The sequence below is a fragment of the Lotus japonicus genome, chromosome 3 (genome assembly GCF_012489685.1).
Source record: "Lotus japonicus ecotype B-129 chromosome 3, LjGifu_v1.2".
Lineage (NCBI taxonomy): Eukaryota > Viridiplantae > Streptophyta > Magnoliopsida > Fabales > Fabaceae > Lotus > Lotus japonicus.
This window is the reverse complement of record NC_080043.1, coordinates 2,266,258-2,338,346: the sequence shown is the minus strand read 5'-3', so window position 1 is coordinate 2,338,346 and position 72,089 is coordinate 2,266,258. Positions and strand designations below refer to the sequence as shown.

Here is a 72,089-nt window from a genome sequence, read left to right as displayed (position 1 = left end):
TATCTGAATCCCTCCTCCACAGGCTTTCCTCTTGCTCGAGGAACATGAGATACAGGCTGGATGACCCACTGAAGGACTCAACGGTGCTGCTCATGCCATTCGATGTGGGCCTCTGCGGGTTACTGATATGATGGTGGTCTTGAATTACACCGATGTGGTTGCCGACGACGTAGAAGAAGGGATCTGCGGTGGCAGCGTCATATGCACGCGCCGCTTCCTCTGCAGAACCAGATCTCCGCCGCGAACCTCCCCCACGGCCTCTTCCTCACACCCCGGAAGCGTGGCTCCTTTAGCACCGCCGATCTGTTCACACCCGCCACCATCGCCGCCGCCGCAACTACTCCTCTACCCTTTTCATCTCGTTGTCGATCTATACAGATAAATGAGAGAAGGGAAATGAAAGACCCATGTTGAGAAAGTAAGAAAAGATAAGTTTTTTTTAAGTTAGAGAGACATTTCAGATTTTAAATGGTAATGAGTGTTTCTGGAGATATAAGGTGAGAGGTGATGAAGAACATAGAGGAACAGTAACATTGTGAATTGAACTGATGTGTAAATATCAATAAATTATAGTTGGATTAAATAGCAATTATCAGTTTATATATACCGGTAACTAACCTTACTGTCTTGGGTAAATTTTTATATATTTTCAGTGACACACCATGTGTCACTAATCACATTGGTACACCGAAGACATCGTCTTAAGAATGTGTGAAAATAACAATTGTTTAATTGGTCATGACTCATTTGGGAACACTATTATCAAGTTATACATTTCTACAGTTAGAGCTTTGTTTTTCATTCATAGGCTACAGTTTTTTAACTGGGTTCATAGAATAAAGATGAACATTTGAGATCTCAATTATGTGATATATAATTCCAGAAAATAGTATAAGATATTGACGGAAAACAAACAATATAACTTTACGTACTGAAATTGCTGAATTTGAAAAGAATTTCAATTGACGTGTACAATTCAACAAATTTAATCAAACATGCAACATTTGCATAGTAAATTCACTTTTGAAGTAAATTTAATGAAAGGGACCAATGGAAGTTATAAATAATAATGTTTCATGTTAATTATATTATTCAGGATATATATCACCTAACTTTTTTTTTTTGCCTATCAAAAAAAAAACCTAAAAAACTTTTAAACCGGCATTTGTCATATATTTATTTGTCAAATTCATACATAATCATAGTAGATTTTCCCATGACATACATTGCCAAAATTGCCAAAAGTTTTTAATCTCAAGCGATTTTGTTAATAGCCGCCACTAATTCATATGATGGAAGGGTGTCTGATAATTTTGTATGTCTGTTGATCTTTAGGAAAGGAATAAGCATGTTTGCTCAACTAGGGAGAAAGTATAAGGATTGATGTACGCCTAATGACTGTAGGCGATATTACACGAGATTAAGAGAGCATATTTGTCAAATTCATACATAATCATAGTAGATTCTCCTATGACATACATTGCCAAAAGTTTTTAATCTCAAGCGATTTTGTTAATAGCCGCCACTAATTCATATGATGGAAGGGTGTCTGATAATTTTGTATGTCTGTTGATCTTTAGGAAAGGAATAAGCATGTTTGCTCAACTAGGGAGAAAGTATAAGGATTGATGTACGCCTAATGACTGTAGGCGATATTACACGAGATTAAGAGAGCATATTTGTCAAATTCATACATAATCATAGTAGATTCTCCTATGACATACATTGCCAAAAGTTTTTAATCTCAAGCGATTTTGTTAATAGCCGCCACTAATTCATATGATGGAAGGGTGTCCGATAATTTTGTGTGTATGTTGATCTTAGGGGAAGGAATAAGCATGTTTGCTCAACTAGGGAGAAAGTATAAGGATTGGTGTATGCCTAATGTCTGTAGGTGATATTACACGAGATTAAGAGATATCATGAGATATCAGCCGAGATTTGAAAAAATAGTTATTACCCCCCGCTAGTCTCGTTTTCGGTACATGATATCGTAATCTCGTAAGACATTAAGAAATATCTCAAGAGATTGACAACAATGGTGTAGATCACTAGAAAGGAGATAAATGATAAGTGATAAATATAATATATGACGTGATGAAACCAAGAGAGATATATAAAATAAAATGGGTGGATAAAAAAAAATTGTAATATATTGCAACTTATAATTCGTGGAAGACTAGCTATGAACCATTTCTCATGTTTCAATTTCTAAAAAGTAATATTTCAATATTGTGAGATCGATATTTAATTTGATTGTAATGGAATCTAGAATCTTTTGTGTTCATGTGCCTCAATCTGGTATTTCGCGGACCACGTTATCAGATGTCACATTCCTTGCGACATGAGAAGCATAAAGAATCAGGAGACGTTGATTTGGGGGAGTGGACGGTGATGGAGGGGTCGTTGTCGTAAATGTCCAATCAAACGGTGGTACTAGCAATGAATGATGGTGTGTCCGTTGGATGAGAGGGAATTAAATGGGAGTCAGGGCATGCCTGCCAGTCTTATCATGCGGCTCACTCTGATGTGATGTTGTCTCATCTTATGCCATCACCACTTATTCTCTTTCTTTTCATTAAATTAAATTAAATAAAAATGGTGTAACCCCTTTGATCATCATTTTACACAAAAGATTATCTATATATATCTATATATATATATATAAAGGAGACTTGAGTTTAGTAGCACTCCTCTACATTGAATGCATTAAATGGTAAAACCTTTCATTTGCATTAGTAACTTAAATAGTAAAATTAAAAAATAAATAAAATTTCCTATATCATCATATTAAAATTGTCAAAGTTATGAGCTATTCTACTACCTACTAAAATGTAAAACTCAATTTAAATTATGTTATAAATACATCCAAAAAAAAAATCTTTGTATTATATACATTAAACTAAAAATTGATCAATAAAATTTTCAATTCAATAGTTATCCACCTACCACCTAATTTTCATGTTTTTTGTATAAAGTAAAACATAACATGACAAAAGGCTCAGGACATAATTCTCTAAGAAAGAGTGAAACAAGACACTCTAATAAAAAAATTACGCTGATGTTTATCGACCAAAAGTTACACTAATAAAAGTACGTACCCATAATTACATGTGAATAATTTTTGTTATATAATAATAAAAAATATTATAAATAATTTATGCAAATAAATATTTTAATAAAAGAATGATTTAAAATATATTTGTGAATGTTTTATTTTTCTTAAGCAATGTCTCGGGTTCGAATCGTGTACATATATGAAAAGGAGACTTGAACCATAACATTAAATACAATAGTAGAAATAAAGACCCCCCTATTCACCTCCTTGAAACAAATTTAAACTCATAACTTTTCATTCTTCATAGTACTTACTCACTATCCTTCACGATAAAAAACTAAATATGCCTACATAAACAAATTAACATCAAGAACCAAAATTAAATAATAATAAAATATGAATTATTAATAAATAATTTATACAAAATATTTTTAAAATTAAAATTTTCGCAATAAGGTATTTGTGTATTATTTGAAAAAAAAAAAATTTCTATCTATTATATATTAGTAAAAATGACTTGAGAAGGCATAACAGATGAAACTAATTACAAAAAAAAAAAACTACATAAATTTAAATTTAGTAAATAATTTTTTACGCTATTTAAATTTTTTAAAGAGCTACTAAATTTATAATTTATTTTAATTTTAAAATTAAAAATTAATTTTTTGTTCATAAAAAGCCCACAAATTATGTTATTATTATAACTTATTTGATGATATTAAAAAATTATTATTTAAAATAAAATACTTCAAACTTGCATAATTTTTTCATATAAACAAATAAATGAATTATTAAATTATTAAAAATAATTTAATGATAATATTAAAATAAATTAATAATTTGAGTATGTATTTTTTACACAAAGAAAATTCTAAGTTGTCTCAAGATAATTATTTCTAATTTTTTAATACTTAGGTAATGATAATGAACACGACAAAATGAATCCATGACCAACACGACCAAACATGATTGGTTAGTAATTCAGATTTTTCAAAACAAAATTGTTATTGTTAACAAACTTGATTTATTATCGGTCTTTAAAAAGATTGTCGTGAAGATCATGTAGTGGTTTAGTCATGTAAAATTGCATTGCCCCTTTTAATTAAAAATTATTTTAACATTCATTTACAGTATAATAATTTTTATATAATACTAAAAAATATTAGAAATAAACTCGTGCAACGCACAGGTGTTATATCTAGTATATATATAAAGGAGACTTGAACTTTTTTGCATTGATTACCTTACATTTGTATTAAATACATTAGATAATAAAATACAAAACTAAAAAAATAACTACATCTACTTTATTATTCATTATATTAATTAATAATTGTTAAACTTTTCAATTTCCTAATTTAAAATAAAAACTTTTCAATTTCCCATATTTTAAAATAATTTTTAGTATTTATTAAGTTTTAACTATTAATAATAACTTGAGAACAAATTTTGAATAATAATAATAATAATAATAATTTAAATTGATTACTTTTACATTAATAAAAATATATAGTAAAATAAATTTTACATTTATAACTAATTGTAAAAAAATTTAAATTCTTATATATTAAGATTAAAATTAATATTTTAATTTTGATTATTAATCATAAGTTGGTGAATTTTAAAAATTAACCAATAAAACTTATTACTACATTTTAAATATAAATAAAAATTAAGTACAAAAGTTAGATATCATCTTAATAAATTATATATATATATATATATATATATATATATATAAAAGAATATTGGACTTGAGATCTACATTACTGGCACGATTGATTAAATTTTATTTTATTTTCATTTCAATTAATTATTGACATAAGGTTGAAAAAATGAAAAGATACAAAAATAGCACAAATTAATATCTTTTAAATAAAATAAACATGTTAAATATTGAAATTAGTTAATGGTTGAATTATTTTTGTAAGTATATATTTTGGAAATTACTTTTAAAATATGAAATGATTATGCATGTTGTTTAAATTAACTATAATAAAGTTTTGTATTATTTATAAAAATAATTTTAAATTTCCTTGTGATTTTTCTTAACAATGATAGTAATAAATTATTGATGAATATTTTATGTTATTAATTTTATTGTTAACTATTAATTTTTAATTTTCATTTTCTTATACAAAAGAATAATTTATTATGTGGTACTTAAAAATAGTTAGAATATTAACTATCAATCATAAATTCAGAGAAAAAAATTAATAAATATATTATATGTAGACAATATTAATAATTTAAATTAAATAATAGTAAAGATAAAATTTATTAATGAACAATCTAGAAAAATAGTTTCAAAATTAAATAAATGTCTCTATAAGATATTTACTATTAAATATATTGTATGTGTGTATTATTTGAAAAATAATTTCAAATATGTTTTTTTGATCTATTATATAGTAGTAAAAATATTTTCTAAAGTTTTCTTATGTTACTAATAATATTTTCCTTTTCAAATTTTTTTATTAAATTTCAGTAATATCCTTGATTGACATAAAGGAACTCCAATACAAGTAATTTAATGCATCAAAGAAACTCTAATACTATATATTTAGATGTCTAAACACAATAATTTTTTCTATTATATCTATACTGAAGAAATATTTGAATATTTATTATTTATATAATTAAAAATGTCGTAAATTAAATAAACCTGTGCACCGCACATGTATAACATATATTTTATGCTAATAGGATATATATTGTGGCTTCATATTACAAAATTACTTAGTACTTAAAAATAGTTAGAATATTAACTATCAATCATAAATTCAGAGAAAAATTAAGAAATATATTTAGATGTAGACAATATTTATAATTTAAATTAAATAATAGGAAAGATAAAATTTATTAATGAATAATCTAGAAAAATAGTTTCAAAATTAAATAAATGTCTCCATAAGATATTTACTATTAAATATACTGCATGTGTGTATTATTTGAAAATTAATTTCAAATATGTTTTTTGATCTATTATACAGTAGTAAAAAAAAATTTCAAGTTTTCTTATGTTATTAATAATATTTTCCTTTTCAATTTTTTTTATTAAGTCTCAGTAATATCCTTTATTCACATAAAGATAACTCTAATACAAGTAATTTAATGCATCAAAGAAACTCTAATACTATATATTTAGATGTATGAAAACTAGAAGGGAGATATGTTCCCATAACTATTCATCTCAACTATTTTTTTTTCCATGGTATTTCGTTTATTGGAGGTTTATGATGACCCGAGGTTTATTCTATCTTTGTCGAGTCATTTTTCTTTCGTTCTTTTCCGTTTTGAGTCCTTTATTGAGTTGTTGGTCAAGTTAAGTCCCTTTTTAGTTCATAATTGCATCTGCATTAGTTTAGTTTTTTTTAATCTATTTATTTAGTCTTTTTATTAGTTTCTTTTAGTTTTAGTTTGAGATTAATTCTTTTGGTCAGACTTAAACTGAAACTTTGTGAAATTATGAGTGTTGATGAGCTTTTGGGGGTTTTTGTTTGCTGGATTGAATGTGGGATTGAGGAAATATCCATTAATGAGAAGTTTTCAGAAGTTGCATGGTTGTTATCATAGAGTTTTTGAGATGCTTTTCAGGTTTGATAGACTCTTGATGGCTAATGATGATGGTTGAAGGCAAAATAATGAGCAATGATGATTGTGGAAAAGGAGGTTACAAAGCTGCTGAAAAACTGCTGAAGACCACGCATGTGCGCCCCTCAGGCCACGCACATACGTGGTGGTTCTGTATGAGGAAGGGGCTGGAACGTGAAGACCACGCATGTGCGTGGTGGAGACCCCGCACATGCGTGGTAAACAGACTTAAAAGCTGAAAATTGACAGATTGGCCACGCATGTGCGTGGTGGAGACCCCGCACATGCGTGGTGACAAAATCTGATGCTGCGAATTGTGCGATTTTGAGCGTTTTGGCTACGCATGTGCGTGGTGGAGACCCCGCACATGCGTGGATTACCGCTGGAAACTCTATAAATAGGAATTTTGTTATTTCTTTTAGGGATCTTTGTATTTTCTGAGCAAAACTTAGAGTTCTAGTTTCTTGGAGCTTGTGGGAGGCTTCTTGGCACTCTTGATTCAGGTTTTTGCTCTCTTAATTTGCATTATGAATTCCATAGCCATGCTTGGCTAGTTTCCTTTGTACTTTGGGTGAAGTGAACCTTAGCTTTGATTATGTTTTGAACTTCTGAGTTTCTTATATGAATAAAGTTTCCTTTCTATGTATCTCTTCTCTGTTTCAATATTCTCTTGAATGCATGCAAGTGCTTGGCTTTCTCCTTGCACAACGGTAGTTGGTAAGGATTAAGGGACCATGAGATTAGATTGATTTGTTTACTACCACTTAGGTATAAGGGTGGAAACTCTTTGTGTTGGCCTGAACTTATAAACTTCACTCTTCAATTGAATTGACTAGGCACTAAGGAATTAGGTTTGGCAAATGAAATTGAATGTTTTACTTGATTAAGGAATTAACAAGTAGAGGTAGAGGCTACATCACCATGGATATGGATTCTAAACTTCATATAAGAACTTGATTTGAGAAACATAATTGGACTAAGTGGAGCTTTGCCCAGGGTACTTCTTTTCTGAATTATAATTTTAGCTTTTATTCACAAGTGTTTTTCACACAACCAAACTTCAAACATATATTGCTTTTCCTTTTACAATTCTGAACATTAAAAGTCTTTGAACAATTTGATAAACAACTATCTCTGTGGTTCGATATCTTTATATTACTTCGGGCAATCCGTGCACTTGCGGAATTGCTATCAGTTTATAAGGTTAGCTATTGTATGTTGTACTCTTTTTCCTTCACTAGGTTTTTATCCCAAATGGGTTTTTCCTAGTAAGGTTTTAACGAGGCTCATACTCTATGTCTGACCTTTCAAGGGTTAGATTTAATATGTTTGTGTTGTTTGGTGTATTCCCCTATTTCATGAGAGGGTTGTTCTCATGGTGGTTTCTTCTATCAATAATAATCTTTTGCTGTCAAAAAAAAAATATTTAGATGTCTAAACACAATAATTCTTTCTGTTATATTTATATTGAAGAAATATTTTAATATTTATTATTTATATAATTACACAGTAGTAATTTTCATATAATATTAAAAAAATATCGTAAATAAACCCGTGCAACGCACATGTATAATATCTAGTATCTTGTATTTCTAGCATTCTAGTGTCACACCATGTATTTCCTAACAAGTCATTTTTTTAGCTATGTTTGTTTTTAAATATGTGCTTCATATATTTAATTTAAAAACATTGTTAAAAAAAACACATTGTTAATTTGTTTTGGTACAACACATTGTTAATTTGAGAACAAAACCATTCTTATTATGTTTGAATTTGAGGGAAAACAAAAAAAAAATCTTTTTAATTTAGCATGTTTAATTGTTTATATTTTGTTAAGAACAATAAATTTTATTGAGATATAAGAGATTTAATTCGAGTAAAAGATATATCAAAAGGTTATGCCGGCATGTTTGATTTGGGAAGAAAGAAAAAGGAAAAAAAATGGAAATGAAAAAAAGAAAAAAAGAAAAAGAGATTATTTTGTAAGATATGAAACCCCACCATTTTGAATGATGAATTGATGAGTATAAAAATATTGCAACAATGAAATAAATTTGCTTAAGCATATATGTTAAGAAAGCATTCCTGAACTGATTAAAGTATAAATTGATGACAGTGGCCCTCTCATCTCAAGTGTGATCAATTGACATCAACAACTTAACTTTTCAAGACAAAAGAAAAAAAAAGTGTTAAAGTAAGGGCAATTCATTCGTTTATATCACATGATACATGTTGTAATTAAATCCCTCCTGAACCGAGTTATCGAATCAATTCCAACTACAACCATTCGTGCTGGATAATGTAACTATTCCCTGTTTGGCAACATCTAGTTTATAAGCAAATAAAAAATTGTATAAGCTAATTGAGAGCTAAAGAATGAAAGTTAAAAGAGGAAAAAAAAATATTTGACAACACAAGCTGTTGAATAATTTGAAATTGTAAAATAATATATATATACAGTTATTTTTATATTTAGTATTATTTTATTTACACATCAATATCCATATAATACTAATTTAAAAAAATTATTACTTTAAATAATTTTTTATTTATTTTCATTTTTATATTTTTATTAGATTAAATAGATAATACTAATAAATTTATATTTTATTTAATAAATATTAAAAATTATATTTATCCAATTAACAAAATATTTAGGACGAGTCACGAAATATGAACGAATGAAGTACTAAAATAAACTCATTTACTAAACACTTACCTTAAAAAAAATTCAGTAATTAAAATAAATTTTAAGCTAATCAAATAAGTTCTAAACTTGCTTAAAGCCTTGTTAAACAGATCTAGAGCCTAAAAAAAGAGATAATAAAATGAAATTAGCTTAAAATTCTTATCATGAACTTAAATTCGAAAAAATAAACTTATGAATTGTGTTGTATCTCAATTTAACTATGTGTGGCAATTCGTGTACAACAATCATTTAAGAGAACTTGTGACATTTATTGTAAAAACTGCCACAAACAACAAGTGTCTGGGGTGTGACAACGATTTACGACTAGGGTTGGCAACGGGCCCCGTGGGTGCGGGTTTGACCATTCTCACACCCAAACCTGAACTTAACACTTAAACCCAAACTCAAACTTAATATGGGTGCAAAAGTTAAACTCAAACCCAAACCCCTGGGTTTCGGGTTACCCGAACCCAAATCCAAAACCCGATACGAGCACCGAACTTGCAAAAAATCCAAAAATCTGATCCGGAAACAACTTGTTCATAAGAGAACAACATGGACATAAGCTGATAAACAACATAATTCATGGATTTTTTACGTTAAAGAAAATCCTACTTAGTAACTTTAATAATATATAAGGGCTGATAATTGCATGTATACGGTTTCGGGTTTGGGTTTGGGTTTGAGTGCGGGTTTAATCACTCCCACACCCGAACCCAAACAGGTTTTAAAATTCGGGTGAAACTCAAACCCAAACCCAAAGAAATCGGAATTCGTCCGAAATTTCAGATTGGGTTTGGGTCGGGCCCGCGGGTGTGAGTTTTCTTGTCATCTCTATTTATGACTTATTAGTGTCTAATCATATACTCCCTCCGTCCCTAATTATAAGCTAACATTGAGACTTTTTTTGTGTCACTAAATATAAGCTAACCTTGCAAAAGTTAATATTTCTTTCCATATTCACCCTTGCATTTATTGGTAGTGGAGCACCACCATTAGTAGTACAATGATGAAAAAGTGTTATCATAAATAGGGGTAAACATAGAAAGTTGTACATTTTTTTTGAAAACAAATGCATCAATTAAGACTTTCTTAATAAGTGTGATTTTTACAACTTTAGCTTATAATTAGGGACGGAGGGAGTATTTACTATGCATCCTATATATTGCTTTAAATAAACTCGGCAGTTAACATAAACGACAGGTGTTGGGAGTCTTGGTTGTTCATGAGTTTTCAGCGTTTAATTATTTACTATGTAACGCATTGCTCTATTACTCACCTGTATTTTCAGAAGAATTTTAAGTTAGTTATATTTGGAAAACGATAATATCCCATTGTTTCTTTATAAAGGAAAAGGAAAAAGAAAAATTCTGACAAGTGTTTAATGGAACAAAAGGAAGGGTGGCAAAAGCAATGAATGACCTCAGCTCAAATATCATTCAAAAAATCAAAACCATGTTTTGGACCTCTCATGTCTTGTATTGTACTTGTCACAAGATGGCTTTCAATCTCCCTTTCATTGCCTTTGAAGTGGCATGCTAATGGGTGGTTGATTCGTTGGCACGAGCAAGAGAAAGAACAGAGGCTAAATTGGGTTTTGCGTGTGTGCAATAAGAGGCTGCTTGTCGATCATTCCGTGTATATGGACTGTGTGTGAGAGAGCACCTCTAATTTTCTCCCACGTTTTCTAACATCAATGTACCCTCACAAATATCAAAAATCAAAAAACTTCAGTCTCAGTTTTGTGCTTCGTTGAAACAGAAAAAATTGTTATACTCAAATAACACTTATATAAATAGATAGTACAATACATGGATGTACGACGAAAATCACCCAAACCAATAACTTATTAAATATGAAACTTTGTCGTGCTTCACTCAGTATCTAAACTATATAACTTGATGCATATCTTCTTGAACTTCATTTTTGTGGTAGACCCCATGTCATCCTTTCCTTTTAACTAGTATTATATTACCATCATTGATAAGATCACTCCACTATTTTCCTGCTCCAATTCATCACATTTCTTTCCCCCTTTTTCTTGGGCTTTTTTATTCTCTTTAATGGTTTTATTCTTGGTTTCATTGATTGCTCCCATCAACCTGTCTTTTTGATAGTTCTTTGTGTAGTGACCTTTTTTGTTTGCTTTTATGTGAATAATTGGCTCATGCGCCGCTATTGTACCGAGTATGAATATATGCGCGCTTGTGTATCATAAGTAATATTGGGATCCACTTTTAGACAATAGGGTCTTTTATCCTTTGGAGAAAAAGAGGGTTGGTTTGGAGTTTGGAGTATACAATACAATACACCAATGCTCCCATGCTTGACTTGAGTGTGGTAATTACTATGGTAGAGCTTTTGAGGGAGGGAAAGGGAAGGGAAGAGAAGGGGGTAACCACTCCCCTTGTTTGGAAGATTAAAGTTTCACAAAACCTCCAATTTGGAGGAACTCCAAAAAATAACTACAGAATAATTTTTGAAAGGTCTTTGCAGTTCTCATAAATTCTGCAAACCCTTCCTCCTTTAATAAAAAAACTTTGTGATGAGTTTTTGCATTTCCATTTTTCCCTTCTAAAAACTCAACTTGTAAGTTGCAAATAAAGCCTAAAGGAACCAATTGATGTACCAAATAATGTTGGGAAGTTGGCTTTTATTAGAATAATGTACGCAATAATGATTGAACTCTAACCACTTAGTCATAAAAGCTTTAATACCACATTAAAATCCAATTTTCCTAAAACTTAAGCTATTGAGTAAATAACTTTGAATAGTTTTATGTTATATTAGTAAATTGTAATAGTGTTTTATAATGTGCATGAATCAATCCTTTTATGCCTTTAGAAGGGAGTACTTATGCCCGGAATGATTGCGAGGAGGCATGATGCACCACTATAATATATGTGGAGCATAAAAGCCTAAAAGTTATTCTCATTTGGGGGCAGTGCGGATAGGTGAGCAGTTCTAAATAAGGTGAAGAAAGCACCAAAAAAATATGTTGGGATGGTAAATGGTCAACAATGCAAAAGGGTGGTTTGAAGCTTATTATAGATTTCGTCTTTTGTTTATCTATTTCTATGCAACTTGAGCATGAGTTTTTAAATTTAATTATTCTCAAGGAGAAAAAACTCAAGGCAAAAGTTGATTATCATTTGCTTTTGTGCATCATTGCTATCCTGATCCTCAATGGGGAAGCAATTATGTTTGAGTTTCTATTGAGGATCATTAATCTTCTCTATCTGCTAGTAATGAGTGAGTAGTAATATGAGTTAGTTGTGTGAAAGGGTGAAGAATATTAAATGATTCTTGTGAGTATCTTTTTTGGTTACAAGAGGAAAGAAAAATACTTGTGAGTATTTTTTTGATACATCGGAAAATAAAAATACTTGTGAGTATAAATAAGAGTAGTTCAATTAAATTTTATATCAATTTAAATAACATCTTTCTTTTTATGCATAACTTTAAAGCATAAAGTCATAAACATTGTATGATGGATATTATAAGCCCCACTATTGAAGACTGAATGGTAAATGCATATATGTTTACAAACAAAATGAGTTTTTTTTGTTTATGTTTGGGTACAGATCAATAGTTTGGTAGATGTTATGGGCCATGGCCCATTAGTCTCATTTTATACTTTACCCAATTGCCAGTTTTTGTGAGCCTTGTTTCTCTGAGCCCCAAGCATCAAGAGTAGTCACACTAGTAATGTGAACTCGAATAGTTGACCCAATTTTTTTTTTTTAGAAATAGCTATTGCATATTTATGTACTATTTGAGTTGCATGCGCAAATGTGAAACAAGTCAAACCATTTTCTGGACATTGGATCTGTGCCGGTACATCAGGACATTTTTTTCTATATGTTGGAATTCGGTTTTGACAGTGGGTGAATTTTATATCATTTCAAGATGGCTTAACAATTACTGACAACTCTTCAAGAATCCCACAAGTTCATAACCCAAATGCTAGCTAGATGCTACAAAAATAAGCCTTGTTTTGCAAAGAGGCAAGGTGGGAACAACATGTTCGTCTAGTGGTAAGCGAGCTAGATTTTCATACGAATGAAATCACATGATCGAACTCTGAAAAAATTATTTATAAGGAAAGACAATTACAATTTTTCGAACAAGTTAATTAGCTCTTGAAAGAAAAAAAAACCTGATTAAAAAATAGTCTGCATAGAGTCTTAATTAATCTAACATATCAACAGCTATAGTCCTGAGACCTTGCTATGCATTAATTTCATCACAAAACCTTATTAAAAAAATTGTTTTTGTCAGGGGTCCTAATTAAGAGGGGTAACCTTGTACGCAACATCTCCAGACAAGATCCAACTGCTGTGGGGACCTTTAAACGAAAAGAAGAGAATCATGCATGGATGAGGGTTGGCAATAAAGTGTTAGAATGGTACACCTTAATGAAGTATCTTCTGTACGATTGATCCAGTCTGGATGAGTAAGATTTGGTTATATACACCTACTACCTTGAATTGCTTCTAGCCTTCTACTTAACTTATTGTATATGCTAACTAAAATGGAAGTAAATAATGAGTTAGGTATCATGATAATGAGTTAAGTACTGATCCGCGCTATGTTCCAAGGATTACAGGTTCATAAGGTATTATATCTTATTAGACAGGCCAAACTGTCTTTTCCAAGGTCATTTATATATACCTTAAGGTAGAGATAAAAAAGTTCCAACCTATATTCTTTTTCTTTTGAGTTTGAGAAAAAGGTATTTACCATCAATAATAATATTGACTAGACCCCTCGTCACGAATACTGACATTAAGTTGTAAGCGGTCACAAAATGTGTTTTACTCTCCTGGACGACATTCGAACCGTGACCTAATAGTTACTCCCTCCGTTCCCTTTTAAGTGTCGTTTTAGCATAAAGCTCTTCAACCAAGATAGTAGATTATTAGAGTTGTTTTTCCCATTCTACCCTCTCACATCCCAATCATAAAGTCATAAAGCTCTCCAACCAAGATAGTGGATTGTTAGTTTTTTTTTCCACTCTCTCATATCATTAAACCATCTACCACTCTCAACCAATCATAAAGTCATAAATGTCTTCATAGTTATTAAGAAAGAAGAATTGTATGAGAAATGTGAAGTGAAGTTATTGAAAAAGTAAGGGTATAATTGACAAAATGGAACCTAAAACGACAGTTAAATAGAAACAAAAAAATTTATTCTAGAACGACACTTAAAAAGGAATGGAGGGAGTAATAGTTAAGAGAGGATGTACATGACTCATAGTTGCAACCTAAAGTTTAGTACAAGAGAAAACACTTGTGTTCAGGCCACGTGCGGCACTACCCCAAACATCAGATTTTATTGTGCCTCAACTACCGAGTTCCTATTCAGTGTGGCTGTTACTATTATACTCCCATCCCTACCCAAATCTTCTCCTTACTTTACTCAAAAATACCAGGATCCACCAAATGGCACTTCCTAAGGTGAACGTCTTACTGTATTAAAGTAAACTGAGATGCAGCAAGTCATGTCACAGTGTCGGTTGCCGCTAGAAAAATTCTTGCAGGTCAACGACTTTACTACTTATGACCTTTTGTTTTGTTATGGTTTTATGGAAGCGAGTCTCCCCATGTTTTTAAGACACAATTAATTGATTATTTTCCCTTTCTGTCCAACAAATAATTCTTTTTTTATTTTTCCTTAATTAGAAAGTCAGTGTAATTAACTACTACTCCCTCCGTCCCTAATTATAAGCTAAAGTTGTAAAAATCACACTTATTAAGAAAGCCTTAATTGATGCATTGGTTTTCAAAAAAAATGTACAACTTTCTATGTTTACCCCTATTTATGATAACACTTTTTCATCATTGTACTACTAATGGTGGTGTTCCACTACCAATAAATGCAAGGGTGAATATGGAAAGAAATATTAACTTTTGCAAGGTTAGCTTATATTTAGTGACACAAAAAAAGTCTCAATGTTAGCTTATAATTAGGGACGGAGGGAGTATAAACTAATGACTTGCCCCTTGCTTTGGAACTCATGCAATGCAACTTATTACTCCCTCCGGTCCTATTTATAAGCATGAAAGAGAAGAAAAATCTTGGTCCTTTTTATAAGAACCAAATAAAAGTTTGAGCTATATTAATTATTTTTTTCCAATGATGCCCTTATTAATTCTAACTTGTAAAATGTGTCTCATTAATTATTCTCTCTCTTTCCCACTTTCCAATACTAATAATAAAGGGTAATTTTGGAAGTTTATTTTAATTTAAGACAAATTTAATGTATTTTATCTAGTTTAACTACATTTCTTAAACTATGTGAATTTTTTTTTTATTGCTTATAAATAGGACCGGAGGGAGTACTACTAATAAAAGTCTATGCTTTCCCTTCTTATTTTATCCGTCAGAAATGCATTCACTCCGAGCATTTTTAGATACGCGGTGAAAAAATAAAGTGAACAAAAATCATAACTGATGGACATAAGCAACTTCTCTTTATTTTTGAGGTTTTCCGCTGTGATTTTCTACGGTGTATCAAGAAATGCACTTAATTCAAGCCACCTACTCTTGAATGAAATTTCATGTTTAAGTACTATTAGTTAAAGCTGGATTAAAATTTTATTGAAAGTGTTAAGTATTAGTTTTTATTGTTAGGCAAATTCTGAATTGAGGAAATGTCCCCCTGCAGGTTCTGTTTTCTCTGTTTTCAGTAGCAGAGTGGGTTGCACTTTGCAGCCTCTTCATTATTTTCTTCTTCCATCCTTCTCTTGGCAGTATACTCTTCATTGCTTCCCCATTTGACTCCAGTCACCCACATAGTCCCTTCAAGTATCTTTCTTCTGATATGTAAACTTCTCTACAGTTTTTTGCTCAATATATTGTTATCTTTGATCAGATTGTTCAAGTATAGAACAAAATCAGTTCTTTAAGTTGGAACTGTACCTCCATCAGATTTTGATATCTTAGTTTCAAGTTTATGCTTAATTTGGATGGTTTTCCTCAATTGAATTAGTTGCCTTCCAACTTAAATCATTTTCCATCCCTTCAGTTCACAGTATCAGTGGTTCCATGCTTCCATTATTTTCTTTGATCCTCAGCTCAATTTATTGTCATATATTGCATCCACTGACATAGTAAAATTCTGTCCTTTTGCAACCAAAGCAATGTATCTTACACAGAAACCATGTCTGAAGTTGCTACTGCACTTCCCTATCTTTCTGCTTCACTTTTACAGCATCTATTCTTATCCCACACCCATGAACTGCACCGACTCAACCCGCGTCTGCACTTCTTTCTTGGCCTTTAAGCCTCAACCAAACCAGACCTTAGCAGTGATAGAGAGCATGTTTGATGTTTTGCCTGGTGACATCACTGTTGAAGGCAATGGCTGGGGTTACACATTCATCAGAAAAAACTGTTCTTGTGCTGCTGGGATTAAAAAATATGTTTCTAACACCACATTCACAGTGAAATCCCATGGAGGGTTTGTGACTGACATGGTGATGGATGCCTATGATGGGCTTGTTTTCTTGCCCAACACGACGACACGCTGGGCAAGAGAAGGTTCTGTGGTGCCTCTGAGCTTGTTCTGTGGCTGCTCCAGTGGACTGTGGAATTATTTGGTGAGTTATGTGATCAGAGATGGGGACAGTGTTGAATCTTTGGCAAGTAGGTTTGGGGTTAGTATGGATAGCATTGAGACAGTGAATGGCATCAGCAATCCTGATAGTGTCATTGTTGGCTCTCTTTACTATATACCTTTGAATTCAGGTTAGCCTTTGCAATCTTCTTCAACCCTTTTCTTCAACCTATGCTTGTATGGTCAATCAGGTTGTTTTAGGCCTTCGGCAATCAGCGTAAAGCTGACTGATATCAGTAATATGGATCAGTGGTCCATATAGCTGACTTCACCTAATGGGATAAACTGATAAAGATTTTGTTGTTCTTGTCATCGTTGTTGTTGATGCATTAGTTCTATTCAAAATTTGGGCTGTTTATAGCAATTTATGTTCTGTAGTTGAGATTTGGAAATCAGTGCCGAAAATGCAATATTGAATTATTTAACTGCATTGCAGTTCCTGGTGAGCCTTATCACCTGAAGAATGATACTTCTCCGGTTCCTGTTCCTTCACCATCTGTTGATAATTTTTCAGGTATGGTTCAGCATGTAATATAGAAAAGGATTTTTTTTCCTTTAGTTTGGAGCTACTAGTTTTTCAGTTGTATCTCTACCTTTATACATACACAAATTTGTATAGGTTGAAGTTTTGTTTGCAAGTATATTATTTTATCTTGTGCTTTTGGTTTAATCTTATTCTTACTGATGTCTTTGAACTCTGAAATCCCAAAGGAAAAATGACTTGACAAAAAACAATATACTGTGGTGTAGAAATTTAATATTTTAAACAGCATATTGCCAAATTCTGCATTTGTTAACTGGTATTTAGTTTGGGACAATGATATCATATGATATTGATACACCATTTCTGTTACACAATTCTTATCCCACTTCCTTTTTGTTTTCTCTTAAACAAGATTGAGCTCAAGAAATAGTGTAAAATAATTATGAGAAAAAAAATCATTCTTCTGTTACTAAGAGTCAAACATTTAGATGCCAAACTAAAAGTTATTTTTGCAGTAATTGAACATGTAACCCATTTTTTACAGCTGATGATATCAACCGTAAAGCTCACGTACCCTATGGATTGATCATGGGAGGTATAGGGGTTGGTCTTGCACTAATAATTATAAGCATGATACTGTGTGTGTTCCTGAGATCATCAAATTGTTTAGTTGAAGCCAGAAATCAAGCAAAGGTTGCTGAGGGTAATATCTCTCATAAGCTCCATAGGAGTCCAATTTTGTTTTGTGGGCCTGGAAGATTCATATGCTGCAAACCTGTAGACCAAACTGATGGTGAATCCAGCAGTGACCAAATTACTGCTCCTAAACCTTCAAGTAATCAATCTAATTATCTATTTGCATGTACTTTATTGAGCAAAAATATGCATACTTATAATGGCAATCAAAATTATAAACTCAAGTCAAATATACTTGTGCTAAGACTATAAGATGTGTTTTAAGCTAAAATCTGCTTGTAATTGATAAACTGGGAATGGGGGAGAGACTGTGATTTGTACTTTAAACTAAAATCTGTGTATAAATAATATACGATTTTTGCTGTTGCAGCTCTAATGCCAGAAGTTTTTAACATGGATAAGCCAGTAGTTTTTACATATGAAGAGATTTTTTCCTCAACTGATGGTTTCTCAGATTCAAATCTTCTTGGCTACAAAACATATGGTTCTGTTTACTATGGTCTCCTTCGTGACCAGGTTTGTGGCTGTATACTTCTAAGTTCTAAGTCAGACAAGTGCTTCGCAAGAAGAAAAAAAAATGTACATGTCAATCATTATTCTGATATTGTTTTTGGTATGTATTTTAAATCCTTTAGGAAGTTGCCATTAAGAGAATAACAGCTACTAAAACCAAAGAATTTATGTCAGAGATGAAAGTTCTGTGCAAGGTCCATCATGCTAATCTGGTAATTTCTTTGCTGTTAAAAATAAATTTCATATGCTTTGATTTTGGAGTTAATTCCTTGCAGCTTTTCAAGAGTTTGAGTCCTATTTTGTAATTAATTTTGTCAAGGTAGAATTCATCGGCTATGCGCCTAGTCATGATGAGGTTTTCCTTGTTTTTGAATATGCTCAGAAAGGTTCACTCAGTAGCCATTTGCATGATCCTCAGAATAAGGGTAAGGTCATGCCTCTGCTTTGGTGTGTTCAATACATATGTATAAATATGTATGTCTGTTAGCATGTTTGTATCAGCTCCTCTTTCCTCAAAGGAATTATGACACGCAGAAGCTATTCAGAGAAGCTTTATCCTTATTTATGAATATGTGTGTCTTGCATGAACAATCTATGCATATGTATAGAGTTCAAGAGAATCAAGACCTTTCTGCTTCTGTGTTGCTTATAGGTCATTCATCACTTTCTTGGATCACAAGGGTTCAAATTGCACTTGATGCTGCTAGGGGCCTTGAATACATACATGAGCACACAAAAACTCGTTACGTCCATCAAGATATCAATACAAGCAACATTCTTCTTGATGCTTCCTTCAGAGCCAAGGTAATAACAAATTTAGACAATATTAAATTATTTCTGAATGTTTTCACAGATTGGTTGATTGCCATAATTCTCTCTATAGATATCAGATTTTGGGTTAGCAAAACTTGTTAGTGAAACAATTGAGGGAGGAACCACAACAACCAAAGGTGTTAGTACATATGGATATCTTGCTCCTGAGTATGTCCCTTTTGCATTTACAAAACCATTACTTATATACAGAAAGAGAAAAATATGAATGGTTGTTTTACTTTGTAATATTTTGCAGATACTTGAGCAATCGCATTGCGACGTCCAAAAGTGATGTCTATGCATTTGGTGTTGTTCTTTATGAGATTATTTCAGGGAAGAAAGCCATTATTCAAACACAAGGTACACAAGGTCCTGAAAGACGATCATTGGCATCTATAGTAAGTTTTCCTTACTTGAAAGACATGACATGATTGTTCAAAGGCGATGTGTCCTTAGATTGGTTAATTAAGCGTGTGTTTCGACTTCCATTGAATTTAACGTCGACCAAAAGATACACTTTGTGGTTTGGTGTTGCAAGTTGCAACATTTTTTGTGTCATTACCTTAAGATTTGTTAAATTGCAGATGTTGGAAGTTCTTAGGACCGTACCTGATTCATTGAGCACGCCAAGCATTAGAAACCACGTTGATCCTATCATGAAGGATCTGTATTCCCATGATTGTGTATTGCAGGTAAGATGATTTCTCTATCTTCAACTGTAAGTTTGTAGTTGAGGATAATTCCACCTTTCACTCAGGAAAATTGAAGGTTTGTCCAGATTAGAGCCTAATTCCACCTTTCACTCTATCTCGTGGTCTGATATTTGTTAGTGTGAAGAAAATAACCAATTCCATAGATTCTGAAGTAGGGAAAACATGTTGCACGATGTTCAAGTTGGATTGAGATCAGCTGTCTCCAATTGGTGTCTCATTTCATATCTCAACCAATGAAATTATAACATGTCAATTAACGCTGTCTCATTTCATATCCCAACCAATGAAATTATAACATGTCAATTAACACGGTCTTTTGTTGTTATGTTATATGCTTAGATGGCCATGCTGGCAAAGCAATGTGTGGAGGAGGATCCCATTTTACGTCCTGATATGAAGCAAGTTGTGCTTTCCCTGTCCCAGATCCATCTTTCTTCTTTTGAGTGGGAAGCCACTCTAGCTGGGAAAAGCCAGGTTTTCAGTGGGCTTATTCAGGGAAGATAGGTTATGCAGCAAGATCTCTCTCATCCACTATACTCAACAAGATTCTTTCTCCATTGTACTATTCTAGTGGAACGGAATATATAATGTGAACATACTTTTAACCAATTCATAAGAAGAGTTCATTCATTTTTTATCTTGAAGAGCAACGTGATAAACAAACACACCCTAAAACTTGATATTGGAGTCACTTACAATTCAGAAGAGTTCATTCACTTTTCATACTCATCTTCTTTCTAAATGCTTACATATTATTTCATGGTTCAGCTATTCCTGCTAAAGAAAGCAGTTATTGTTTCCATTAACTTAGTATCTGTATATACATCTTCAAATTAATGTGACATTACAAATACAACTTAGAATCATAGGCAGTATAGAAACCTGTGAAGCATTCTAGCTGCCTGAAATGTAGTACAAGTAACCCTTCCCTTATCTTACCGAGAAGCTGGGAATCTACTATGCCTAGTTTGGATGGGGAGTGAGTACACAATCCAAGACATGTTCATATCTGAAGTTACATTTTGTAGCTTCTCTCCATAAGTGATTGTGTGGCCAGAATCGAACACGCTATTACTTGACAAGAGAAGCGAGCACCCTGCGAGGTGGATCAAAGGGTCTTCGAGAATGAAGGACGGCCCAATTATCAAGCAACAAAACGTCCCCTTTTCGCCAAGGAATGGCAACAGATTCCTCCTCCAGTATGTTGAGACAGTCATAGATTATCTCAGCTGGTAATGGCTCACCATCCCCAAAGGTAACAGCCTTAACAGGATCATTTCTTTCATCCTCCCAGCCCGTGTAAGCAGCCACCATGCTGTTAAACCATATCTTGCGTTTTCTCATCTCATCATACTTCACAGCTGGGATTGGACCCATAATTGATTTCACCCCATCTTCCAACCACTCCAGCTTCATGCCCAGTTTAGCAGCCCTGCAATACAAAAATTCAAATTAAACTAGATACACACTCACTCACTGAACAACAGTATGCAATTTTTTCACATAGAATAAGAGAATTGAATAAAATATTCAGCATCTAAGAACAAAGAATAGAGCAAACCACCCTTATCTTCAACTTAATTCTTAACAATCCCAATTTTCAAACACTACAACAAGGTACATTTCATTTTTCTCTCTTCTCTTTTCCTTTCATATCGCATCATATATCAGATATATCCTTTTTCATTATTTTCTTTCACTCTCCTAATTAGAATGTGCAGCACAAAACAACATTTTTTTTATATTCAGATGAGCAGATTGTGAGCTATAATTCACTCACACTCATAATTTCCCACTTCATTTCCAACTTTGATTTCTATCTATCTCTTTCTTATCTTTCAATCATATCACTTATCAAATCTCTTACTTTCTATCTCTTTCCTTCCAATTTCTCTTTTCTCCACCTCATTTCTACTTAAAAGTATGATGAAACTCTTCCTATATTGCATAGTAAATGAACTTCTTAAGGTTTTGTGACACCCAAACAACAACAATGTTAAATTTTCATATGATTTATTTATCAAATTAATCATTGAGCATATAAAATTATCATCATATCAGACTTTTTAATGATATCACCTCAACACTTCAACTAATGTATAAGAAAACTTGGTCAAATTTTAAAATCTTCAAATTACTACTAAGGTGAAAAATGTGATGAGACCCAAGTGGTGCAAAGTTAAGAAGCAGAAACCTTTCTTCAGCGACGGCCTTGTCATCAGTCAAGAACGTTGATTTCCAGCCTCTACCAATGGGAGAAGAAGGGTCATCACCTTCACCCAAAACCCTAACATACAGCAAACCATGCTTCTCCAATCTCTCTACAAATTCAGGATACTTCTCATTCATCCTCTCATAGACAACATGGCTGAGCACAATCGGAGTTTCACCGCCGACACGCGGCTCCACCTCACAGAAGAAGAACAATTTCGAAGGGAATTCAGGGACCTGAGCCATCTCATGGTGGAAGGGGATTTTCTGGTCGGGTGGGGATTCGTTGGCGGTGAAGACGCGGCCGACGACGTTGGTGCGCGGGGCGGCGCCGCCGACGTAGGGAAGCTCTTCATACCCGAAGGCCTCGACGAGGTCGTTGAAGTGGGAGGCCGTGTGGAGTGGGAAGTTTCTGAGAAGGACGGCGCCGGATTGGTGGAGGAGTGATTCGAGGTAGGGTTTGTGGGTTTTGATTGACTGTGTTGCGGAGAGAGGAACCGCAGTTGCGGTGGCCGGAGAAGGTGATACTGCGGCGGGGAATGGAGCTCCGGTGAAAATTTTCTGCTGTGGAATTTGGATTTCTATGATTTGTTCTCCTCCTATGGCCATGGTTTTGCAGTGAGTGAATCAATCGAGTGAGATTAGATTAGAGTGTTACGATCATGGATGAAATTCAGATGAGTGTGACCAGGTTCGGTAAGTAAACCAAATGGGCTATGGGCTACCCAAAGAAATACTTGTGGGCTGAGAAAAATCCATTTTGATTGTTTTTTTTTAATCGGTAATGAAATGTGTTTCAATTCCATAGTTGATAATTGGTCGAACTGTGTGACCAAAACTTTTGTGTGTTTCTCTATACTATGTTATGTATTCGTGCTGCTGTTCTAACAACTAGTTTCTTAACTACGAGTATCCCTTGCTTTGTATTGACTTTTCACTATAGGCCTTGTGTATTCAAGTGTTCTTATCTATCCATTTGGGCTTTAGCCTTGAATCAATCGAATCACTTTGACAAAAAAAGAAAGAATTGAACATTCAACCTCATGGTTAAAGGATGAGGTGGGAGATCGTCACGCCACACATTATGGGTTATTTTGCCCTCTTTATTGAGCACTTGACTCATAAATTGGTTAACCTTTTTTTAGAAGACTTAAATACATTTTTGGTCCCTTACTTTCTTCCTTTGGATGATTTTAGTCATCTTACTTTCAATTGCATGATTTTAGTCTATATTTTAGCCCCCTTACATTTTTGGTCCCCTTACTTTCTTCCTTTGGATGACAATTGCATGATTTTAGTCCCCTTACTTTCTTCCTTTGGATCATTTTAGTCCTCTTTATTGTTCAAGTCTTCGAGATGTTCCAAATAAATCCCTTTGTTAAAATATCATCTACTCCCTCCGTTCCAATATAACTAATACTATTTCTAGCTGAATTTTGTTCCTAATTATCTGCCACTTTACAAAGTTCAAGAGAACATTAATTATATTTTACCAATTGTACCCTTCATTTATTGGTGGTAGGAAACTTGAAGTTAGAATTAACAAGAGAGATAAAGGGTATAATAGGAAGTTACATAATAATTTTAATAAAACAAGAACATTAATTGTTATTTTTTAATACTTGTGCAATAACCTTAAAGTGTCAGTTATATAGGAACGGGGGAGTAGTTTTTATTGATAATTGCTTATGATGTGGCTTTTCTACATCATCTTAAATGACACCTCAACATCGTCTTCTCTGTGCTGGATTTTCGCCCCGCTATGTCTTCTCAACTCCACCTCTAGCGCCCTAGTTGGCCTTTCCCTTGCTGCATCCTGGTCGATATGACCAATTCTAAACCATCCCTAGTTGCCGAAATCTCTTTAGACTCCTCCAAAGGTTGTCACTCTATCTATTCCCATATTTTGTTTGATTAAAATGACAACAAAAATGTCTTCCATTACAAACTAATAGGACATATTGTTCCTAATCATAGTAGATAAATGAGTAAATAATAAAATATAAAAGTGCAAGATTCGATTCTTTTTTTTTTCTTCATATAAAAGGGAGAGGGTCATTGTCATCATGCTCTTTTCATTAATATAACTATGAATCACTTGATCCAAATTAGCATTTCACCAAAGTAAGACACCAAGGAAACTACCAGCTAAGGCTCAAATTGGGCTACTAAGTGAAATTTTCAATCAATCTCAGGAGGCCACGAAGAAATCCTACTTATCTCTCAAAATCAAACATTATTGCACTGACCAATCAATATGTATTGCAAGAAAGATTCAAGCAGGCCCAAGCATGTCAGAATTACACACTGAACACTCAACGGGTAAATGTACCCAGATATGGAACTCAAATCAATAATCCATGTTATCCCAACTCAGGTTCCCAAAGACCCAAGTACCTTGTTACTAAAAACGTACCAAATGTTTTGGGGCTGCATTCTCCTATTTGCTTTATCCAACTCAATTGCATCAAGTGTCATTGTCAAAAGCTTACCGGGTCAATATCCATAACCTTTTCTGATATATAGGAGCTACTCACATAATCTTTTTATAATAATTAATTTTTCTTTAGTATTAGTTATACAAGAATTTTCAAACACACTACATTAAAAGTGGATTGACATTAGAATCTCTAAGATATATTAAAAATAAATTATTGTACATAAATTCAGATACATTGGAGTAGGAGAACACGATGAGATTCAGCTATTTTATTACTTTGTTCATTCTGAGATGCGGCTAGCAATTGATCCACTGGTACTTTGGCTCCCTTCAAGGTCTGGTTGCTCAAGCTTTGTACGGCCTCATGTATGAAATTGGTATGCTTCTTTGCTGTTAGAAATCATGTTTGGATAGACAATGAAAAATCACAATAAAGCTCAAATAACAGTGGAATGATTGGATAAAACCAATTTTCCTTAACTTTTTTACGACTGTCCACGATGAATTTGGTCTCACCGTAGAAACTATGGTCGTGCAGTAACATCCAAAGTGACAAAATTAGAATGATTGACCACTCTTGCTCGCATATTGTATATAGGTCCAATAGTTTTGACTACGTTGTGTCTCTTGAGGCACCTAAGCCAGTTTTAGTGTTGAACGATTACTCCTGAAATGATAAGGTATCAATTTCCAAAACCCACAAAAAGCAGCGCCTGGACCACAATGTGTAGCCTATCCTCCAGAACAAGTTTGAGCTCATTCTTCACTGACAATAAATCACATAAAACCTACATCATCAATTGAAGTTTCTTCACAATCACGATGACTTTACTGGTTTGTTTGTTGTGTAGTTTCTTACTGTTTTCTGATCAAGGTCTTGTAAAGTAGTAATTATTTTGTTAATTTCAACGTTTAGTTTGGGTCTTGTTCTCCAAAAGTTTTCACTTTGCAATCTCTTCAAGAAATGCAACTTCATGCTTATATCTTTACTAGTACTTTTTACCCGTGCGATGCACGGGGATATTCACTTTTGGGTTTTTTTTTGTGTTTTTTGTTAAATATGTTTTTATTTAAATATATTCTATTGATTAAAAGATTATAAAAAATTATACTATGAATTCTTATGTTTTGTTTTTATTAAATTTTTGTTTTTTTTTGTATTGTTACTTTGTTTTTGTCTTTTGACTTGTTGTTTTCAAATGGAAGATTAATATTATTTTTATCTGTATTGATTAGTGTATCTCAGCTAGTTGAAATAACATTGTTTGTAAATTTAAAGCAACACATATCTCTTGTACAAACCCCATTACGTGTACAAAATTTCTTCTAGCCTGATCCAATCCTCACATCTTTCTTGTTTTTTGCTCAGCACCTTGCACGTAACATCACCACCCACATGCCCTCGAAGCTTCAATGGAGAAACTCCAAATTGGCGAACAAATGCACCAATTTTAGTTGGCAAGGCCTAAAAAATGAAAAAGATCATCAAAACTTGAGTATAAAAAATTAGTGAAACTAAGGAAGAAATAGAAAAATATTTTGTGATGCTTACCACAAAACTCCCAACAGATTGGCTTTTTGAAAGTGTCAACACACATGAAGGATTCTTATTTTTAAACCAAAACACAACAGCAGAACCACTTGGATTTTTGTAGATCATTGGCATTGCTGGTTGTTTAGGCACATGGAATATTTCACTCATAATATCAACATTTTCTTGTTTACATTCACAGGCCAACATGATATTTCACCTGAGCAAATGTTGCATCCAAAATTGAAAAGTGAAAGTTATAGTTGTTCACATGTTTCAAGAGGAACCAATAATTTCCTGTAAAATTGTAGAATTGTCGAAGCTCACACCATCCAAGAATTAGGTAAGCCTTGTTGTCTACCACAGTAAAGCCCACCTCTTTGGTCACACCAAATGGGCCAGTAAGGAGAAACTCTCCATCATCTGGGAGTTGTAAGTATTGCATCACATGTTCATCAATCTTACCATAGTTCTGCGTCAAGTATATAAGAGCCAAAATAAAAACATATAAGAGAGAGTAAAATAATAGAGAAACAAAATTAATCATTACCCATGATTCAGTGTGCATAATCGCAAATGCAAAGGGAGGGACAGAGTGAGACATGAGAGAATATGAACCTATGGAGTTAGACATGACTAAATATTAGTTCTTGCTCTGATGTTTATGCACATACTATTGTATCTATATATAGAGCTCAAGAGTGTGGATTCTAACTTTAAAGAAGGAAACCAAATGGCAAGTATAAATTAAATTTTAAATAGACTAATAAATACGAATTTATCATATAATGTATTGGAATTTTTTGTCAATCTATTTTGCCTAGGAAGCTGGATCATTCTTATTTTCCTTGTAGTTTTTCCTTAGGTGTGTAGTGGGTGGTTAATTGACATCAATTTCATTTTTAATAGGCTTAATGGTGTTTAATATTCAATTGCAACCTTCACTACAATTCCCTTGGGATTCCATCACTTTGTAACTCTCCTAACAATATTTCGTTAAAAAATTAATTTAGTAATTTATGCACCTTTATTGCTCAATTGTAAGCTTCACTAAAATCCCATTGGGATTCCATGACTTTGCTAACTTCCCTATGTTCTAATTTAATGAAATCATTGGGATACCATGATCTGTTGTCTTGTATATCTTCTCATCCTACATAAGTTCCTCACATTTATAACACCAAGGTTACTTTTCTGTTGGCTCTTAATCACCCGACATTAAGTCCCATGTAGCATTGCAGGTCTTATAACTATGCAGTGAAATTTTCCTTTCAGTCCGAAATAATTTTGTATCACATATCACACCTGAAGCATTCCTTCATTTCAACCACCCTGCTTGAATCTTATGATACACTCAAGGTTTACATTGAGACATGTGGTATTTTATGCTCTCCAAGTTTCACCTCTGTATTTAAATTAGTTATGTCCGAGCATCTGTAAATGCAGAAGGCTATTTATAAGTTGCAAGTTAGGAGATGCCAAGAAAGCATAAAGAAAAAAATGATAGATTTAGTAGACACTGTTGGCAAATGAGTGCCTTATGCAATCACTATTCCGCAATGCAATCAATATTCCGCAAAGAAACTCCAGGATATGTGATGATTATATAAGGAAAAAAAAGATATCTATTGAAGCACTAAACCAACAAAAATAGGTAATTAGGAACAAATAATTAAATAATGATAGGTATTACATATAAATAAGAGGAAATAAATTATTACATATAAAATAAGCCCTCCTAATAAAAAATAGTATGTGATAATGTAACATATGGCATTCACCAATGTCAAGTCATCTCTATAGCATAACATGTGGCCATGAAACTTGATAGATGAAACGTAGTCATCTCATAAACATGGATCACTTTTTTATGATAAATAAACATGGATCACTTTAAAATTAATGCTAGCTTGATTTCACACTCTCCTGTCACAAAGAGGACTGTTTGAGACCCTTCATCATCTCAGCTTGTAATTTGAATCTGAGAAATTTGGCAAGAATAGGACTGTGGCGGGAAGATGAAGATGAGCTTGAGGATGGAGCTTCACTGAACACATCCAGTTGCACATTCTCTAGGCTCTTGACTTGGTACTGTATTTGATGTTACCATGAGCGAGCTTCATGATCCTCTTGTGTGTGCTCCACCATTGACTTCTTCTTGGCACAACTTGCACTTTGCTTCTTCTTGGTAACATATTGAATCCATTTGGTTCCCAGTGCCTGGGAGGCCACTAAGCGTGAAAGCAATGAACACAAAAGCATGACCTTGTTTCCTGAAATTTTTTCAGCAAGCCAACAAATAAACAGGGAGTGAGTAACCGGATAGACAAAAGAATCTAGAAAGAGTCATGAAAAGAAACTTTTCAGAAACTATATACTCATTGGCCTGCATTGCAATTGTTACATCAGAATTTGAAACCATCAGAATAATATAAATTTGAAAATAGACTCAGTCAAACAATTTAACTGGTAGAATCCTACCACCTGTTTCTCTTATCCAGTTTCCTCTTTTAAGCGATTTGATATTTTAGAGTCCAAGTCTTATGTAAAGTCAAGTGCTATTCAATGTCTAAAACTATCCATTTAAAGCTTCCTAATCTATTACTCAAGGGCAAATGCACACAAATATAAAATTCAGCACTGTAGTATCAAGAACCAACTAATAAAAGCATAACAGACCTCAGGTTATGCTCATTGAAACAAAAATACATGAAACTACTTTTTTATAGACACACCCAACAAATCATGTGTGAAAGCCAATAAACATGTGCACAAAATCATGTAGTAAAGATAGAAATTGCAAGAAAGAGAAAATTGCAAGCAATAAAAATGAGGAAACAAAAGAAGCACCTACAATTCTTTTAATTTGCCAAGTAGAAAGGGGATTCAGATTAGTTCAAAGATAGAAAGAAATACTCAAGTCAAAAGGTTTCAAATGAAGGCTCTGTAGAAGGAGATAAATTAGAGAAAGAAAAGAAGTACCTTCAATCATTTTCCTCTTGTGCAGATAAAGTTATGCTCATTGAAACTCGCTATAACAGAGGCATTTGATGAATTATATGTCAAACCTTCTCATTGCCATCTTGGTGAAACTCATCTTTGAGAGTCACAATACTGAGGGAATTCACACTCGCATAAACCTGCCCTGATCTGGTACACAGATGGAGTTATTTCAACATTAGAAATGTTACACAGCAACGAAAATTCTTGGAACAAACAATTCTTTATTAATTATTATAAGTGAATGGAGACCTCTCTTAAGATTTCAATAGTCACATCTAACATATACCTTGACTAAGAAAGAATGAAAGATTCATTCCAATTTGATTACTTTGACATGGCAGCTTTGTTGCTTCCCCTATTTTATTGCCTCCTTTATGATAATCTCCTATGTTTCCTGAGAAAAGTGGGAAATAAAAATATAGAAGTCATCTTCCTTATCTTCCCCTTCCGTTTTTAATTTGAATCCGTAGTTACCAACTTACCATACTATTTGATGGCATTCTCATCGGTTCTGCCGAAGAACAATATGTTTATGATATGCTTCCATTTCGTGCATCATAAATTGAAGAACATTTGTGCTTTATTTCGTGCAACATGACTGCTTACGTAAAAAAAGGTTGAATAAACCTCACTGAAAGGTGATGTTGCTTGAGGTAGGGTGTGTTATCATCTCTATGCCATCCAATGCTTCTCATATGGTACAGAAAATCCATAATCATACAAAAGAGTATCAAAGAGATGGTAAAAAATGCAAGTCACATAAGCCAGACATTGGATTAGAGTGAGGCAACCAACCAGATTAAACTGGTCAATTCATCAAACAGCTCATACTCACATTCACTAAAAGAGCTCTATAGACTTGGGAATCTATAATCTATCTATAATATATATAAAAGCAAAGTTTTGCAGCCTTGGGGGCAAAAAAGTCCTTCAGCAATTTATTTCAATATCTATGAAAGCTGGGTATGAATATTTTTGTAAAAAAGTCATTTTATTTCACTCAGGTTTGATCTCAGCAGTTCATTCATATCAATTTCATTCATTCTTTCATTCAATGGATTTATTAAATTAGTGAAACGCTTTTCAGTTTCAAAACTGTATACCCTTTCACCTTACCTTCTTCCTTTTCTCCTTCTCTCAGCCGTTTCTAGGTTTCAAGTCGTTTAAAACCTTTTCTCAGACACACTGCTTTTCCGTGCTGCCTCTGATTTCAGCACCTCCTCGACACCCTCCCTCGCCCTTCCCCGTGCCCTTAACCTAGCAGCGCCGCTGCTCACATGAGAGAGAGAGAGAGAGAGAGAGAGAGAGAGAATTGAACACGAACACGATGGTGTCTCTGCGGTTCGAGGCGGTGAACACGATGGAGATTGGGGAGCTCTGATCTTCAATCAGGTAAGAACAACCTTCTCCTTACCTTTTTCCCACCTTCTCCTTTCAACCCCTTTTCATCTTCACAGGTCCCTCATTTTGATCACTGATTGTGATTATTTTTTGTTTAATCTGAAACAGTTTCACCACCATATCTCTCCATCTGCGAGCGACTACAAGGTAAGTTCTTTAACCCTCTTCCACTCTCCATTCACAGATTCTTCAACTTAAATCCTTACTGATTTTTATTAGATATGAATCAGTTCCAGCGCAAAGTTGTTCATCAGAAGGTAAGAAATTTAAGTTCTTTTTGGTTTTCTTTGACCAATTATGTTATTTGGATTTTAAAAAATGTGAATCTGAGATTATTAAATGGGTTTTGGTTTTCTGTATATGTTCGTGGAATTCGGGCTTACTCCTTTTATTTTTGTCTTTCACAATTTTGCTTGAAATCAATAATGATACTGTTTCTGCAGCAGTTCCTTTATGTCATGTTTGTTTTTGTTTTCACCCAGGGAATTTGCTTTAGCAATACTGAGAGGCTTGGCTTGGAGGGTTTACCTGTTGTCATCTCTTTTTGGTCTTCTCCCACAGGTTCAATCTTCAATCTCAATGTATTTTCTGACAGATAATGAAGATGGGTTCGAATGCTATTCTTACTTTCCATGCAAAGTCTTCACTTTTATTTGGGGAAAATTCACAAGTGCTTTTTCTGTTACTATAAATTTAATGGAGGTTTCAACAAAAAAATCTTAATAGATTTCGTTCATCTTTGCCTGGAAAAAAAGGAGAGAAATTGATAACAGGAAATTCTAATCGCTAAAGTATATGATTGGTTGTGTTTCGTATAAATGATTATCTTTACAAAGTCCACCCGCACTAACAAGTGAGACTGATACTTCTGCACTCATGTTTCTTCATTGCTGAAAAATTCTTTTCTTCATTTGGTTGAATTAAGCAGCAAAATGTTGATGTGGCTGCTGAAAAGCTCAGGGCTCGGGAAAAGGGAATTTAAGTCTTGGTGGATGTTTGCCATGTTTTTATTGCTCAACAAAAGGAAGATTTTGATTAAAAGGGCTGTTTTGTGAGGTTTTCTCTCAGATAAACTATGAAATTTATATAACAACATGATTTGTTATTAGTTCTTCAGATAAACTAGGCTGAAAAATGTGATTTATGCCTGTTTCTTTTATTCAATCTTTTGATTCTAGGTTTCTTCTGTTCAACTTACTTCACTTATTATGGTTTTATTTTAATTTGTATTTCTCTTTTGATTTTGGACTAGAAGGTGGAAGATTGAAAGAGAAGGAAAGGGGACAGAGTGTTTGTTGAGAGGCGTTCATCAAAATCCTCATCTTCAACACCGGTATAAAATCTTCTTTTATTTTGCTTCTTTTTAACATTTCCTCATCCTTTTCTGTTTGTGCACGTCAAACTCTACACTTAAGTCATTCCTTGAGGCATTATTTCATCAATTACTCCTGGCAAACTTGAAACTCTACACATTCTGCAATATAATGACTATGAAGTCTCCAAGTCAAAATTTACAACTGATCAACATTGTATTTACATTATAAAGCATGACCATAAGTTCTGGAGATTGTATATCACTCAAATTTCTCTTCTCCATGTCCAAACTTGCAAAAAACACTCCTAAAACTTGACATCATTTGATAATTTTACTGAACATGAAAAAATCTGTTTTGCTGTTGTAAATTGATGTCTCAGGGAGCAACCATTATTCAGGAACCAGAGGACTCATTAGTAATAAGTTCTAAATTGGGAACAACACCATTTTGATTGTTTGCCTCTTTCACCTATGCTTACTGATAGTTTCACCGTAGTAAGTTTAAATTTGTCACTTATATTGAATTTTTATGTTATTTTCTTTCATAATAAAAGTGTTTCATGCCTCATATAGCTCCCTAATTACTAAATGTGGCATGTTATTGAGATTTGGTTGTACACTGGTGGGTTGCATGAAGCAGTTCAAAAGTTGAGCAGTTCCTCATGATCAATGAGTTATCGATAAAAAAATTAAAACTAATTGTGTCTTGATAGACATATGGATATTGTTCGGAAAAAATACCTTTTTTATGCAGATTTTTTTAAACACATGAATCAGGACACATGGTAATTTGCTGCTCTACCATTTTAGTTCGAGTATTATCTCTGTTTCTATCTCAAATATACCTTTTATATTCTAGCAACTTATAAATTTCTCTGAATATATACCTTTTATATTCTAGCAACTTATAAATTTCTCTGAATAGTGCGCTATTGAAACTGCTTACTTACAAAAAGAAAGTTGACATTTACTTTTAGTTGAATGAACTTGGAAGGCATGAAACACACATTTTAGCTTTACATTTGTCCAAGAAAGTTGCTGATGTCTAAAGTTAGCACACATATGCATGCATCATTCATGCGAAGAAAACCCAGTGCAGCAATATTCACTTCTATAACTGCTTTTTTCTCCACTACTTAGCAAGACTTATAGTGTGTGTCAATATTCAATTTTATTTCAATTTTTGATTGTTATTTATTTCTTATTGTTCATGCTACATTGTGTAATTTTTTTCTTTTCACCTCTTTTACTATCATTCACATGTGTCATATTCTCTTATTCGTTTTCTTCTATGGGAATGAATTTATGCTTCATTTCTTATTTTCTTATTATTAGTTCACTTGCTTTAATGGTTCTATTTTAATTTTAATTTCCTTCTATGGCAGGAAAATGACATGCTAGATTACCTTTTCTCTAGATAGTTAGGTTGGGAACTTGGGATTCTATATCTGGAGAAGACCATTCTATTTCACTGGAGGGGAAAGTTTTTTTCAAGCCTTGGCGCTACCTTTGATCTTTATATAACTCAGGGATAAGCATTAAGTCCCTTGCAAAAGTAGTTGGATAATAGAAATACTTATGTGCTTTCATCCAACAGTAGAAGGGTAACGGTAAACATATTTTTGTCAAAAGTATTGTGACATTTCGTTGACCTAACTATCTTTTTAGATGTACAGTTGCAAAATGCATTTGAAGCTGTAATGTAGATGTGATGATGAATACTACCACTAATAGAAGAATTGGAGTGAAGTCATTGTTGAGTTCCTATAGGAGTACTGATGTATTATAGGAAAGGAAGATATGATACTAGCGCATTTGATTGTGCTTTATAGTGAATATGAAGTAAAAAGATGGAAGACTTTTACACTAGCATTTATGTATCTGACTTTTACACTATTTGGCTTTTACTTTTACTCATTTCATCATTAGATGCGTTTGAGTTTTTCTTGGCTTTTACTTTCACCATTTATTCTCTATTAGTGCATGGTATGTTTTCGTGGTATGAGTTTTTCTTCATAAACTTTTCAGATGCGTTTTAGTTTTTCATGCCATGTTCAGAACAATATCCGTCTTTCCCAAGCTCATATTGTTTGCAGAAGACTGTTATATTTTAGAAACTTTCTATTTAAGTTCATCATGGTAGAGATGAATTTATCCCATGCTTACATCCTCATCGATTTTAATTTGATTAAGTAATCTAGAATGCGATTAAGGATGGACAATTTAGCTTTGATTATCTTCTTTACTATGAAATTAGTTTATTAGTTATTACTACAATGGAATTAATGCATTTATATTCAACTAAATCTTTTCTTCATTGTTAGGAATCGATAAGGTTGCGACGATGATGATGGCCACAAATATATAGTTTGCAAGATTATAAAGGTAGCACATATATGTATAGTTTGCAAGATCATCTATGTAAGACCAAAAACTTGGGATGACCACAAATATATAGTTTGCAAGATCATTTGTGTAAGACCAAAAACTTGGGATGTTGATGATGAAGTTTGAGATTGGGTACACAGTTGAAAGGAACCATGTTTGATGGAAGCATACTAGAAATTGAGCGTTAAGTAGTTTATGTGTAAGTTCTGAAGACCTTGCAACATAGAGCAATTTAAGGTGCAATGATGAAAACACCAAGTGTACAACAAATTTTGGGATTTAGCCAGTCAAGGGCGACAATTTGTTCTAGGTAAGCTCTTCTTTTCTATGTGAGATTCATATACATACTCCATAGTAAAGTTATCTGGATATCTAAGTAAAAACCTTTTCTTGGCTTAAAAAAATGCAAAACAAATCCGCCATAACTTCAAGATGCATAAACTCCCAAATCAGGCAAGACAGCACCGGTGTGAAGCAGATTCAACAATTTCTATATTTAAAATGAATTTTATTCTTTTAATTCATGATTCTTCTTTTCGTAAATCTATAAAAATAACCAAGAATATGAAAAAATACACATTATAAACAATAATGAATATCTCCGTGTATTTCACGGGTCACAATACTAGGATTTGAATTAAAACTTCCTGAGTCAAAATATGTTTATGTTTTCCATTTTTTTATGTTTTTGTGCTCAATCAACAATTATTCTATATGAAAACTACTGTTACCTCAAAAAAAATGAAAATTACTTTCTTTTTGGGTAAGACGTCTTTCTTTGAAGGAAATCATGTTCGAGTAGAGAACATTCATATCATGTGAGGTTATCTCTCATATGGGAAAGTTACTTCCATTCCACATGAAACAAAAAATAAAAATCTATATGAAAATTACCTAAATGCACATCAAATTTACCTCCCATAATTTTCCTAGCTTAATACTCTCATGTATTTTCATTTTTTCTCTCCTTTTTTTAACTCCCTTTTATTTCTTAGATTTCTTTTTACATGTTTATAAAATAGTTTTTTTTTGCAAGATAAAAACAAACACATTTATCATGATAAAAATACTTACAAACTAATATTTTCTTACATCTAAAATTAAATTTTATCCTTTATTAATCCATAAATTATCTTTGGCCATTGTTAAAAATACTACACACACCCTTATTAACACCAACCACCCTAATGTGTAGCGGTAGTGAGAATGTAACACACTTTAAAGTGTGTACACATTGGGGGATGATAATGATAGGTGTGTGTGATATTAATATTAATGTCCATTATCTTTTAATACATATAACAACAATAACACATATTTTAAAATTTTACGCAATAAAAAAATGAATATCCCCGTGCATCGCACGGGTAAAAAATACTAGTAAGAAAATAAGAGGTCAGTTGACCAAAGAGTCATGCACCTGAGGAAACTGCAAAGAGATCAAGAAAATAATTGAAGTTTAAAGAGATAGAGAGATAAGAAAACTCGAAGAGTAAATAACAGAATCATCGAGAGCACGGAAAAAATTAAAATTTAAACAGGTAAAGAGATAGAGTGTCGTCTTCAATTTCAAAATCACAGAACATGCTATTCAACTTCAGCAAATGATAGAGCTAAAAAACTGCTCACTAACTATTTTGATGAACCAAGTCATCCCTCCCAAATAAAAAGGCAACAAAAGTTAACTTCAAAAGGGAGAGGGAAGAATTAAGATTGAAAATGGTAGTGCACCTAGCCATTTTTATGACTCTGTTCGAAATTCTAATATTAATATGTTTTCAGGTCATTTATTAAAATAAAAACTGATAAGGAAATAAATCAAACCCCATATAGAATGGAAACCATGAAGCAAATAGCAAATCAAAGAATCACCTTCTGGAAACCTATAAATTTGTAATTTTTGAAACTCTGAAAGACAACACTTCATTTTTCCAAATCAAATAATTAGATTACAAAAACCCCTCAAACACTGCCCTGGGAAGGGTGAGAATCTTTTCTTTGTGTGATGGAATTTAGAGGACAAACAGAAAAATCGTTATTAATATATGTAACCTACACTTGACATCTTAGCAAAAAGAATTCAAGTTAGAAGTGAACCCATCTATGAAAGCAAATAAATCAAAGCCCGGTAGTAAAAACTGAAAGATGAAAATATCTCACTTCTCATAAGCTACTACCCAAGCACTCTGTTAAGTTGTACTTTTTGTTAACTGAAAAGCCAAAAGCAAGAATTTATAGATTACCACTAATAAAATTTACTTCACAAAATTATGTAAACATAGCAATGACATCAAAATATTATAGCAAAGAAAAAAAATAGAAATTATAGTACAATCTTTATAGAAATTACACGTTGAATGTTACCTTGCAATAATATCAACCACCAAGGATCCAAATTCCCCTCCAACCTACTGCTTCGTGTTGGCCATTCAGCCAAAAGTAGAGAACCTGCTATAAGTGTCACCATTGAAAATATGCTTGATAGTGTGTAAGGAATATGCAGCTTTACATATTGAAGCTAACTACAAAAGGTTATTGTTTAAAGTGGGCTAATAGCATATTTGAATAGAAGCAAAGTAAGCACATTGGGGCAATGATAAAGTATCCTTAATAGCAGGGGAAAAATCATAATGAAGAAAAGCAAAGAAACCAAGAATGATAAGAGTATAGCAGGGTAGCCAAATCTAAATCTCATTAGCAAACATGGATGCTAATATTAAGCCAAAGAAAGAAAGGATTGACAATTCCATAGGCCAAGGGATCAGCAAGCCTGAATCCAGACCAGCATCAAGGTTGTGTAGAAGCCACCATAATCTAACAAAAATGTCAAACCCAAATCATTCCCACATAATGACAGACAGAGAACAAAACATGCAATGGTATTGGGTGAAAGCATAAATTAGCAAAACGAAAACAACAAACATGGAAATAGAACCTTGGAAGAAAGAATGTCCTGACCAAATCCTGATGATCGAAAGAGCGGCGGACCTATGGAGGTGATGCAAAGCGACACCCTAAATCCCAGATCATTTCACCACCGTCTGCAGAAGCAAACAACCCCCTTAAAAAAACAACAATCAGAGACTCACAAAGCTCAGAAGACGAAAGAAAAGAACCAAAGTTTAAGAAAATGAGAACCTGGGCTGGGAGATGAAGAATCAGGAAAGAGAAGGGAAGGAAGAAGAGCAGATCGCAGCACCACCGCCTGCACGAAGCCCAGAAGATGAAAAATACAAAACATAACAACTGAAATTTAAGAAAAGGAGAACCTGCGTTTGGAGATGGAAGAATCAGCAAAGAGAAGGAAAAGGGAATGAAGCGCCACACAACACGAACCCCAAGCCACAGCAACACCACAACCTACGAACCTCCTCCGAGTCTTCCACGTCGCCTCCTTCACCTCCGCCAAGAGGCTTGGCCTCACTGGTGCTCTCTTCTACCGCTGACGGTGGCCGCTCAACGTCTGTCGCCTCCAATCTCATCCTCCTCTCTCTCTCTCTCTCTCTCTCTCTCTCTCTCTCTCTCTCTCTCTCTCTCTCTCTCTTTTTGACGTGGTAGATTTTGGGAACCGTCGAATGGGAAGATGGGAAGGAAAAGGGAAGTGAAACGGAGCACAGCTAGAAACTTGAACGTTCAGACTTCAGAGAGAAACCTTTCTAAATTATGAAAACGGATGAAAATTGAGAAACGCAAACGATTTATGGAGGATTTCAACGATATAGATTTGATCCCCGTAACTAATAATTTATTGTGAATAAATGGCTGAGATTCAATCCAAGTGAAATAAAAGACATTTTTACGAAAATATCCATGGTCAAGCTTCATAATCTTTAAAATTATATATTCATTGACATATTTACCCCAAGGTGCAAAAACTCTTCCTTTATAGAGTTTATAGATATATACTTAAATATTGTTGTTATTATTATTCCAGTCTTGAGGATGGTGAGAGTGTTGTTGGAGAATTGAATCGGGCTTATGTGGTAATATATACTAGACCTTATATTTTTCATTTATAGTTGTTTGGCATCTCACCCTGATCTTTCTATAACTAAATTTTGGCCTCAATTAGTTGTAGTCAATATATTTGTTTAATTTTTAATGTTGAAAATAGTTCGTGTCGGGTGTTCATTCAATTCCAGTTTGATCTATGTTTTTTGGAAAAAAAATCACAATTAGTGGCGGTTTGGAATCCCCGCTAATAAACCGTTTAAAAAGCTATTCTTCAATATGTGGCAAGTGTGTTTATTTAAACACTACGTTTTGTATCTATTTTCTCCCCTATTTGCATGTTTTTGAATCTAAAATTATGTTTGATAAATGTTTCATCTAACTTTAAGTTAGTTACCTTTTAAAAAAAAAACTACATATTGATATATTATTATCTCTTATGGGCTTTTGTTTTGTCAAAAAAGCAGTTTGGGCTTAACTGAGAAGGAATAGGATTTCAAAATCTGGCGCGATGCGTATGATAAAGAATACCCTACCGAACAGGAGGAAGAAAACAGGTTCAATGTGTTGAAGCAAAATCTTGTTGTAACCCTCCCCCCAAAGGGTGTGAGTTATCCGGGTTTTGCTGATATAACTGAACAACAATTTAAAACATTTGTTAAGCGGCCTAATTATTATAATCGTGTAACCCTCCTAGATATCAAATTGTGTGCTGTGTTGCAATCCACATGGCTCTAAGTTCATGGGGGTGGCTTATGGAGGGTATCATGTAGATTTTTTCAGAACTGGGTCTTTCAATTTGAGAGGCACCATATTTTCAATTAATTATATTCAAGTTCTTTACTGTAAATTAAAATAAATAGCACATAGGTTGTATGTTGTAGCCAAAACATAGGTTACTTACTGCACACCTAGGCTAGTAGGATGAGACAGGTTATTGAAATTGATTGCACTTCAGATATTTTATTTCAACATTCTCCACCCGTTCATTTTCAACTCAAACACCACTCATTTCGCATTCGCATTCAACTTGGGCTAGTAGGATGTTCTTTTGGAAAATGCTGTGGGCACGACCTTGGGCCTCGTGCGTGGTGCACGAAGCAATTTCTGGCGGTTTTAAACCGCCAGAAACCGTAGCTTTTCTTTTTATTTTGACAGTTGTAATTTTGTGGCGGTTTTAAACCGCCAGAAACCGTAGCTTTGTTTTTTTTTTTGAACAGTTGTAATTTTGTGGCGGTTTAAAACCGCCACTAAATTACACTCGTGCACTAGTCGTACATAATCTCTCGTACCATATAGCATTACTCTGTTCTTTTTTAATATTTGCTTCAGCCGGGCTCAAGCCCAAACCAAAAACTGACCGAATCAAGTCTAAAAAAGCGACTTATTTGGTCAAAGCCTGCATATATTTAAATTACCTCACCACATCTACCATCGTCACCTCTACCATGCATCACCTCCACCACAACTGTTCACCACCGCCACCGCCACCACCACTTTTGGAATTTATATAATTGCGGATGAAGACGGGTGAAGATAGATGAGAGGGTGCCTAATTTTCAAGTGTTGATCCTATTGGTAAATTGCCATTTCCATCCCCTTGAAACTCAACATTTTAATGAGTTTAAAACGCGAAAGATTCCAAAAACAAACACGAACTCGGTGATCTCAGGAAAGGATATGCTCGGATTTACTTCGATAGTTGAGTTCCCTCTCTATAAAGGCTAACCCCCACATTCATAACAAGAAGCAATATTTTAGAAGTTTGCACTTAAATTTGAGAACCTTTTGCTCTTTGTCTTGAAATTTTTTGGAACTACATGCTTTACACTTTGCTCCACCTTCCAGTGATCCAACAAATCTAAGACAACTCTCCTGATCTAAAGATACCTTTAATCATGGTTTACTTAAGCATGTAATATAAATCTTCCGCTACAATAACTTCCCTTGGTAAAATCACAAATTTTCATCTGATCAGTTATTTCATTTCCATGTACATGTTATAATATCTTATTACATTCAAAAATATCTCATATGAAAGTCTCTTGAGGCATCTGGATCCACAAAAAGGTAATCTCACTTCAGGGTCCTTCTCTTCACTATCTTTTTTTTATCTTTTCTCTCTTCACTATTAAAGCCTAACTTCTCAAATCCAATGCATTGATATTTTGAATTTAAAAACTAAATAATAAAGGGTTCTTTCTTAAAGACTACCATCCCTAGGTGGGTTGAAAAACACACAGCTTCGTGGGACTAGGATGGGAATTCGGTGGCTCCTTCCATGCAGTTTGATTATCACAAAATTAATTTATTAATGTGACTAGTATTGGCAAGTTGTCAATGACATTGGCAAGTAAGAATAAAATTTAATTTTGGAAAATAGCATAATTATAATGTCTTTTTTTATTTAATTCAAAACTTTAGTTTCATTTCATTAGAATAATATTCATTTTTTTATAACAAAGTTAATAATGAAGTTTCTTACAAAACATGCAAAAATAAATGTTTACTCAAACACAATTAAACTAAAATTACAAAATCATAATCATGTTCATGTTAGTGTTTGTTTTCCAATTAACATCTAACATCACATTCACTACGAACAATGCCACAAATTGTCACTAACCATACACGTTATATAAGGGGAGGGGGCATTTGCCCCCACGTAATTTCTAGTAATGTGTTTTTTTTTTCTAGTGTTACTAAGGTATTGCACAATTCATAATCGTGAGACAAGTAAGTTCATCACCTCACTATGAACGTATGAAACAATATTAAACAACATTAAACAACCAAAGAGTTTTTACCATTCCTTAGTCCTTAGTGAATCTCCTAATACTAGGCTATTCCTATTAAGAAAAATGCTATTAACTCAAACACTTCCTTTCAAACACTAACAAATATTCATTGAAACTCATGTAAGTCAATGAACTAATGATGACAACTAAAAAAACCAATTTTGTGATGGTTTTTGATGACCCGAATTTAGTAGTGTTTTTTACGGTCATTTCCTTGCTAGTTTTGAGTCTTTTTCTTGTATCTCATGTAGTGTTTCATGCATTCTCATGCATTTTTACTTTTATTCGTGTTTTTGCTTCATTTAAGCAATTACATAGTTTTATTTGAGTCTTTCTTGCATTTTTATAGAGTTTAGGACTTGCATTAGTTTTTCCATTAATTTGTGAGGACTAGAGTGATTAAAAACCCTTTGAATTTCTCGATATTATTACTTGTTCTTGTCTTTAAGTGCTTCAGCAGGTAACTCATGAAGAGGGAAGGCCAATTGCTTGAAGAATTGATGGAATCATTCAAAGGGGGGGTTACAAAAGCTAAAAAGTCACCAGAAACGTGTGTCTGGCGCTCAAGCGCCCATGCCTGGCGCCTGAGCGCCAGCACTCCAGAAGCCAACTTTGTGTCTGGCGCTTGAGCGCCCAGACTCACCCATTTTGCCTATAAATAGAATTTTAGTCATTTTATTTTGGAATTTTTGAAATCTTTTCATACTTTGCAAAAATTCAGAGGTAGAGGATCATCTAGGAGAGTGAGAGAGAGACTTCCAAGCTTGTAATTCATGTTCTTAACCAAGCATGGCTCTGGCTAATCTCTATTCTTATGCTTTGGTTTTCATGTAAAACTTTTCATATTTGGGTCATAATCTTAAGTTCTTTCCCACATGTTCTTCTTCTTTTCTTGAATCCCATTTTCTGAATTTCAATCCAAGCCTGTATGCATGCTTGCTTTATGCTATTCTATAATCAGAACAGAAGTTTGTTATAGATTAGGGAACCGATTTGGGATTACCCCTTTTATCTTGGCTACTAGGAATAGAGGAAGGGTTGGGGTTTGTTGGCCTGAATTTGCATGATCTAAAACCTCATATAAATGACTAAGTACACAAGGAATTGGGCTTAGCTTTTAGTATGAGAGAATTGCTTATGTGAGGAATCAATAAGTGAGTAACTAGGCTATAGCATCAAGGAGAGATTCATGAGAACATGTGCTTAGAATGATGTGCTTGAATTGACTAGTTGGGCAAGAACCCAAAGCATGTTCTTTTCTGAGTTTTTGTTTATTTTATCTTTACTACATCGACATATCTCTATTTCAATAAAACAAACCTTCACACTCAAGACTTAAACAGAATTTAGTCATTCACAATCCCTGTGGTTCGATATTTAAAACCGGGTGGATTCGTACACTTGCGGATTTACCAACAAGTTTTTGGCGCCGTTGCCGGGGATTGTTTGTGATTTTTTGTTTGAGTTACGAGTTTGAAATATAGTCTACCTGAATGGGAGACAACCCATGTTTTTTTTTTTTTTCTGTTTTACGTTTGTGTTTCTTTTGTTAGTTTTTCAGGAAATAAAAATCATTGGAGAACACTTGGAGGCACTCAATCACTTGAAAGGAGGTTCTTTTCTTACTCTGAGTTTTAGTCCATGCATTTTTAGCATATTTTTCTTTTGTAGATTTTGTTTATCTTTTTTATCATGCATTTTTTTTAGAGTCTTTTATACCTTGGTCTTTATGCCCTTTACTCAAATGACATGTTCCCAAGTCTTGCTCACTCACATGATGCTGGTTTTGAAAATGTTTTTAAGTGGATACTTTGTGCTTTCTTTTGGGGAGTGATTGTATGTTTGGGTAAGAGAGGGAGAGACTTCGGTCTTCTAAGTGTTGTCTTAAGGATAGAGTCGATGTGAGTCCACAAGGGTCCATCTTTGACCCTTCACTATATAATTTCCCTGGAGGATCCTGACTCACTTGCATTTCTTGGTTCTGTATTTCATTTCTCGCACCCTTGAGAGTAGCTTTATGAGACTTGCATTTTTGAGACTGGTAGGTTTTCTTGGACTGCAGAGCTTGTACTTTATATATTTGTCTCTAGTTGACCCTTTTGAGCCTTATGGAGATTTTATTGTTACCTTATTTATTTGGGCTGAATGATTGGTTGGATTCAATGGGGAGTTGTGGTTCTTAACTCTTAATGGAGCTAGTTTATAAAAAATGCAATTGTCTCTTACCCCAAAGAAAAAAATTGAAAAAATTCAAAGGAGAAAATGAACTCCATGGCCCGGATGGAGTTCCAAAAAGAAGTACAAAAAATGAACTCCAGTGAAAAGGTGGAGTTCCAAAAAAAAGGAAAAAAGTTCTGAAATAAGAAGGGGTTAAGAGACTTGTGTGCTAAGTATCAATTGCTTTAAGCTCCGTTTTTCATGAGGGACCACACTCAAATTTTGTGCAGCCATAGTATTCCTTAGGGACCACCTACCATGTGCTTTACCTAGCCAACATTACAACCCTTTGGAAGTCTCAATGAATAATGCATGTTCGACTTTAGTTGCTCTAGAGGGAATGATTCTCAGAACCTATGAACTTGCTTGTATGCTCAGTGCACTAAACAATTGTCTCATGCTAGGATGTTAGCTCTAAATGCTTCTCATAGTGGACTCTAATTCTTCTTTGTCTAAGAGTTGCACAAGGTTGATTGTTGAATCTTTCTCTTGGAACTAACTACATTCACTTGATCCCCCGGTTTTCTGAAAATGTATCCCTCTTTTGGCATGTGTGTTGGGAGTAATTCTTTGTGCTTGAGGGCAAGCTAATCTTAGTGACACTCGAGGGCAAGCTAATCTTAGTGACGCTCGAGGGCGAGCTGTCGTTGAGTATAGTGGTGTGATGACCCGGATTTAGTAGTGTTTTTTAGGGTCATTTCCTTGCTAGTTTTGAGTATTTTTCTTGTGTCTCATGTAGTGTTTCATGCATTCTCATTCATTTTTACTTTTATTCGTGTTTTTGCTTCATTTAAGCAATTACATAGTTTTATAAGGGTCTTTCTTGCATTTTTATAGAGTTTAGGACTTGCATTAGTTTTTCCATTAATTTGTGAGGACTAAGGTGATTAAAAAACCTTTGAATTTCTCGATATTATTACTTGTCCTTGTCTTTAAGTGCTTGAGCAGGTAACCCATGAAGAGGGAAGGCCAATTGCTTGAAGAATTGATGGAATCATTCAAAGGGGGGGGGGGGTTACAAAAGCTAAAAAGTCACCAGAAACGTGTCTGGCGCTCAAGCGCCCATGCCTGGCGCCTGAGCGCCAGCACTCCAGAAGCCAACTTTGTGTTTGGCGCTTGAGCGCCCCAGGGCAGCGCTTGAGCGCCCAGACTCGCCCATTTTGCCTATAAATAGGATTTTAGTCATTTTATTTTGGAATTTTTGATATCTTTTCATACTTTGTAAAAATTCAGAGGTAGAGGATCATCTAGGAGAGTGAGAGAGAGGCTTCCAAGCTTGTAATTCAGGTTCTTAGCCAAGCTTGCCATGCTTGGCTAATCTCTCTTCTTATGCTTTGGTTTTCATGTAAAACTTTTCATATTTGGGTTATAATCTTAAGTTCTTTCCCACATGTTCTTCTTCTTTTCTTGAATCCCATATTTGAATTTCAATCCAAGCCTGTATGCATGCTTGCTTTATGCTATTATATAATCAGAACGGAAGTTTGTTATAGATTAGGGAACCGATTTGGGATTTCCCCTTCTATCTTGGCTACTAGGAATAGAGGAAGGGTTGGGGTTTGTTGGCCTGAATTTGCATGATCTAAAACCTCATATAAATGACTAAGTACACAAGAAATTGAGCTTAGCTTTTAGTATGGGAGAATTGCTTATGTGAGAAATCAATAAGTGAGTAACTAGGCTATAGCATCAAGGAGAGATTCATGAGAACATGTGCTTAGAATGATGTGTTTGAATTGACTAGTTGAGCAAGAACTCAAAGCATGTTCTTTTCTGAGTTTTTGTTTATTTTATCTTTACTACATCGACATATCTCTATTTCAATAAAACAAACCTTCACACTCAAGACTTAAACCGAATTTAGTCACTCACAATCCCTGTGGTTCGATATTTAAAACCGGATGGATTCGTACACTTGCGGATTTACCAACAGTTTTAGATTAATTGTTCATAACCAAAAAAATAAATTTAGGCTCATGTTTGTTTGAATGTGTTAATGCAACCAAACAAGAGATACATAACGAGAAGAGAAAGAAAAATGACACATCACTAATATACTTTTATATATACCAACTCCACTTAAACTACTATGCATTTAAACTAAGTTCTAAGTTCTAAGTTCTGAGTTCTTCAAACTTAGTTCTTCAAGTTATATTAGGTCGCATAATCCATGTTGTTGCTCTTTTAAGTGATAGTAATTTAATTTAATACAAGTTATATTAGATATTTTAAAATTGTTGAAGATATAATAGTAAAATTTTGAACAAGTTTGTATTTTTTATTTGGACAAGTATTAGCATTGAATAAGCTCCAAAATATATTCTTTTTTTGCCAAAAAATCACACCAGCCGTGGAGCCCAACTAGGATGCAAAAAGAATGAGGATTCATGAAAGAAAAAAAAAAAGAAGAAAAACAGGTCTGGGCTAAAGCCCATAACAACAATCAGATATGTTTGTTAAAGAATTTAAGAGAAAAGAAAAGGTAAAAACATAAAAAATAAAAAAAAAGGAACAAACCATATTCCCTTTTCCCATCAGATTCATTTTCCTTCCCTCTTTTCACGTTCTCCCTCTCTCTTGTTCTCTGTTTCTATTTCTTGTTTCTTTCTTCCTCATTTTTTTTAGAAACCCTAGCCCCGCCGGCCTTCTCCGGTGGTGAGTCTGGCAAGGATGAAGCGGATCGGAGCCTCAACACCCCCACGACATCGAAACCACCTGAGCCTGACCTCTCCAGTGGCGTTCTGACGGAGAAAGAATTAGATCGGGGTCCCAACACCACCACGACATCAAAGCCGCCACCTTTCAGGGGCTCGAAGGCATGAGGGATGAGCCTTCTTTCTTGTCTGTGTTTCCGGAATAGTCCTCTGTTGTTTTTATTTTATTTTATTTATGTAGATGTTCATCTAGTTCTTGTGGTTTAAGCATTGATTTAGTTTTATCTAGTTTTGTTTATCCTGAGGCTTCTGGTGTGTATATATTCCATTTTTTTTGTACTACATATAATCATCTATAATATTTCTACCTTTTTCATTATACTAAAAAAAAAAAGACAAGAAACAGACATGAATATGAACGGATTGAACTTCAAGTTGAAACTTCTATTTAACAATATATGAGTGGGAATGGCATGGTAAAGACTAAAGAGACCAGGTGGGAGGAAATACCTCTGGGAAAGTCACAAGCAAACGAAACTCTGGGCTCTTAGCAACACTCCTCTGTTCAGTTTTTTTTTAATGATTTCTTTGGTGTATTCAATCCCCCCTGTAGTATGAAAAAGTTAAGGCTTCTTATTTATAGAGGATCACATACCCAAAAGGGAAGGTCTCATGTCTCCAATCCTGACCTGATTTTTCCCACCCTCTTTCAGGTCTTTTTTTTTGAAAATGGGCCAAAGGCCCACTAATGAAACACACTCTCTTTTTTAAGCTTGGCAAAGCCTTTTTATTATTGTCACATGGTTAAAGAATTAAAATTAAATTAACCTACCTGATCATCAATCAATCAATCAATCAATATACTCTAAGAAAATAATACCCTGGCTGGACAGGTGTCACTTTCTCCTAATTTTGCTTATTATAAATATTTTATTTTCTTTGGTGTTCCCGTTCCAATTTTCAGCTTCTTATTTTGCTTAAAAAATTTCCTTTTCTTTTATGTTCCCGCTCCAATTTTCATGGTTTGCTCCAAATTAGTTGCTTTTGAGTTTTGAACCATTTCAAATTCAAATTCAAATTATTGACATGAAAGTAGCCTAAAATTGGCAGACCCTTCTCTCTCTTGGTTCTCTACACAGGTTTCTTTCTCTCTGTTTGTTGGTGTTTCTTTCTTCCCAAACCCTCCTTTCTTTTTCTATTTCCCTTTCTCTTTGCTACGATCTGGCTCATGGGTTCGAGTGCGTCATTTCTTTTTGAAAGTAAATGTTTTCTTTCATAAATTTCTTTGTTTTTAATTTTAATTTTGCTGGAGGATTTTGGTTCAGATTTTGTTTTGCTTTTGGGTCTTCCTTTGTTTTTTATGTTCATTTTCATTACTATGTTTGAGCATGATTTTGTTTAAAGGGTTTCTACTTTTGGATTCTGCTATGACCATGTGTTATTTTCTACATCAAATTGTTTACCTTGTGCTCAAACTGGATCTTTTATTTGTTTGTTATGATCTTATGATCCTAATTTATACCATTTTAAACTTAAATTGCAGGGTTTGTTGCAACAACAAGTAAGAACAATTTGTGAGTTTAGTGACTTAATTTGATGGTTTCAGGATAATGACGAAGATGCACATCTTCTTAGTCCTAAAGCTTTGTTCCCCTATCTCCATCTGGTAATGGACAGACGGATTTGCATATGAGGTAGCCAGATCATGTAAGGTACACTTCATGTCTTTGTAACCTTGATGGATATTGCTTTGAAGTGTCTACTCATTACTCAATCTCATTAGAAATTCTGTTGTTTCAAAGCTTTTGGTTGCTAAATTGCTTTGTATTTCTCTGATGTTGTCTTTGTTCATATAAATTTGTCTGACCTTCTTTTCATTATTTTAGTGAATACAATCTTAATATGTGTTGTTGTTTGTTTCAGGATGAGCCGTACGTTCTTCTGAAATCATACTTTCTATTCAATATGAGAAAAATTGAGTTTTTTAAGATGATTAGCATGGTCTTGGTGAGTGCATGAAGGAGGAAGCAAGTTAAGTTAGAAAGTATAATCTAATTGTGGTGAGTACTCCTAATGACCACAAGCTATTTGAGTAGGTGTGTAAGTTTCTTATGAAAGTTCTGTTATAGTTGCATTTTTGCCTATTTGTATCAAGGTTGCTTCCTTAAGTTGAGGTGTTATTATATTTTTTGTTGCTTAATTATGGTGAAGTGTTTTTCCTGTTACCATTTTTCTTTAAATTTCTTCCCGTTCATGATTATTTGTTCTTGAACTTGATGAAGAAACACAAGCTGTTACAAGAGCTTTAGTTTGTAAGTAAGCTCCTTGGTTTTCTTTGGTATCTTTTTTCTATTATTGTTTTCTCAATTCTTTTTATCAACCAAATAGTTATATTTTGTAAGCCCCCTAATGATATAAACACCAGTTCTGGAACATTTTATACTTAATGCCTCTTTAAGTTATAACTTGCTATTGTCAGCTCTTTTTCAAGCTTCAGTTTGTATTCTGAATTCTGAAAATTGATATGCTTGCTCCTATCACACCTAGAAAAGTCACTGATTTTAATCCCTTGATTATAGAAAGGTCCGGTGAAACTCCTTGCTGTGCTTTGATTATTCAGACTACACATTGTAATTCTATTTATTGGACTTAATTCCCCTTTATTGTATGACCTGTTAAGTTCAAGAGAAACCCAAAGAAAGTGTAGGTGTTGGTGAAAAATTAGAGCCTTTGCAATTTATATTACCCATGAATTGAAATTCTTAAGGACTTGATTCACATGCTTTGCAAAATCATGAACAATGGATTTTTTTCTTATTATTTTTCTGAACATCCAAACAAAAGAATTTCTTACACCTTTAGATTTACTTGAGTTGAGCTTTAAGACTATAACACTTTTAACTTACATTACATTACAATGATAGTAAAGCAAACTAGCAGCTTGTGCTCTGTATACAAAGTGAGTACATTTTTCGCTCATCATTAACCAATTTTTTCTGGACTCGAAGCAGAACTTGCAATACATCACTTGCTTTGTTTCCTCCATATTTACTTGCAGGCAAAATGGTTTAGCCACCATATACCTGAACCTTTAGCAGTGATACAAGGAATGTTGAAGATAATGAAATTTCTAATATTTATGTAAGATAACACAACAAGAACTGCTTGCTGCAGAGATAGAGATGGGTAGGCGATATCTAAGAAAATGCTTATCCTCTAATTGCAGTCTTTTGTACATGGGGTGCCTGATATATAATTTAGAATAAGATTTTCAGTGTATTGTTTTTGCTGTAATAGAATGTGTTTTTGGAATTGTAAGATGTTGTACTACATATCTAAATTGAAATGAATTGGGATTTACTTGAATGTTTGTCTCCTAAAAGAATTACACTTTGATTTGTTGTTATTCAATTTTTTTTTTTCTGTAAAGATTGTTTGATGGTCTGTTTAGCACATAAATCAAAGCCTGAGCTACATATTTTGTGGATTGATTTGTCATTGAATGTTGTGGGGGGTCCTTGCTAATGGTCGGTGCAAGGGGAATCACTATAAATAAATTAATAAATTAATTCAATTTTTAATGAAAAAGAGTCTATTATTTTCCTTTTAATATGAATGTGTTTTTTTTTCATCATATAATAGTGCTTTAAATTAGATTTTATTTGTAGTACTACACATGGATTCAAATTTTATACGACTAAATTTATATGAAACTTTATTAATGTATAAAGCACAGGGAAAATTATTTTTTATATTGTTTAGAAATGAGAATTTGACTTAAATTATATATTTATATATATATATATATATGTGAGCGTATTGATACATTATTCAGCCGGGAAAATATCTATGTTATCTAAATAGTAAATTTTGAGTCCCTTTGATAGTTTAAGTGGTAAGAGGTGGGTGACATATGGATTGGGGATGGGAAGGTTCATGGATCAATCCTTAGCGGGTGCAATATAACTTTCCGATGTATAAAAAAATAGTAAATTTTGAATTAAATTCAAATAAAGTTCTTAGCAAATGAAATTTGATAGTTGAAAATTTATATTTTCATCTACATGACTGTAAAAATTAAGAAAATATTCCAATGATTTTTTTTTTAAAACTGAATAACATATTATTAAAAAGCCTCTAAAAATAGGCAAGCATCAAGGTACATGTTCAAGACACTTACAAAAAAAAAAACCCCACCCAATGAACACATGGGGACTTTGAGAGAGGGCCTCATTAAAACCTTACTAGGGGAGGTCCAGGGATCGATTCCTGGCGGGTGCAATTTATCTTTCCGATGTATCTAAAAAAATTTACATGAACTAAAGTATAAAATTATTTTTCATTGTTTAAATAAATAATTTCATTAGTCACCGGGGAAAATTTCTATGCTCACAAAAATATAGATTTTAAATTTTTACATAAAAAATTAAATATTAAATATTTTTTCAATGTTTAAATAAATCATTACATTAATCGACGGGGAAAATGTCTTTGCTATCTATATTTATAACTTTGATAGAGATTAGTGATATATCTTTATTTATAAATAATTAATTTACATTAACTTGAAGAATAAACTTAATGTTCAATGTTTACATTAATAATCTCATTATAATTTATTTTAACTAATAAATTACTTTTCAATATTTAAATAAATAATTTCATTAATCAACGGGGAAAAATTTATGCTAACTAAAATAACAACTTATTTAAATTCTTACACAATAAATTTTTATATAGATATTAGTTATATCTTCATTAATACATAATTAATTTACATTAAATTTAAAAATAAATTTAATTTTCAATGTTTAAATAAATAATTTCAATCATCAACGGGGCAAACTTCTATGCTAACAACAATAATAATTTTTTTTTGAAATTCTTCCGTAAAAAATTCTAATATTATATAGAGATTAATAATGAAAAGAAACTCGAAAAAATATTCACACGTCATAAATTTCTCATAAACTTTTTTTTTGAACTTAATCCAACTTTTACAAGAACTCATATTAGAAATAAACTCAAATATCAATGTATTTTTTAAGACACATGTTTATATATATACACATGTTTTAAATTGATTTATCTCTAATTTAATTTATGTTTAATTATAAATAATTAAAAAATATTGTTAAGTAAAATCGATCGCGGTCGACCGACCGCGACCCGTGCAGTTGCACGGGTAACTTACTAGTTAGCCATATAAAAAAAGCCCCTTTTTTTGTATTTTCATTTTGCATTCTTATCACCTTAGATAAAGAGAGAAAGAAAAAATCAAATCCAAATTAAGACTAAAAAGTAGAAAATAACCGGATAAAATTAGGGTATGACAATTGTTCCGTACATGATTTCATTAGCCACCTAATTAATTAATTATACCATGTTAATTATATTATGACACTGACAAAACAAAACATGGTCAATGGTAATCACAAACACTAAGATTGATATAGTCCACATGGACTTATTGATAGACTTGACATAGTAATGACGTATTGTTATGAACAAAAAATTGAAATAAATATGCAAGAGAAAGCATTGTGAGCACGACTTTTCAAATCAAAACCAAGCACATCTCAGGAAGGAAACTGTTATTATATCATGTCAATAAATAAAGGTGCATTAGAAAATATGACCCTGACTTAGGAGGCTCTGTAAAATTCACCTATCTTCACACATCCCTTTCAATTTGACTTCACTACACGATCACTTCCAATATAAATGACTTGTATTTCCTCTAGTTTCCACTATATCTATCATCTCATAAATAAATCTGCATTAGAAATTTGACCCTAACTTAGGAGGCTGACTTAGGAGGCTTTGTAACATTCACCTATCTTCACACCCCTTTTCAATTTGACTTCACTACACCATGCCTTCCAATATAAATTACTTCTATTTCTTCTATTTCCCACTATATCTAAAAAAATACCTTCTGCCTTTAGTTATATTTATCAACCACCGTCTATACCTTTGTCCAACCCTTCCTAAAAAAGGTTTTTACCACGTATTTTCCTCCATTTGTGACTTGTAAAGTATAGTTAATGTTGTTAATGCTCTTATTTAGGTAGAAATAGTGTGTCAAAGGAAAGGAGGGAGTAAATATTATTTCAATGAAATCAAACTGAATTTTGGAATTAAATAAAAAAAGACATTATTTTCGTATTTTCCAAATTAATTTTTGGGGAAGTTGCCAATTTTATTCGCAAGTTGGGAATTTTATTTTTTGGGCAAGTTTCCAATTTTATTGGCAAGTTGCAAGATTTTAATAAATTTAGTTTTGTTTTCTGGACTAACCAACTAACGAAGATCTTTGGAGCCACGGGATTCCCCTGCAAGTCGAGTCCGAGGAAGTTGTGTGCTTTTCAACCCACGTAGGGGATGCTAGTTTGAATTGAAGGGAGAGCAGAGGACACAGAAGACAGAGGACAGGTACTGTAAAGGGGAGAGGAGAGGACAGAAGACAGTGGGCTTTCTTTTATTTATCATCTTTAGGTTCTAAGCTAATCAAATATGTAGTGATTCAGGTGGGATTCCGTGGTAACTTTTTTATTGATAGACTTGACATAGTAATGACGTATTGTTATAAACAAAAATTTGAAATGTTATCCCAAATCCCAATTTCCCGATATGGATAACAAATTGGTGTAACTAGATAGAGTGATTGTGTCCAAATAAGTCAATAAATAAACAGAACTAAACCTAGGAACATGATGTGAAAGGGGTCGTGTGCTATAGGGGATTCAAAGGAAAAGGAATCTCTATTTGTTGAATGAAATGAATACTTGGATTGAATTTATGTAAGTAATTGAATGCAGCAGCTAGCAGAGTCATACCAAGACACGCGCTTGTGCCTTTTTATATTATTCAATGGCTTATCCAAAAAAAAAAAAGTAAAAGGTTGAAATCACTTGCATGCATTCGTCCAACTAGAGAAAAAGAAACGAGATAGTTGAATGACAACAAAAGGTGAAAGCATTAATGGGAAAATAGTTTTATACAGGTATAGGAAAAGTAGGGGCTCATGGGAGGAAATAGATTTGTTTCCTTGTTTGGAAACTTATGGAATCGTTCCATCGTAAAAAGGACACCACAACCACCACATACCCCATCTCTCCTTGCTTTCCCTGTTAAATATCATTTCTACTTCGGCCATGACCTTGACATGTGACTCCACCATCAGTCCCTTTCCCATTTCCTCTTCAAAGTCTGGATCCACAAAAAGGTAATCTCACTTCAGGGCTCTTTTCTTCAATATCTTTTCTCTTTTCACTATTAAAGCCTAACTTCTCAAATCCAATGCATTGATATTTTCAATTTAATAACTAAATAATAAAGGGTTGTTTCTTAAAGACTACCATACTAGGACGGGAATCCCGTGGCTCCTACCATGCAATTTGATTATCACAAAATTAATTTATATTAATTTATTAATGTGACTTAGTATTGGCGATTATGATTTTGTAATTTTAATTTAATTGTATTTGAGTAAACATTTATTTTTGCATGATTTTTAAGAAACTTCATTATTAACTTTATTATAAAAAAATAATATTATTTTGATGAAATGAAACTCAAGTTTTAATTTAAATAAAAAAACATTATAATTATGTTATTTTCCGAAATTAAATTATTGGCAACTTGCCAATACTAAGTGACATTAATAAATTAATATAAATTAATTTTGTCATAATCAAATTGCATGGAGGGAGCCATGGATTCCCGTCCTAGTCCGAGGAAGGTGTGTGTTTTTCAACCCACCTAGGGATGGTAGTCTTTAAGAAAGAACCCTTTATTATTTAGTTTTTAAATTGAAAATATCAATGTATTGGATTTGAGAAGTCAGGCGTGAAGACAGAAAAGATAAAAAAATATAGTGAAGTGAAGGATCCTGAAGTGAGATTACCTTTTTGTGGGTCCAGACTTTGAAGAGGAAATGGGAAAGGGACTGGTGGTGGAGTCACATGTCAAGGTCATGGCAGAAGTAGAAATGAGATTTAATAGGCAAAGCCAAGAGAGATAGGGTGTGTGGTGGCTGTGGTGTCCTTTTTACGATGGGACGATTCCACAATTTTCCAAACAAGGAAACAAATCTATTTCTTCCCATGAGCCCCTACTTTTCCTATACCTGGATAAAACTATTTTCCCATTAATGCTGTTACCTTTTGTCGTTATTGAACTATCTCCTTTCTTTTTCTCTAATTGGATACTTAGATACATTAATTTGATTAAATACATTAATTTGATAACATTGCAATATTAATCGTCGTTAATGGTTTTTGTGTTGTATCATTTGATACAATCTTTAATAAAAAAGACATAGAAATAACTCATACAAAGAGATGTAAATAAGTATATCATATATGTTACTCAACTAGCAAGAATTTAAGTAAATAAGTATATCATATATATGTTATAGGGTGAAGGGTCACCGTTCGAATCTTTGGCTAAGAAACTAATTTACTAACAATTAACAACTAACATTGGCGTATTAAAAAAAAATAACAAGAATTTAAGGAAATCATACAATCTAATTTCTATAAATCTTTTGGAAAATTGCCTTGAAGACAATGTTCTTGGTTATATTTTGCTCGTCTTCATTGCATATTAATATCTTCAAACCGGATCTACTTTTAACTCTAGAAATAGCAACATACAATTGCCCATGGGAGAAAAATAGCTTTGGTAGATAAAAACCAACTTCACATAATGATTGTGGTTGTCTTTTGTTTATAGTCATCGCAAAAGATGCAATTAAAGGAAATTGTCTTCTTTAAAACTTGATTGACATACTTTCATCACATGGCATCAAGAAAGAATAGTAGCACGAATTACATTCGGAACGAGGTAGTCAACAATAAGCCTCGTACTTAGGGGTGAGAATAGGCGAGGTCGTTAGTAGGGGCCTATGGCCTAGCCAACCACACGCCCTACCACACGCCTAGGCCACACCAAATTGGTAAATAAGTAAGGCTTAGGCTTTTTGAAAAGCCTATTTAGTTAAAAAGGTGAGGCTAAGGTTACTCAAAAAGTCTTTAAAGCCTTAGGCTACTCTAATTAAGTAAAAATGATTAGTATTTTTTAGTACATTGTAAATATGATTAGTATTTTCTAGTACATTGTAAATATTATTAGTATAAATATATTTTACCATTGATGATGTGTATATATTAGAAATTTATAATAATATCTTGATATTATATACTTATTGACATTTTTTTATATTTAAGCAAATTGACTTATACAATGACTCAAAGTTATAAGTCAATTTGAAATAGATATATAACGTATTTAAGTACCTTAATATGAAATGTGATTTTAAACTCACTCTCCGACTCTAAGAAACCAACATAATCTCTCGTTTAGTTTAATCTCTACCTACTAGCTTATAATATTATGAGTTAGATTGTTGAAAAAACTATTTTAGTATAATTTAACCTATTAGCTTATAAGTTTGATAGCTTATGTACAAATAAGTTTGTTAGCAAACGTAAAACTCTTGTTGTGAAACATGCCTTTTGGGTTATTAGGTCAAGCCATACTTTCGAGAAGGCTAGGCTAGGATCGATAAAAAGCCTTTGACAAGCCACACGCCACGCTAAGGCCTTAAGATTTTTAAACAGGCTAGGACTATTTACGCAAAGCCTACCTAGGCCGAGCCTATTCCCACCCCTACTCGTACCATTGCACAAACTAGTAGAAATGTCTAGATTTCGCATGAGCATAACACTTGCACCTTTTTTAAGTATCGGCTTATGATCGGGAATACGAGAACATCTAATACCATTCAAAAATTCTGTTTGTTAAGTTCAAACGCATCATAACGTTTTAAAATCTAATTTTGATCAATAACAATTTTTATACACTAGCACTTAAGTGTCAACTAAGCTTATCAATTAATTTGAATTTCAAGAGAAATTCAAGTTGTGTACAAAGCTTCAACATTCAACCGCTACTAAAGGAAAAAGCTTCATAATTCGCAAGACTGTCTCGAACTCAAGTAAACTTAAGTCAAGGCACATTCGCTCTTGACCTTCCAATACCAGCTCATTAGTCAGAAAAGTTGAGGACAATTTTTAAGCGCCAAAAGACAAATGAATTGACTTACATTCAAATGTGATCACGTGATGACTATGTTACTTTTGCTAAAGGTGCCCTCATCAACAAGGGAAAAAGTCACCATCAAATTTCTCAATTCTCTTATGTCTCAAGAGTAGCCCAAGTCCATTGCCACCTACGAGCTCACAAACATCACATTTTTTGCTAAATGATAGACTTGAATAGTAGCATGCATTCAATGAAACTACCAACTGAAGTCGTTTGAATCAACTCATGGATTACATCTCACAACGCCTAGAACAACGGTGGGATCGTGTGTCTCAACGGCTAAGAAAAGAGTGAATCAACGCACTAAGCATAAGAATTCAAAGCATTCAATTCAATATTCTTCTAAGCATTCAAAGTTCAAAGGAGAAAATTTTCTAAGTGTCAAATCTAGTCACTACATGTGCAAAATGAGAGAGAACCTTGTACCTTAAAAGAGTCGAATCTCTTCATTCAATTCTCTCTTAGATCTAGAACTCTTGAGTGATCCAAAGTCAAATTTGAACTCATACACTTAGATTTCTAGTGCTATAAAGTCTCTACCATTACTCTTGTGAGAAGAGAAACCTTGTAGAGTTAAACCATCTTGTAAAGATTGTAGGAGAAGTTCTCAACAATACTTGTTAGGAGAAGTTGTGTAGAATACTTGGAGAAGTCCTCTAGAATATTTGGAGAAGTAGAATTGTGAATTTGACAATTATGATGGGTTAAATATGTTTCTAGTCCTTAACAAATACACCATAATCTCAAACAGTCCTTGAAAACTTAAATCCTCTTTTTTAATCCTTCACAAATATTGTTTGATAGAAAAAAAAAGAAGCTCTTGTGATGTGATAATGCTTATTTGACATTTTCATTTATTATTTATTGATCCATGTAGGAGTACACATAGACTTTTTACTTTTGTTTTGATCCTACAAAAATTTTCCATCAAATCTAAGTCTTTCTCCCCTTAATTCAGTTGTTGTTCAATGTTCTTCATCTTATTTAATAATCTTTATCACCCACATCAAACTTAAAAACTAGAATCCAAACTCAAACATTAACAAACTCATATCTAAACTCATCTTCTTCCTATCATAGTTGACACTTAAGGTCAAGAGCGAATGCCACATGACCAGCTCACATTTAGGTTTACAAATCCTGAGGCACGCTAGGATTGTTCATGTGGGTTATGTGGGTTAGGGTGTTTAGAGATGGTTTGTTTGTTAGTTTATAACTAATTTAGGTTAATTAATTTAACGACGAAAACTTTTTACGAAAATTACGTTATTTGGTTACTGTGTGACACTCGATAAATCGGGGCGTTATAGTGACCTTGGTGGACGACCAGCAGTCACCATCCTTTGTTCGCCCACCGTCTCCCTCGCCCATCGAGACGAGCCATGGTCCATCGGCCCCTAGCTCTCCTATGGTTGGTGGCGAGGGAGGGAATTTCTCCACGGACCGCCTCAAGGGTTCGTCGAGGAGCTCTTCTTCCGACCCCTTTTCTTTCGTGCTTTCTAATCCCTATCTTGAGAAAATGAGGGAAACTCCCCCCCAAAACCCGCAAGACGTTGCCCAAGAAGCTGTGTCAAATCTTCTCCGCGCCGGCTGTCTGTTCGCCAAGGTGGCTTGGCAAACACGACCCCTAACCGGAATTGCGGGACTCTGCTAGGAGGTGGAAAACTGCAATGTGACAACCTCCGGGCCAACGAAACCTACTCCAACTTTTGTGACCAGTTGGGAGCTGAAGTGGATAAGACAAAAAGGATGCAAGAGAAACTCAAGGAGGCAAAGCTTGCGCAGGGCGGACAAGAAGGAGCAAGAGCTTGAGACCTAGGTCGAGGAGCTTCGTAAGGACATGGGCGTCAAGGAGGCTAGTGTTGCTTCTCAGGAGGAAGCCCTTGCTGCTAAAGATAAAGAGATTGCCGACTTGCGTGAGGGGGAGGGGCTGGCGGACACGGGTAAGACACTTGGTGAGGCCCAATCGAGATTTGTACTTGTTTGTAGTTAAGTTTCTTTGTTAGCCTTGAATTCAAAAAGATTTCCATGGAATACTTTCCTATAGTGTAGTCATTTTAAAAAAACCTAAATCCTTAATTGACACAAAAATAAATGGATTGAAATTCAAAATAAACATGATTAGTAAACTTGACTTAAAAAAAAAAGAATTCTTCTAATTAGAGTTTGGTAAGTTTGGTTAGAACCGAAAATTTAATTCAAACCTACAAATACAAAATACCATTTGACCTTCCCCAAATATTCACATCACTTTCAATTCTGAGTTATACTGAGTTAAGCATAAATTCTGAGTTAAGCATAAGACAAATCAACTTGTTACTAGAATTCTACGTGTAACCATACGTGTAACCATACGTAACTATATATTTGAGCACAATGTGTTGCACCATTTTAGGCATTTTAGACTCTTTCTTTCTAAGTACCAAAACTTAGCAGTTTTCCTTAATACTTTAAAATGGAAAAACTCTTTTTGACCCATCAACACAAGTGACCCATGAACACAAGGTTTAAAAAATAGAACATTTGCACTTTGTAGTTGCCAACAAAATTCATGAGTATCTAAGACGTCCACGTACCTATTTGTGGAAGGTAAGCAAGTTCAATTCACAACAATTTACAACTAAGATTCAAATATACAAAATTCATGATTAATGAATGTAATTAATGTGATTTAGAATGCCAAACTAAACTAGAGCACTAGTATCTATTTATAATCTATAATCTATAATCTATCTATATCTATAATCTATCTATAATCTATAATCTATCTATCTATCTATCTATCTATCTATCTATCTATCTATAAAAGCAAAGTTTTTGCAACCTTGGGGGTAAAACTGTAATTTAATACTTTAATACACATGGGTTGAAATTTTTCCATGGTCATATACGTAAATTTATGAGTAATTCAATATGAAATCAATCCTGGCCATTCATTGCTTCTAATCCTAACCGTTGATCATTTTCTTATGAAACTCTTTGTACAATCTTTTCATATTCTTAGTCGTTTATTTGTTGCTTTTGTAACTCCTGATTATGGATTATGGTTACAAAATCACCAAGAGTTTCTTCCTTCATCTCCCATATATAAAACATTTTTCCATTCCCCTTTCAACTTATTTTCATCTCTCTCATTTTAACCTTCAGCATCTCCATTCATGTGCAGGTCATATCTCTTCGATTTGGATTTTCCAACAGCATCATTCCAGCACAAGAAGATCTTCCATCAGGTTAGAAAATTTTCTTTTGCGTCTTTTCTTCTCCATCAGTCACTTCTTCTTCATCAATTTTCATTCTCAGGCATTAAAGTTTTTCTCCATCATCATCTTCCATCCAGTAAGAGCTATTCTTTTTTCGCCTTATTTATCCTTTTTGATTTATCTGTTATGATTTTGTCATTTCTTTTTCTTCAGATTTTCTTCTCATGTTACGTTCTTCCCAAACGTTCTTATTTTTTCTCATTCTTCATCTTCCACTCCTGTAAGATTCAGTCTTTATTCGCAATATGCACGTTATTATCGCTTATTAAATATATGAAAGTTACAAATTTTATTTTACTTTTGTAATTTATGCATGTTTTGTTCTTTGCTGTTGATTATCAATATTATTATGATCTATTTGTAACTTCTATTTCATTTCAGAAATATTTTATCTTCATAAACTATGAAAGTTATCTCCTTGATTATTTCTCTAATTGTGTTTCATTATTTTTCTTGCACAATTTTTTGATGTTTACTTCCATTTCTTTGACAGTTTAATCTTCAACCAATGTAAGTTTTTTGCTTTCTTTTAACTTTGATTAATTTATTATCAACTTAGTTGACCAAATGATAATAGTTTCTTCTAATCCGGTACAATGGAGCCTCTTTTTATCTTTTACATTTCATTGATTTAGTTTCAATTTGTTTCTTTTTTCAGATTTTCTCATTGTTGTTTTCTATTCTTCCAATGTTACATCTTGAAAACATGTAAGTTTCTTGCATTTTCCGTAATTTTTATTGTTTCATTATGAACTTAGTCGACTAAATGAGAGTCACCTTTATTTTATTTCATAACTTGGTGTTGTCATCTTCATTGTCTACCTTAAGCTTTATTCAATTTATGTCATTTTTAGGTGATATTTACACTATGAATGTGGTCACTAATTTTACATTATTTTTTCAGTTTTCGGTTTTGTTTTTCCTTCTTATTTATTGTTTCTATCAACTCTATTTGGTGAGTTTTGTTTCATTTTTGTTTATTTTTCTATTGAAAGTAAATCCTTGGATATGGCTCTTATCAGGGTTTAGTTTTGAATTCTATAGATAGTTTGAGTTCTAGCTTTATGTCCTTTTCTATTGTTCATGTTGGTAGGAATGCAAACTCTGTAGCTCATGAGTTGGCCCAGTTCTCATTGTCCAATGCTGATAAAGTTTGGCTGGGTAGTACTCCATTTTGTATCCAGCACTGTGTGCTCAAGGACATTATGTCCCTTCCTAATTAATGAAACTATTTGTTTGCTGTAAAAAAAAAATCCTTGATTTAAAAAAAGGTTTCATATATTTGTTTTTACCTCTGAGATTTTAAGTAATTAATCATACATATTATTTCATATGGGATTTTTCAGAACCCGTTCGATATTCAGCAGACTTTAAATTTCAGTCGTTTGATATTCCCCTTGAACTTCCTCCATTAATGTTAGTATATAACTTTCAACTATTAAGGTCAAAATTATTTTAAATGAAATTATTATTATTTAATTTATATGAGTTATGGAATGTCTTAGGTCAACATTAATATTAAATATGATATTAGTTATGAATTTCATAAGACGCAAATCATTAGTTTAGGTTTGTTGAAGTATTAATCAATTAATATTTAATATTAATAATAAATCTTAAAAGTTAAAGGTCATTAAATAAATAAATAAAAACCCTACCTCTTCCTCTTGAACTTCCTTCATCAATGTCATTCTATAGACTTCTACTATTAATTGAAATAAATAAATTTATTATTATTTATTTCATATGATTTATGATATTTAAAAACAAATTTATATTTATTTATATATTGAGAAGTTTAGTAACCTCGAGGGTAAAATAGTCTATCAATAAACAATGTTTCATATATTTATTTTTATCTATGAGCTTTTAAGTAATTATACGTACTATTTCATATGTGATTTTTTAGAACCGTTCGATATACAACAGACTTTTAATTTCAGCCGTTCGATATTTCCCTTCAATTTCCTCCATCAATGTTAGTTTATAACTTTCTACTATTAAGCTCAAAATTATTTTAAATAAATTTATTATTATTTAATTTATGAGTTATGGAATGTCATAGGTCAAAATTAATATTAAATATTATATTAGCTATGAATTCTATAAGACACATATTATTAGTATAGGTTTGTTGAAGTATTAATCAACTAACAATTAATATTAACAATAAACCTTAAAAGTTAAAGGTCACTTAATAAAAAAACTCCACTATCCCTTCCTCTTGAACTTCCTTCATCAATGTCATTCTAGACATCTACTATTAATTGAAAATTACTTTAAAACAATTTATTATTATTTATTTCATATGAGTTATGAAATTCAAAAAAGTATGCTTAATACTAAATAAGATCTTACCAAAAAGAAAAAAAGACTATCACCAACCCTTTCCCCTACAACTACATAAATTAATAGGTGTTAATACTCATTCAACATGTGCACTTTACATAAGTTTTGTTGAAGCATTTGATTTTGTTTTTTCAAAGGCTCAAGCTTCAAGACATTTTTCCAGGTACATATACCCAACAATTAACTATTGATGTACTAGCCTAGAATGTTAACACGTATTCTAACATTCTTTTTATTTCATTATGATCTTCAACTTGATTTCATCATCTAAAATTGAAACACCTAAAGAATTATTTTCTCATTAATTTGCTCAACTTTTGTTATGTAGGATGACTCAAACAGTTTGTATGTTCCATGTGTGTGAAACAAGAGATTTCAAAACACCTCAAATTGTTAATAGTATTGAAGTGCTCTTAATCGTTGAAAATGTATACAATTTCTTTGTTATCCTCACTTTCGTGGTACCTAATTCAAAAAATATTTATTGTTACCATAGCAAAGTGAATTTTTAAAATTGTAGTTTTTCAAATGCCACAGCTTATTGACACACTATGTGCAGGACAAGTTTATGCGATTCAGAATTTTATGGTTCAAGCACCTGCTAGAAAAATATAGAGTCACAAAGCGCAAATACATGATTACTTGAATGAGCATCTCAAGAACTGAAGAGGCTACAAGTGACACTACTTCTGAAGCAAAATATAATTTTGTACAATTTAATATAGTTGACATCATTTTCATGTAATCGGTCATCTATGAAAAAGCCAGGGTTTATAGGGCTAATTTGTTTTACAAAAGAAAGGACATATAATACCACATGGAAAATAATTGCATCTTCTAAACTACAATAATCCATATGGCTTAATCTCTAACATTGCTTCCTTAAATGAATGACCCTAATACTATGTTGTTTCTTACCTTTCTTTTTTCATTCTTCATTACTTTACTCTGCATTGCATCGTTCTCCTCAATAGCCACTAATTAATACTCAATTTCCCCAAAATGCATATTGCATATATACAAAACTTCTTAGGATATAACTTTCAAATGTCCGTGTTCACAAATAATTATTCGTTGCTTACTACTCTTATTTTTTTCTTGAAAAAATGAGAAGGTCCAAATTTACTTAGATTGTGAAAATTTTATCTAGACGGATTTAACTTGATTTCATCCTACTTTATATTTGGTTTAATATGAACAAACTATGAATTATTTGTAACCAAATAAAAGACAATGAATGATTTGTTTTTTACATATTTATTACTTTCAAGTTTATATATCAACGTTAATATAATTATAATTTTTACCGATACTTAATTTTAAAATAACGAATAACAAAACCTAATATTAAAAAATTACAATTTTTTATTTAAGCGCATATATTGTTGAATTCGTATGAGTTATGAAATTTCATAGGAAAAAATTTACATTAAAACTTAGGGAATTTCATAAGACACACATTAATAGTTTAAATTTGTTGAGTCATTAATCAAGTAATAATTAATATTAACAATAAACTTTAAAAGTTAAAGATCATTTAATAAAAAAACCATATTCATTTCATTTTGGACTTCATTCATTAATGTTAATTAGTCTATAGTTTTCTACTATTAATCTCAAAATTATTTTAAATTAATTTATTGTTATTTAATTAATATGAGTTATGGAATGTCATAGGGGTGAACTTAATATTAAATATGATATCACTAAAAAAATATACATAATAAATAACAAAAAAAATAACAAACATGTGATGCCAAAAAAATCCTCCCCTTGAACTTCCTCCATTAATGTTATCCTATACTAGCTTTCTACTACTAACCTTAATATTAAATAAGATTTTAACTTTCAACTAATTTATTATTATTTAGTGTATATGATTTATGGAATACCATAGCGTAAACTTAATATTAAATATGATATCACTAAAAAAATATACAAAACTACCAAAATAAATATCACAAACATGTGATGCAAAAAGAAAAGGAAAACCATCTCTATCTCTTTACTTCCTTCATCGATGTTAGTCTTATAACTTTCTACTATTAACCTCAAAATTGTTTTAAATGGTTTTATTATTATTTAATTCATTTGAGTTATGGAAGGTCATAGGACAAAATTAATATTAAATATGATATCACTAAAAATATATATATAGGGAATTTCATAAGACAAGTTCAGATTTGTTGAAATATTAATCAACTAATAATTAATATAAATAAAAAATCTTAAAAGTTAAGGCCATTCAATAAAAAACTCCCCTAACCCTTCCTCTTGATCTTCCTTTATCAATGTCATTCTATGAACTTATACTATTAACTTCAAATTACTCACACAAAAAAAAAACTATTAACATCAAATTATTATAAATAAATTTATTATTATTTATTTCAAGGGTTATAAACCTCGAAAAGATAAACTTAATATTAAATAAGATCTTAAAAAAAATACTACTTCTATCTGTAAAGTACAATAAAATTGTTATATCAAAAGAATAAATCCAAAACATCAATTAGATAAACAAGGACAAACAACAAAAATAAAAAAAGACAAGTACACTCATAAAAAAACCTACAACAAAAAAACACAATTTTAAAAACATATATTAACACTTCGAAAAAAAAACCTAACTATCACAAAAAATATTGTTTTTTCTCTTTTTCAAATGAATAAATAATTTTAAAAAAACATAAAAAAACACAATACAAAATAAAAAAGAATGTCCCCGTGCAACGCACCCGTGCAATGCACGGGTAAAAAGTACTAGTTGGCATATAATTGGCAAGTTGCAAAATGACATTCCCACAACTAAGTCTGAAATATACAAAATTAATCAGTAATGAATCTAATTAATTAATGTGATTTACAATGTATAGAGCATAATGACACAAATAAATATATATTCTTAGAGATGATGTATCTTATAGGAAAGATGATCTTATATGAGAGAGAAAATGAGAATAAATGAGAATAAATCACGATAATATGATAATATGATGGTCAAGATTAAAAGCTCAAGTCATGTGACATTTTAAAAAAGTCACATATAACATTTTTAAGTGGTTATGTGACCATTAATTAGTTTTAATCTTCATCATACATACATAAGATTACCTTTCTCATACATGCTTGTAAACTATAAATTATACATGTTGTTTAGATGTTTAGACTGTAGAGAATTGGCAAACTTCCAATGACATTGGCAAGTTGCCAATGACATTGGAAGTTTCTACTTGTTTGTAATTAAGTTTGTTTGTTAGCTTGGAATTCAAAAAGATTTCCTTAGAATACTTTCATATAGTGTAGTCATTTTAAAAAAACCTTAATGCTTAATTGAGACAAAAATAAATGGATTGAAATTCAAAATAAACATGATTATTAAAAATTTAATTCAAACCTACAAATACAAAATAGCCTCTAACCTTACCCAAATATTCACATGTCATTTTCAATTCTAAATTAAGGATAAGAGAAATCAACTTGTTACTAGAATTCTACTATATATTTTTTAGGAGAATGTGTTGCACCATTTTAGGCAATACCAAAACTAACTAGTTTTCTTTAATACTTTAAAATCGAAAAACTCTTTTTACCCATCACTACAAGCTTTAAAAAAAGAGCATTTGGACTTTGGACTTTGCAGCCAACAAAATGAGTATCTACGGCGTCTACGTTTCTCGCTAACCAAGTTCAAGTCACAAGTAAGATAAGTAAGATGCAAATATACAAAATTTATGGGTAATCATAATTAATATGATTTAGAATGCCAAACTGAACTAGAGCACTAGTATTGGCGTACAATTGGCAATGTTCTGTTGATTGATTTAATTCTTCTGGACGAAGACGTTCAGAATCATCAATTTTACCTGCAAAAAAAGAGTGCCGGAGTAACTAACTTTACTCCCATGTTTTAAGTTAAAAAATGACATTATCACAGTTTTTCAAATTACGTAACTTGACTAAATAAAAAATAAAAAAGAGAGTCAATAAATGCCACTTGGGACTTTAGTCACTTTGAATAAAGATCACATATGACTTACATGTCCTTAATGTTGATTCTAAATTTCCAATCATAACAAAAACAACAGAGGAGTAACTCAAGCAAATGAAACTAATGTCTAGATGTGTATGGGTATTGGTATAATAGCATCTGGCAATTATAAATATCTTATGTGGGAATTTAAAGGATACTGAAATAAATTCAGGGGTAAATATCTTATGTTGAGGTAACAGTGCCAATGGTGTACGCTTGAACAAGGTAAAACTAAAAAGAAAAAATAAAAGAAAGAACCATCATAACTCATAAGCACCGCGTCTCTTCACCTCACACTCACTTCACGAATTCCAACCATCATCACCACTCATCAAACAAAATGATTAAACATCCTAAACATAAACACCCGGAACTCACTCATGGCAAGGCCAGTTGCCGCCAGAAAAATACGAGGCGATCATGTCTGAGGTGCACGAGGGAGTGTGCGCAAGCCACATTGGGGGGAGATCTTTGGCTTGCAAGGTGTTGAGGGCGGGATTCTACTGGCCCACCCTCAGGAAAGATTGCATGGACTTTGTGAAAAAATGCAAAAAATGTCAAGTGTTTGCTGATTTATCTAAGGCACCGCCAAAGGAGCTTGTAACGATGAGCGCCCCGTGGCCTTTCGCCATGTGGGGCGTGGACTTGGTCGGACCTTTCCCGATCGCCAAGTCGCAAATGAAGTTTATATTGGTGGCGGTGGATTATTTCACTAAGTGGATTGAGGCCGAGCCCTTGGCCAAAATAACCTCTGCAAAAATAGTCAACTTCTACTGGAGGCGAATTGTTTGCAGGTTCGGGATCCCAAGGGCGATCGTATCCGACAACGGGACCCAGTTTTCAAGCAATCAAACTAGAGAATTTTGCAAGGAAATGGGCATACAGATGAGGTTTGCCTCTGTGGAGCATCCGCAAGCAAACAGGCAAGTGGAATCTGCAAACAGAGTAATCCTGCGTGGATTAAGGCGACGACTCAAGGAGGCTAAGGGAGCATGGCTGGAGGAACTCACGGTGGTGCTATGGTCATACAACACCACTGTGCAATCCACTACAAGGGAAACCCCCTTTAGAATGACCTATGGGGTTGATGCTATGTTGCCAGTGGAGATTGACAACTTCACATGGCGAACCCAGCCAGATTTTGAAGGGGAGAATCAGGCCAATATGGCGGCGGAGTTGGACCTTTTGTCGGAAACGCGTGACGAAGCGCACATTCGGGAAACAGCGATGAAGCAGCGCGTGGCGGCAAAGTTCAACAGCAGGGTTCGCGTCCGAGATATGCAGGTCGGCGACCTGGTCCTCAAGTGGCGATCGGGAGCCCCGGGAAACAAGCTTACTCCTAACTGGGAGGGGCCCTACCGCATTATTAAAGTTCTTGGTAATGGGGCCTATCATTTAGAAGAGCTTGATGGAAGGCGGCTACCTCGGTCGTTCAATGGTTTGAGCTTGCGCTACTATTATAGTTGATCGCAGGCGAGAAAGCGAGCAAGGCGGAGTCGCCGGAGCCAGATATCTTTAAAAATTTTCTGAAAAGTGTTCCCAAATTTTCCAATGTATTGCAATAACAAAGCGTGCTCTTTTTCTCCGAGAGGAGTTTTTTAATGAGGCGCTCCATCAATAAAATAAAACGAAAATTCACGAAATTCGTGTCCAAAAATTCCAGGGATTCCCTGACGATCGGAATTGCCGATCGACTTAAAGAATTACGGCAATTACTAAGTGGGGCAAGCTTGATCCCCAAAGGGGCCTGCTAGAACCCTGATGGTGGCGGCGATTCCACAAATGGCCTTTGACGCCTGGGAATCGCCCCCCAGAAAGTCTAATGTGATCGCCGGTCCCGTAAACGATGTGCTGGGTAAGTCTCGCCAGAATACGACGAGCACCGTTAACTAGGCAAAAGTCTTGGGACCCCCAAATGGCCATTGGGACCCAAGCATTGTAAGCCCCGAGCGGGCAAAGCCCCGGGCGAAGCCCTCGAGAATGGAGGCCATTTATCCCTTTGTGGAAAATGTTAAAGTCTTGGTGGGGAAATACCAAGCAACAAGTCCTAGTTAAAATTAACGCACAGAATCGTTAGGCGTAATTCAATCACATGACGCGTGAAAGAATGGCGCAAGATATAAGGTCGGCGGATGAATATTTGGCGAAAACATTCCAACATGATTTACAAAATATCTAACGGCGATATAAAAGCTGTGGCGAAAAGTTGCTTATATATATGAATGGCGGAAAAGTGCATGACAAGAAGGCGGAAAAGGCTAAGTGACATCAAAATTACATTATTCATTGATTACATTATTCATTGTTTCTGTCTTTTTCTCCTACTTCTTCTTCTTCTTCTTCTTCTTCTTCTTCAGTCGCCGTCCAGAGGTGTTGGTCAATCAGAGGAGGATCGTCAGGACCAACCAGTCCTTCAGCGGTTATCTCTTTCATCACTCCCATAGCGCTGAAATCAAAGTTTGGGTACAAATGTTGGGCCTGATCTTTGGCAAGGTAGAAGTCGCGCTCGCGATTGTCAAGGGCAATGTTAGCGGCTTGTTCCCTCGCCTCAGTGGCTTTGGCTTTCTCCGTCGCCAGCTCGTCCTCTAGCCCTTTGATCTTTGCCAGTTGGGAGGCAATCTCAGCATCTTTTGTGGCGAGGGCCTCAGCATGGGCTTCGGTCGCTTTCTTGATCTCCTCGGACGTGGCCTGCAGCACCGCCTCCATATCAGACTTCGCCAAGGCCAAGGATTCAACAGATTTTTTCTCCTGCTCCGCCAGCGTTTTTCTCACCAACTCCAGCTCAGCGCGCAATGTTGCGAGCTCCGACTCCTTAGCAACCAGCATCTCACCTCTGGCGATCAGGTCCTTCTCAGCTTGCTCTTTTTCCTTCTTGCAAGCTTGAAGACTTGCGTCAAGATCATCCGCTTCTTCCTTCATCAGCGCCAGCTGATCCTCCAGTTCGCCGATTTTAATCCCCGCCGTGCCAATCATCTTGTCGGCATAGACTTTGTCTTTTCCTGCCTGTGTCGCCAGTTTGTCGAAACGCTTTTCCCAAGCAGCGGCGGCTTCTTGATGCTTAGCACTTTCGGCCTTCAACCGCTCAGCTTCAACGGTGGCGGCGTTGAACTTCTCAAACGCGTGGGCAAAGATGCACCCAGCACGTAAAAGACTGGCAAGGGTTTCCTCCTTAGTCTCGTTGATGCCTCGGCTCAGCACTTCTTTTTCTATGGCGTCGCGGTTGAGGCCAGTGAGCAGGAATTCTGAGGGTTCGATGGCGTTGGGGAGCATATTGTAATAGCTTGAAGAGCCGCCCTCGGGAGCATGAGCTTGCTCAATCCGGGCTGCTTCAGAGGTAATGGTGGCGCCAGGGCAGGATCTTTCCTCTTGATGAGGCGGGGAGGGCATGGAGCCCCCATCATTTGTTGGGGGTGGGCTAGGAGGTGCGTCCTGGCGGGTGGGAGATTTCGGGGTTTCATTTTCTTTTTCTTTCTCCCCAGCAGGGGTATCGGAAGACGCAGCAGCATTGGTGGCAGCGGGTTTCTCAACAGCCGGAGATTGGGAAATGTTGGTGTTTGTGTCAGCGGAGGTGGCTATGGCACCGGAGGAGGCGATTGTGGCGCCAGCAGTGGACTCGGCGCCAGCAGTGGACTCGGCGGCGGCAGTGGCAGAAGTAGGAGCCGGGACGGTGGTTGTCTCGGTGACCGCGGCGACGGAGGCTTCAGCGACATTTTTGCCTTTAGGCGCAGCAGCAGTGGAGGTCTGAGCGCCAGGGTTGGAGGTGCCGGCGCCGGAGGAGGCTTTGACCAATTTCCTCCTCTTGGGAGCTTTGGCGCCCTCAGCTTGGTTCTCGGCACCGTCCCGCTTTTTCACGTCGCCCTCAGTGTTGAACTTTGGGGAAAAGCGAGCCATTCTCCTCTCGCGGGCCTTCAGGAGCTCGGCGTTCGTGAAATTCATATCTTCTGCAACAATAAAAAACATCAGTGACAACTCAGAAGATGAGAAAAGAAGGTGTCGATAAGAAAACCAAGCTATGGACAACCTAGGTATTTGGGAGTCCTTGAGTGGTCAGCGCCCTCAAGGACTGTTGAGCAGTCAAGGATGGGGAGCGGGGCAAGGAGATTCAGAAAAGCTTTGTCGTTGGGAGACAAGGATTCCTCTGAAGGATCAGTAATCCCATTAGGCTTCTCCGTCCAGTAAAGAGGGAAAAGGGCGGTCCCATCCCTAAGGGTAAAGGCCTCTGGATAGGCAGGGTGAACCGCCACGCGAAAGTACTTCCGCGCGAAGGAGGACTTCGCGTTACTTTTGTGGGGATTCAAGCACTTCCGGCCGGCTCGGGCCTTTAAGGAAATCCATCCTCTGTTTTTGATGGACTTGGGGTCAACATCGTAGAGGTAGAAGAAACTGGTGGGAGAGGGGGCGATGCCAACCGCGGCGCATAAGATTTCAAAGCACCGAATGAAGGCCCAGGCGTTGGGGTGGAGTTGGCAGGGAGCCGCGTTGATGTCGCGGAGGACGGTTTGGACGAAGGGCGAGAAAGGAAGCCTGATTCCAAGCTCGCTAAACATGTATTCATACGCAAAGAAAAAGTTGGATCTCTTTACGTCGCCGTCTGGCTTATGAAGCCAGAGGCGATCCCCGGGACTGCAAATCCAGATCCTGAGTTTGGCGTTAAACTCATCGTCATTGGACAAGCCACCCAGGGAGTTCACGAATTGCACAATGAGATCGCTATCTTGGAAGATGGAAGGTTGGTCTATAGCCTCGTGTTTGGGGGCTACTTGGACTGGAAGGGGCAGAGTGGCGTAGGTTTTTAGTCGGTAAGCAGGGATCTCCGGAACCTCTAAACGGAGGCCGCCGGCGGCGGTGGAATCAGGGTCGCTTTCGGAGGAGGAAGAGGAGTGATTAGGGGAGGTAGGGTTTGAAGCCATTTTTAGAAGGCAGCGAAGTGAAAGAAAGGAAAAGATGAGTATGTGTATGATGCAGAGATAAGGACAGTGGGACTCACCGGAGTAAGATGTGAAGAGTGGGTAGCGGAAGGGGTGATAAGCGATGGCTCCGGAACGGAAGTTGGCAGAAGGAGTCTGGTAAGCGATTAGGGAGGTGAAGAGGGGTTTCGGAAAGGGATGATTGTAGGGAAGAAGGGTTTTTATAGGGAAAGGAGGGAGTCTGGAAGGGTGACGCGTGTTGAACGCGTGTGGAAGGTTGGAAGTCATGATGGTTTTGGGAAGGTGGATCGCGTGTAATGGGGAGTTACTGCGCACGATGGGACGGTTATGAAAAGTGAAGTGACGGTTCCGGAGAAAGAGGGAAATTGATGTAACTGACACATCACGTGGGGCAGTCACGTGGGGCAGTTAGGGATTTGAAAGAGTTTTGAAATAAGGGAAAGCGCGAAAGGCCTCGCCACTGAAGAAACCAAACGCCATCGCCTGACAGGTGATACCAGCAACAAAGTTTAGTCGCTCCAGAATGATGCCCGCCGGCGAACGATCATGTACCTGCTCCAGCTAATCGCCAACACGGAGCAATCGCTCTCGCCGCTTGTGGACTTGTGGACTTGCCGGCTCGGGTTGCTCGCCAAGTCAGTGGACTGGGTGACTAAAAATGTTAGTTTCTTTTTGCTCACGCCATGTTGGCGATATAGTTTACCACACTTTTCTCAAGTCATGTTGACAGCTTAGATCCCAGTGTACAATAGGACACATGTAAAGGCATTTAAAAGACACACTTAGCTCTCATACTTCGAGCTCGGTGTCTTGTGGACTAGTGGACTGGGCGAGCCCCTAGAGGGGCAACGCCCAGCATGTAGCCCGCCCTATGGCGGGGCCCAGGCCTTAAAATTGGGCCTTGATCTCGGAGGCCCAATTGGCCCAATAGGTAGTACTCAAGCTCTATAAATAGGAGGTAGTTACCAATTGTAAGGGACTTTGGCTCACTTGATGAAATCATACATGAAATTCAGCATTCTCTCTAGCGCAATTCTCCACTCTCTAGGTACTATACCTTTCATCAATGTTCATTGCAAGAACACCAGTGGGCCGTCCAATACCAAGAAATCCAAGTAGGCCCATCAAATTGATTGAAGGATTACATCTGACCTGAAGTTCATTACCAAGTACTAGTAATCTATCCATCTTCTATATATATATATATATATATATATATATATATAAAGCTCACTTGAGCTATAAGTATTAAATGCATTAAATAATAAAGTTAAACAAATTAAACTTCTATTCAACTTTCAATATAATGTAACTTT

At 34.2% G+C, this 72,089-nt stretch overlaps 3 protein-coding genes and 2 long non-coding RNA genes across 8 annotated transcripts; 3 read left to right on the top strand and 2 right to left on the bottom strand.

The window, feature by feature from the left end:
• The first annotated feature begins 15,972 nt into the window (after window positions 1-15,972).
• On the top strand, window positions 15,973-20,892 carry LOC130745586 (lysM domain receptor-like kinase 3). Its single transcript, XM_057597918.1, has 11 exons — window positions 15,973-17,096; window positions 17,402-17,479; window positions 17,994-18,284; window positions 18,516-18,661; window positions 18,781-18,870; window positions 18,978-19,083; window positions 19,311-19,462; window positions 19,542-19,639; window positions 19,728-19,869; window positions 20,056-20,163; window positions 20,524-20,892. Exons 1-11 carry the CDS (start codon window positions 16,490-16,492, stop codon window positions 20,686-20,688), a joined length of 1,983 nt encoding a protein of 660 aa, XP_057453901.1. The 5' UTR covers window positions 15,973-16,489; the 3' UTR covers window positions 20,689-20,892.
• Window positions 20,893-20,915: 23 nt separating this feature from the next.
• Window positions 20,916-23,084, bottom strand: LOC130745587 (clavaminate synthase-like protein At3g21360). The gene is made up of 2 exons (XM_057597919.1): window positions 22,379-23,084; window positions 20,916-21,616 (listed from the first exon to the last, which is right to left on the bottom strand). The coding sequence occupies exons 1-2, from the start codon at window positions 23,002-23,004 to the stop codon at window positions 21,256-21,258; spliced, it is 987 nt and encodes a 328-aa protein (XP_057453902.1). The 5' UTR covers window positions 23,005-23,084; the 3' UTR covers window positions 20,916-21,255.
• Window positions 23,085-29,963: 6,879 nt separating this feature from the next.
• On the top strand, window positions 29,964-33,957 carry LOC130742422 (uncharacterized). Its single transcript, XM_057594526.1, has 7 exons — window positions 29,964-29,975; window positions 30,654-30,761; window positions 30,879-30,917; window positions 31,001-31,027; window positions 31,253-31,331; window positions 32,026-32,103; window positions 33,471-33,957. Exons 1-6 carry the CDS (start codon window positions 29,964-29,966, stop codon window positions 32,067-32,069), a joined length of 309 nt encoding a protein of 102 aa, XP_057450509.1. The 3' UTR covers window positions 32,070-32,103; window positions 33,471-33,957.
• Window positions 33,958-34,478: 521 nt separating this feature from the next.
• LOC130748969 (uncharacterized) lies at window positions 34,479-40,889 on the bottom strand. Of its 3 annotated transcripts, none has more exons than XR_009022812.1 (4): window positions 37,612-40,889; window positions 37,409-37,514; window positions 36,838-37,287; window positions 34,479-35,902 (listed from the first exon to the last, which is right to left on the bottom strand). It is a non-coding gene; the product is annotated as an uncharacterized LOC130748969 (long non-coding RNA). The 3 variants fall into 3 exon arrangements; XR_009022811.1 differs by lacking the exon at window positions 34,479-35,902 and adding an exon at window positions 36,383-36,683; XR_009022810.1 differs by lacking the exon at window positions 34,479-35,902 and having other exon boundaries at window positions 36,383-37,287; window positions 37,612-40,836.
• A 6,801-nt stretch (window positions 40,890-47,690) lies between these two features.
• LOC130748943 (uncharacterized) lies at window positions 47,691-49,286 on the top strand. Of its 2 annotated transcripts, XR_009022806.1 has the most exons (3): window positions 47,691-47,805; window positions 48,017-48,153; window positions 49,152-49,286. It is a non-coding gene; the product is annotated as an uncharacterized LOC130748943 (long non-coding RNA). The 2 variants fall into 2 exon arrangements; XR_009022805.1 differs by lacking the exon at window positions 49,152-49,286 and having other exon boundaries at window positions 48,017-48,303.
• The last annotated feature ends 22,803 nt before the right edge of the window (window positions 49,287-72,089 follow it).

What these genes read in the sequence shown, in the direction of transcription:
- LOC130745586 (XM_057597918.1), top strand. Translation starts at nt 16,490, where the DNA reads ATGTATCTTACACAGAAACCATGTCTGAAGTTGCTACTGCACTTCCCT. An exon ending in GCATGATCCTCAGAATAAGG is followed by an intron (nt 19,084 to 19,310) that starts GTAAGGTCATGC and finishes TGTTGCTTATAG; the next exon opens with GTCATTCATCACTTTCTTGG. An exon ending in CCCATGATTGTGTATTGCAG is followed by an intron (nt 20,164 to 20,523) that starts GTAAGATGATTT and finishes TTATATGCTTAG; the next exon opens with ATGGCCATGCTGGCAAAGCA.
- LOC130745587 (XM_057597919.1), bottom strand. Translation starts at nt 23,004, where the DNA reads ATGGCCATAGGAGGAGAACAAATCATAGAAATCCAAATTCCACAGCAG. An exon ending in AAGGCCGTCGCTGAAGAAAG is followed by an intron (nt 21,617 to 22,378) that starts GTTTCTGCTTCT and finishes TTTGTATTGCAG; the next exon opens with GGCTGCTAAACTGGGCATGA.
- LOC130742422 (XM_057594526.1), top strand. An exon ending in GCAAAGTTGTTCATCAGAAG is followed by an intron (nt 31,028 to 31,252) that starts GTAAGAAATTTA and finishes GTTTTCACCCAG; the next exon opens with GGAATTTGCTTTAGCAATAC. An exon ending in TTTTTGGTCTTCTCCCACAG is followed by an intron (nt 31,332 to 32,025) that starts GTTCAATCTTCA and finishes TTGGACTAGAAG; the next exon opens with GTGGAAGATTGAAAGAGAAG.